At 36.4% G+C, this 72089-nt stretch overlaps 1 protein-coding gene across 2 annotated transcripts; it reads left to right on the top strand.

The window, feature by feature from the left end:
• The first annotated feature begins 593 nt into the window (after positions 1-593).
• On the top strand, positions 594-41384 carry LOC102224326 (cadherin-10-like). Of its 2 annotated transcripts, XM_005803631.2 has the most exons (12): positions 595-779; positions 7853-8177; positions 19588-19882; positions 24714-24833; positions 25677-25844; positions 25924-26105; positions 27282-27535; positions 30188-30324; positions 30403-30524; positions 30832-30940; positions 32059-32310; positions 37987-41383. In XM_005803631.2, exons 2-12 carry the CDS (start codon positions 7968-7970, stop codon positions 38475-38477), a joined length of 2340 nt encoding a protein of 779 aa, XP_005803688.1. In that variant the 5' UTR covers positions 595-779; positions 7853-7967; the 3' UTR covers positions 38478-41383. The 2 variants fall into 2 exon arrangements, with proteins under 2 accessions (XP_023182599.1, XP_005803688.1); XM_023326831.1 differs by having other exon boundaries at positions 594-779; positions 30188-30524; positions 37987-41384.
• Positions 41385-72089: the final 30705 nt, after the last annotated feature.

Here is a 72089-nt window from a genome sequence, read left to right on the forward strand (position 1 = left end):
ATTCTCGCAATTTCATGACCGTATTTTGGTAATTTTATCATTTTATTTATTCTCCACGTTTCTGTGGTTCGATTGTGCATTCACACAGATGTTATATGACTCTCAGTGGGCCGCGCTGTATGCAGACGGATTGATATGCATCCAGCATGTAATGAGGAGAGATGACAGAGTGCCTGGACTCTGTGTGTGTGCACCTGCCTCACGCTGGCGGCCAAGTCTACGAGTCGAAGATGATGAAGATGAAGCTAAACTGGTCAAAATGAAACCCACCTTCTTCCCTCTCTTACTCTGATTTACAAGTTATGGCCTCTTTCTCCTTCATTCCTCCGTCATTGAGGGAAGATTAGACGTCAGTCGGCGCTCTGGTTCTTCTCATCCCCCTTTATCTGTAACTTGTGAATGGCAGCCAATCAGGGGGCAGAGTCGCCTCCGCCTCGGTGACATCCACCGACGGGATTGATGCACTGCTGGAGGAGGAAAGAGAAGAGGAGGGGACTGTGAGAGATGATGGAAAGAAAGAAGGAAAGTGTGGACGAAGGGGAGGAGGAGGAGTAAGTGAGTGAGCGAGCGAGGAGGACCCTCTCTCTCTACCTCTTTCTCTCTCCTCCACACACACACATACACACACAGTCCCATACACATTCGCAGCAGCTGTGCCGCTGTCAGTTCTGGAATGTAAGCGCTGCCGTCAGGAGTCCGATTCTCCAACCGCTAAGCGCCGAGACGGAGCAGCGCTCACTCAGACACACAGATGGATGCTAAGCAGAGCAAAACCAAAGGTAAAGCAGTTCGTTTTCTCCTCCTTTCTCCTCATCCATCCATCATATCTCATCTACATGCTACTTCAACCCATAATCACGTCAAGATTTAAAAAAATAAGACTGAAAACTCCTCATGAATCCATCTTTTTTTTGTTTCTGCAGCTGTTAATTCAGATTAAGCATGACACCTGTCACTCATCCCTGCTGGTTTTTTCTTTTCTTTTCGTTTTTTTTTTTTGTGTGTGTGTCTACGCACATACAGCAGGTGTTTGCACCTGTTTGACTTTCTGAGTCTCCACAAGAAAGAAAGTCGCACTTGTGCTGCAATTTGATGGAGAGGTGGTGTAGCGTTCATATCTCTAAAAAAAATAAAAAAAAAAATAGCTCCAGGTGTTTATTTTGGACATGTGCTCCAAAGCACAAACTTAATCCAACCCTGACTGGCTTCATTTTTTATTTTTTCCTCACTCTTAAGTGACTTTTTTTTTTAGGGGTTGACAATGCAATGCTATTACAGTTGGTGCAAATTAGAATAGAAACTGCTGCATGTTTCACTTTTTAAACATGAATATTGAGTCTTTTTTTTTTCTAATGAACCCCAAAGAAAGTCAAGCGAGAATGTCTTCTTCTTCTAAATAATACACAGGTTGGGTTTCACGCCACACTTTAACTGTCAGACTCTTTTCAAGAAACGTCCAGCCCAGACGAGCCGGCTGTGTTGGAAGTGTGCACTGTATCACAAAATTGCTTTGAGGATTTCAAAACATGAGTAAAGCTCGCAGAGGTCTGCCAAAGACTGCAGCCACACGGCGTTGAGAAGGGCTAGGGCGCCACCAAGTGGAGGCATGTGTAACTGCAACTGCAACCCCCCCCCCTCCCACCACCAACCCTGTCCATTTCCCCCCTCCCCCACCCCCAGGTAGATTTACACTCTGTCCCTGCAAGCAATCACTGGAGTCACTAAACCTGCCAATCAGATTGCAATAGTTTGGAAATCAAACCTCGCATAGTGTTTTTTTTGGTTGTTTGTTTGCTTATGTCAGTCTGAGTTATGTTTTTTTTTTTTTTTTAAATGTGTAACCCAAATGCATGACCTTGTCATCTTCTTCTCTGTTTTCTTGTAATCCGAGACCTTCACTGCTGAATATTGCTCCACATAATACTTGAATCGAAATAGCCGGCTGTTTCAAATTGTGCGTGGGAGTTTTTGGATTGTTGATGCCTAATTATATGGTCCAATCCTTACATAACGCTGCATCTGCTAATAAATACATCTATATACGAGTATATTTATAGCTCCATTTTAAGATTAAACTTCATAACACCAGCAGGCATGTTAAATTTAAAGAAATAGATGTTTTTGAGGTTTATTCATTTGGGAAATATTCCTTCTATCATTGCCTCACGTAAAAACAAAAGCCGTATTTTGATTTAGGTTAAATATAAGGAGATCTCAATATTAAATAATGAATAGTAACATTAAAGGAAATACATATAGTGGAGAAATTAACTAAGTTTTTATTGTGAAAAAGTTGATTCTAACCAGGAAATCTCTATATTCAAGCTCAAACTCAAAAGTAAAACCAACAGACATATTAAATTGAAATAAATTTCTTTTTGTTAAAAAAAAGAAGAAAAAGTTTGGGTTTATTCATATGGAAAATATTTCTTATATCATTAACTCAAGTAATGTCAATTAATAGGACCTCTTACTACATATAGTGGAGAAATTAACTTTCTCCTTTAATTTTACATTAGAAAAGTTTAATATATATTGGAAGAAATTGGCAAACAGCTTTTAATATGAAGATGTCACAATAACATCCAGTACTTTACTGGGTTTAATTTATGACTTTGTTTTAATTTGCATTACATTTTTGTGCAAACATTGAAAAAAAGTGAAAAAATATATTTAAACCCTTTAAACGAATAGAAAATAACACCACTAGCTTATTTGAAAACTTTTAGCATGAAAAAGTTGATTATGATCAAAAAAATATCTTCACTGGTATAAGTTTAAACTAGAAAGTAATACCAGAAGGCGTATTAAATTAAAAAATATAGATGTTTTTGAAAAAAATACGTTTTTTCTAGGCTTATCCATCTGGGAAATATTCCTTCTATCATTGCCTCAAGTAAAAATGCTGGATTTTGATTAAAGTTAATTATAAGAACCACTTGATATTAAATAATGAATAGAAACATGAAAGAAAGTACATATAGTTGCGAAATTAACCTTTTCTTTAATCTTAGACTGGATAAGTATAATCCAGATTGGCGGAAAGTGGCAAACTGCATTAAACATGAAGACACAATAACATCCTGGACTTTAGTGGATAAACTTGGATGTTTGATTAATGAGTTTAATCAAGATTTGTTTTAATGTAAGTTAAATTTTAGTGCAAACATGGAAAGAAAGTGAGTAAATATACATTTAACGCTTTAATCGAAAGGTTTAGCATGACAATTTTGATCATAACCAAATAAATATGTAAAATATGTTTAACAGCACATTTATTTGGTACAGCAAGTTCTTGAGAAAACTTTAAGCTTTGTTCAAGACGTAAAAGTCGTTAAACGTTTAAACTCATTCTTTGAATGCCAGGAAGATTTAGATTTAAAATAATCTTTTAATTGGATCAGCTTGTTTCATTTAACTGAAAATAATAATGTTTTAAGCCTAATCTGAAAGTTTTTGGACGAGTTGAAGTTCTACTGTAATGCCAAAGTTTCTCCCTGAAAACTGAATATTGATTTCTTTACATTATTTTATCGTCTTTTCAGAGAATCCTTTGTCATTTCCTATCAGAAATCAACTTCTTTGTTGCATAAAAACTATTAACTCTGGATCTGCCAGGGGTATGAACAAATTTGAACTTTACTGCATATATTTTACGCTTCTAAAACCTTCAATGAAGGCTTACCTCAAGAGCATACTGCAGCTATAATTATTGTACTTCTCGAGTTAGAGAATCCACAAAAGTGCTTAGTTGCAGAGCTCAGTTACGGTTTTTCTCCCCAAGCTTGCATGTTCATTTTTTAGGACGGCATGTGCATGAAAATTCATATTCAATGTTGCAAAGGCTGCGCTTTTTCTTTTTTTTTTTTTCTTCCCAGGAAGCAGATCCTAATGAACAGCTCGTTTGTATCTGATCAAAGATGTTCTTATTCAGCAAAACAAGAATGTATAATTTGCAGATTAAAGCAATGGAGCGCGGTGAAGTTGTTGCCAGCCAGCCGGAATGCGTAGTTGCCAAGATTAAGAGAAAACATTCAAAGACAACCACCCATAAAAGCATATTTAACAATTTGGTCCTCTCCACATCTGTGTGTGTTGTAGTGCCAAGCCGAATAAGCTCCCTACAAGTTAATCTAGTCATAAACAATTTCTTTTAATGCGCCCCGCTTTTTTAATGGGCTGAATAAGTCGAGATAATTCAGCTCGACCCTATAGGATCTGGCGTGGTTTCAAGCGCGCTCATTCATCCTTTAATGGAGTGTTTGGAAGAATTTTTGAAAAAGAAACACTGGCCTAATGCTTAATAGGCACGCCACATCAAAGATTAATATCCAGAATGCCATTAAAATCTCAAGGACGGGCTGGAATGATAATTAGAAAATGCAATCACAAGCATCAGACTGGATTAATTGCAAGGCGGGCGCTTCCCCTGATTTCAGCAGCATTCGTGTCACACTTATGTCACATTTCATACCTACTGAGAAATGTAGCACCAATCAACATGATTATGGCTTTAAGTCCTGGAAAACTACAACACTTTGGACTCTACTGGACATATAACGCATACTCAGGGCCGGACCAAGGCTTTTTGGCCCTAAGCTGATTTTTATTTGGGTGGCCCCAAATACTAACCAGATGCTTTATTGTTCCTAAGCTGCCTACTATCATTAGCATCATTGTATCATACCAATAACATGCTTTGTTGTTGTTATACCTTTACTAATAATGTCACCGAGATGCGTACTTTTGATGACTTACATATACCACAACATATCATACTTACAAAAATATCTTTAAATTCCCCGATTTAAATTATGCTAATTATTAGGAAAGATATTCAAATAGTTTGTATTTTTAATTCTTAGAACTAGAAGTTTTGGTTTTATTTGTATGTTTCATTTAAGACATTAATCACTTCTTATTTAAAAGTACTGAACTGTCTTGGGCTAAGTTTACACAGCAGGAAAATCCAACTTTTTAAAGGCAGTCTAAATGGCCCTATTCATATGTTTTTATTTATAGTTTTTGGGTTTTGCGTTTTATTTTGGATATTTAAAATGTTTTTCCACTTCCAGTGTTAACTGGTTTGTGCAAAATTAAAGTAAGCAGACTTGCATTAATATGGCATTATCAATATATTTATTGAAAACCACCTCAAAACAACAATATTGCTTATCGCAGTAATTACTGGGACAATTTATCATCCAGCAAAATTTGTTACCGTGACGTTGCACTTTCAAATTCAGATATATCCAACTGTTTTCAAAGCGTCTTCAGTCTGACATGAGACATGCGTCATAATTCTGGACTAGAAAAAGTTGGACGCGGTAAATCAGGATGTAAACAATGGCCGAAAATTCTAATTATGAAATTATGAAAGAAGTCTGTCACTTCAACGCTTTATAATCCCACAACTCTTAGCTCCGACTACGTCTCCTAAACAGACTTCTCCACAGAAACTGCGGTCAATTCTTCACAAAAGCACATTAGACTATGTTCAAACTGCAGGCCTTAATGCTCAGTTCCAGCTTTTTTGTGAAATCGGATTTTTATTTGCGTGGTTGTTTATACTTCCAAATATATGCAACTTGTATAGGATCTTCTGTGTGAGCTGCAAATGACCTGACAGTGTCCTGCATGCGCAATGACCTCAGTGTTTTGCCAACCACCATAAAAAGGTAGCATTTCCATTGGTATTTCCGTAAACAGAGCGTTGCTGTGTGACGTTTACATTCTTCTACGCATGCGGACTGCAATTAAAGTCGTAAACGGTTCACCCACAAGTCTCATTGCGGTCATGTTTAATTAGTAGTATGCACAATCACACACAAATAAATAAATAAAAATGAAAATTCTAAATTGAGCATCAAGACCTGCAGTGTGAACTTAGCCTCAACAGTCCCAGAGTTACACAGAGAATGCTTTTCAGGATAAATCTCTAGCTTCAGCCTTCACAAATGGCTTTAAAGAGAGCAGAAAGATTTATTAGGATTAACTCCCAAAAGATGGTAAATTATGCATGCACACCCAAATTACCTGTCAGGGGCCATTCCTGCTGGGGATACAGCCTTATAGTGAGGTCTTGGAAGAAGACTGCCAATAACAGAAAACAGCTTATTTGCAGATAAAAGCTTGGGCAGCAACTGGGGATGATTTTTGGCCGTTCCTTATATGCTCATGTGGATTCACAAAGTTTTTGATGTGGGAACAAAAATCAATTACTTTACCCTTCAGTTAAAGGAAGTAAAATAAACTAGAGCTAAAATTACGAGGAGTTGTGAAAAGAGGGTAGAGATTAAAAATGAGACTTCCTGTGAGCAACGCGATCCATTTTCACATGTTAGAGAAGCTGCTCACTGCAACGGGGTGTGAAACGAGGCGTATAAATAAAACGTGAGTTTGAGAAAAAAAAATGTAGGGTTGTGTCTGGGATTTTTCCCCCCTCACATCTGACGCACTCGACTCTCAAAAATGCCTCTTTAAGGCTATTTAAGTGACTCAAGTAAGGGTAGACGAAACGAACTTAAAGTTTTATTGCGATATTTGGGGTTACATTGTGACAATAAATCAATAACAATATATATCACGATAGACACATTGATACACATCAGTATCAATAGATAACACGTCTCAAAGATTATTCAATCATTTCAGAAACACACAGGATTATGGGAGACGTGGCATCAACTAACTTCCTCACTCTCTGGTTACCTAGCAACAATCTGCTTGTAACAAGCTGTTACAAGCAGTTTGTATACAACTTTGTATTACCTAGCAACGACCTGTTGAGTAACTTGCAGTAGCAGTTTAAGGTTTCTCATAACTGCTTAAAGATAAAATACAACAGTGTGGAGTGAAAACTGGGGATAAAACAGTAAAGTTTCAGGTATTTAAAAAGAAACAACTAATGAATAATTCTTGAAATCTACTGATCCAAAATGGTTATATCAAAGGACTATTTTATTACTCCTATTTTAGTCCCACAAACACAAATACTCTTCTTAAAAACTGTAATATGCTCAAAGAAGTGACTGAAATCACTAAAATGCATGTAACTCCATTTAATCATATTTTCAAAATTATTGATATTTATTGATGTTCTCATGGAACAAACAGTGGAAAAAAACAGTAAAAATAGAAATCCTGACAAAACGTGGACAGTTTTTTAAAACATAATTTGGAATTTATGACAAGAAGTCAAAACTATTATTATTCTCTTGACCCACTACCACTGAAACATTGATGTGTATTGATGATTTTGATTATGGCATTTGATCAATTACAATGTTTGCTACTGATTTCTCAAGTTTTGACTTTATTATTATGATTTTATGATGCGAAGCACTTTGAACTGCCTTGTTGTTAAATGTGTTATAAAAATAAACTTGATTATCAATGAATGAAAAAAAATTAGGCCTTCAAGTTAGATATATATTGAAAAATTGTTCTTGTTTTTTATGAGGTTTCCATCAGTTTTAAAATCCATTACCAAAGACAAAGCATTGACATTTTTATGTCATGAAAAATATGCTTGTTCATAGGCTTGTAAATCATATTTGAATATGTTTTTCATTTATTTTTGTATAACTCTGAGTACATTTGAATTTAGACGAGATTCCAGCATCAGATTAGAAACTTTAAGGCTTAACACCCTCATAAATAAATCATGTGAAAGACATATTTTTCCTTGGTGTTGTCATATGTTCTCCAGCTACTGATTTTATGAAGCACAAACTGATGTTACGATTGAATAAATTTAGCCTGAAGCTTGTGGATACAAGAGCATTCTTGTGCTGTAATCTGCACAAAGTGTCACGAAGTCCACGCTAACTGCAGTTCTCTCTCTTCACAGAAACCTAAAGGACACGAGTGAAAGGAAATACAATGCCTGTTCTGCCAAGGCTACCTTCCAGCTTATTTCCATAATTCACAAATCATTTTGGACATTTCCCTGCTGATTGGATACCATGATAGGCAATCAAGCTCTGCTCCTGTTGATGCTCTATTTCCTGTGGCCCAGTACTGCCCTGCCTTTCATTACTGGGAATATTGGGAATCTGTTTGGGATGCCAGAGAGTGATGGGAAGGTTCTTCAGCGTTCCAAACGGGGATGGATGTGGAATCAATTCTTTCTGCTCGAAGAGTACACGGGAAATGACCATCAATACGTTGGCAAGGTAAAGTGTCCAAGTGCATTGTCTGCAGAGTAATTATAGCTGGTTTAGCTTGTTGGGCTAGTGTTTGATGTAATTGGGAGGAGATGGATGGGCTGCCAGTAGTCTTGATTGTTACGGGCAGAGCTAACTGGAGCATTCAGATCCACATGAGTGCATACCAATGGCCTTTCCAGCGCACTCCTAATCCAGTTAAAAATTACAGTTATACCTAAAATCAAGCTTCCACTGATGGAACACTGAAGAATATCATCTGGTATCTACTATCCATTTCTCTCTGGATATTAAAGTATAAGTTGGAGAAAACTTACGTTACTGTTGTTTGCAGTTGAAGCTAGATGCTTAATGAATAAAGACATTTTCTCAAGTTAAATTAAACTGAACTTTTCTTGTTTTAGGTCAGTTAGAATCACTAAAATTATTTTTATATGCTAAATGCCTGAAAACCTAGGGATTTTCAGGTTTTATTTTATAATTTTTTTACCTATACAGTTGTATTTAATTTGAGCAAGATTGTTATTTATCTTAACAGGGTTTGTTCAGATGGTTTCAGTGTCTACAACAGAGACAAAAACAATGTAATATGTTGTGAAAACTATTTAAAAAATCATAGTACAAAAAGTTTATAGGAAATTCACTAGTCTTTCAGTTGTTTCGTAGTTAGCTTAAACATGCCCAAACTCCGCTAACATTAGCACGAGTTAACATACAGGAATATGTCCCGATTTATACAGAAATACTGATCAGAAACCAAATGATACGACTCAGTAGTTAAATAATATCCTTAAATCTTAAAAGTCAACAACATATATCCATTAGAAGACACATTTACTGACCTGTGACAGAAAAGATGAGGCATACATGTTGAGCTTCTGTTAGCATTTAACAGGAAGGTTTATTCTTCTGCCTGTGCCCATAAGCCTTTTCTATGTAACCAATGCAACAGTCGCCCTTAGTGGCTGGATGTGGAGTAGCATTGAATAACTGAGATAAAACTAACATTATCACAAAGAGAAATTGAGGATACAGACACAGACCAATCACCTGGATCTCTGACTTCCTCACAAACAGACCACAGTTTGTGAAACTGAAGGACTGTGTCTCTAACCAGGTGGTGAGCAACACAGGAGCACCACAGGGAGCTGTACTCTCACCACTCTTTTTCACTCTCTACACTTCAGACTTACAGCACAAGTCAGACCTTTGTCACCTACAGAAATACTCAGATGACTCTGCGGTTGTCGGGTGTATCAGAGATGGACAAGAAGCTTAGTACAGAGATCTAGTGGACCGCTTTGTAGCACGGTGTGGGAACAATCATCTTATCTTGAAATGAGATGACTGTAGGTTTCAGGAGAAACAGCAGGGTTAGATATAGCCCTATTTCCATCATGGGAGAAGAAGTGGAGGTGAATGGGGAATGTAAATACCTCAACCAGGTTTTTGCCTGGACAACAGATTGGACGGGACACTTCTTGAGGAAGCTAAGATCATTCAGGGTTTGAAGAAAGATACTGCAGATCTTCTAGTCTGTTGTTGAGAGCGTCATTTCTTCTGCCGTCATCTTTTGGGGCAGCAGCATTAGAGCGAGTGATTTAAAAAGGCTCAACATGGCTGGTTCGTTAATGGGGACGACTGCAGAGCCTCTGGACGTGACGACGCAAAGAAGGATTCTTTATAAAACTAATGAAATTATGGACAACCTTGACCATGCTCTTCATAAGACTGACTTAGAAAAACAGTGTGCCTTCAGTAAGAGGCTTCTGCAGATTCGCTGTAATATAGACCGCCACAGGAGATATTTCTTGCTAACATCCTTCACTATCTACAATAACTCTTTGAAGAATCTGAATTAATAAGTTACAACAACATTTAATTTCCCTTTGGGATCAATAAAGTATTTTTGAATTTGAATTCTGATTGGTCAGAAATCAACAACAAAACACTTGTCTTTTGCAGCAGCCATTTTCCACGGCAGTGAAACCAATTGACCAAATGTGCTGAAGCTCAGCTTGGGTTGCTAGGTAATGGACTGGGCTTTGCAGGGGTTGCTAGGTAACGGGCCAGGGTCACTAGGTGAGAGGGCAGTGCCTGCTGAGTTTTCTGAAATGGCTTATTTTCCAGACACCAAAAAACAAAATATTGTTGCCAAAATCCAGCTGGACTGTTTAGAAGCAGTAGAGACTCAAATGGAAAAGTACAAAAACGTACAAATTTGCATAATACATCCCTTTAAAACTGTTTTGCAGGGGGCATTCTCTTGACCAGTCATCAAAATTAGAAAAACAAGAGACTTTGTCTTTGTAGTAAGGTCTTCATAGGTCAGAAACTTGTTCCACAGAAAAAGCTGCTTACTAAAAGTATGATAAGGAGGCTGGACACATTATCAGCATGAGATTCAGGTTTGAGATCAAATTTAAGGACTACAACCGATCCGAGGGAGTTTTGGGACAACTCTTCTCATCTGCAGTCCCGGAGATCAGAGTGGTTCCTGTCAGCTCACCGTAAAGACAGGCAGCATGGTGGAACGCCGCCGTTATCAACTCGGAGAGGGAAATGAGGCGACTGTCAACACCCAATTTTCTCAGAAGAAGGCTTGCTTTCATCAGGCACCTCAGTCTCCGGAGAAAACAAGTGTCTCGTGAAAGGGTTGAGTGGAGAGGGGTGGGGGGATGACAACTTCCTCTGCAGAAACTATCATCCTGATGTGGGTGAGGAGAAAGGTGCAGTGTATAATAAACAGAAAAGAGAGACAAAATGGAAAGGAAGAAAACATATCAATCAAAAAATATATATGAATTCACTCTCTGATATGTGATGATGCAGCAAAGAAGCTGCCGTGAAGTATAAAAGGAGCCATCCGGTGAATCATCAACGACTTTTCCTTTTTTCCCCAAACTCTTTGATGCCTCTTGGCATCCAACTTTCGTGGCAATCACATTCGCCGTCTCCGCGCTCTCCTTGTGTCTAAAGTCATTAAACTGTCAGAACTTCATGACGGTTAAATAATTTACAGGTGGCGGTGGTGGTGAAGGCTCTGTGTTTCTTGTTTTACAGGCGGAGGCGTGGCGATACGCATCGGTAAATCTAACAACAGCCACAATCTTCTGCCGGTGACAGAGAAACAGAACGACTTCATAGAGGAAGCACGAATACAGGAAAAAGCATATTATTTCACTGACAAGTTTGATAATAGCAAACTTTGAATTTAATTATAAGTCTATTCAATCTCTTAAAACATTATGACTCATCTTGAACAGAGGAGTATTCTAATTTTGACTCCATTCTCTGATTTCTCCCCAGTGGCTATCACCTTTCAAGGCAGCCAGATTGTGAGATTCTCGAGATCAGGATCACAGAGAATCCATTTTACCTCTCCAAGCTGTATAGAGCATTTATAGTGATGCCTTTGTTACAACTTATTCAGATTTCTGTTATTATCTATATGGGGTTTTGAATAGGCATCATCAATAATGCACATGTAATCTACATAAATCACAGCAGATAGACTTCTAGTCCACATCAGAATACATTTTATTTTACTACTTATTTTCAGGTCTTTGTAGTGTAAAATAAAAAATGAGAACAGCCTGTTGAATATTCAATGTTACATTTATTTACTGAACATAGAAAAAACCCTTGGTTTCATGTATTAAAAGAAATCAACAAAAGGTCAATTTTGAGTCAGGAAAATGGACTTGCATTCACTTTAAAGAATCATTCAAATGATACATTTTTAGAAACAAAAAAGCCATTTTATTTGTAATATAGTTTTATTTGAATTGTTTTTATGGGTGAAGTTCACAAAAAAATTTAATTATGTAAATAACCTCAGTGTGATCTTACACAGAAAATTATGCGTGTAGTTTTATAAAATATAAAAATTCAAACTATGTTAAATACCCATGTAGTTTTTACAGTTGTGTGTAGCAACATTTTAGTGTTTGTAATACAGAAACAAAATAAATGGAAAATGTAACAAACAGAGGAAAACGTGTTCAGGTTGAATGTTTTTCGTATTTCCCATTTACCACTTGAATTTCAGGATGACCGCCATTTTTAAAGATGGCCGCCATTCTTTAGCATTTTTTGACCAATTATGGCCATAAAATTTTACCCATTTTCATAACTTGGATTAACTTTTTGTTACATCATGTGTGTAATATTGGTCATCCTATTCATACAACTTTAAAGTGATGATATGTAGCAGAATCAGAAACGGAGGACTTTGCTGTTTGCGAGTCTCACGCCAGTCATCAAATGGAAGAAGAAGATGTGTGGCTCAGACTGAGAGACAGTTGTCTTAATGGTTAGCATTAGCTTCCGGTAATTTTTCATGTGTTAAACCATTTTGGGTTATCTTTCGGTAATTTTTTGTGTTTAATGTTAGCTTCTGCTATTTTTATGTGTATTTAGCAGTTTAGCACTAGCCTATCTAAGATTCTTCTTTAGACATTTAGTGGTTAATGAACTTATCTTTTTGGCTAGCTGTGCCCATCACTGGCAGTAACCAGTGCCGATTTTAATGCAAACATATATTCTCCCTTACAACCACGGCGGCCATTTTGAAAAATGCGCAAAAAGATCAAGAAAATACATTTGATTTCCATGATTTAAAATATGTAGGCTATGATTTAACACTAAACATATTTATCTAATTATAGATTTTACTGCAATTAGATAAATATTAATTTTCCATGACAGACACGGTGGTCATTTTGAAAAAAATATATAAAATGATCAGGGAATGCAATTTCTATAGGTCCAATTATGTATATATAATATGAAATACATAAAAAGTACTTGTTCCTCAGGCTGATATTTCAATTATAAGACGTAAGTGAAATAATTTGCCAGTGAAACTAGTACATTTTCTATCAATATTAAGAAATATTTTACATAAAACAAGCTCTTATAACGGGCTGAAACGTAACATGTCAGTTAGTTTAGTCTTATTTGAATTGTACTAAGATATTTCCACTAGAGACTAGACAAAAAAACTTGGCAATATTTTGTGTTTTGCAGTGTCAAAAGACTTGGGTTGGGGACTTTGGAGTGGAGGTGAAAGACTAAAGATTCATCTGGAAAGTCAATTATCTAAAATTGACTTTTGGCTCATCTTTGCGATGATTTTATAGAAACTTTGTACATCTAGTGTCAAGACTTGAACTTGACCTCAAAGACTGTAAACTTGATTAAGAGAAGAATATGAATTTGATTCATTACAGTGTTATTTTTAAGGAACATCGCGTCTTTCCTTCCCCCATAATTGCCCATTACATAATTGACATAAATTATGCATTACATACGTTGTGCAATTATGTAATCACAAAGTTGACTGCAAGAAAAAAAGAAGCGAGACAGAAAAAAAGAAAGTAATGAAACTGCGAAAAGAACTCATGTTTTGTACAAAGCGATCAAAGCCTTGATGGTCTTCCACATAAAGATCACTTAATAGCCTTTTGCAGTGCACTGTGGGAAACCTTGTTTATTTCACATTCAATCAAACCTCTCCAATCAGCCTTTGCACGCTCGCTAACTGTCACTTGAGGTTGATTTCTTGATTATGGCAGTGAAACTAGATGTAAAGAACTGTCAGTCTTTTATAGCCCTCTGCTCAGCTGAAAGGAAAAGCGGTGCACTGCTGCTCCACAATAATGCTTATCGCAGCGTTCAAAAGACACGCAGTTTTCAGGCTTTTGCGTGCCGAATGCTGCTGACAGATACCAGAAAATGACATAGACAAACAATTACTCATTCTGTTTGTAGGATTTGCAACCTTTTACCCTCTGCTTTGTCACAGCTGTCGTCGTGATTAAAAAAAAGCACGGCGTATCTTTTGGTCCACTCATATCCTATGCAATCAAGTGCAAAACCACCGTCCCATCAGAAGAAAAAGGAAGAAAAAAAATCTCATTTTAACATACTTTGAGAAGGCCATTAGTGAGTATGAGCTCTGTGCTGTCTGCAGCTGCGGTGGCCTACTTCTTAAGCGAGGCTGTGAAGTGTGAACACTTGCAATGCTGAGCAATACAGCCGCAAACTTTGGATTCCGGAGCACTGGAGTGGTGTGTTTGAAGTGAGCTAAATCCTATTAAATTCTTGGTACACTGCATTGTGCTGTGCCTTGTAAACAAAATGTGCTGGCCTAAATTAAAATATTCAAGGTAGCTTGCTTTGTTGTGCTAATATTTGGACAATAAGCATCCAGGGGAATTCGGAAAGGAAGGCCTCGTTTGATAAATTTTTGCGTAAGTAATGGAAAATCGTAAAGCGCATTAAGAGATACGGCGTGCTGCAACTTTAACCTGCAGATGTGACATTATAGCACAGTAAAGAATCACAACCCAGGTCTTAAAAGGCGCAGGGAGAGAGAGGAGAAAGAGTAATTATTCTGCATCCATTCTGTGCTCTATTTTGCTATCTCCTCTTTGCAGCAGCGAGCAATGCTTACCAGAGACCTGACAAGAATTGCCAATGATTTTTTGCTGCTTTACTGACAATTCCTCAGTGTTTGTGCAAAGCGATTTAACTCATCAAGGCTCTCCTCTGTGCTTCTGTTGTAAGGCCTTGAAGAGGCTGTGTTTGTGCAACGGGGCCTTGGAAGACGAGCTGCTAAGTCTCTGCAAATATAGTGCGGATGTGCTAACATTTGATTTTCTAAGGGGAGGCTGTGCAAAAACACTTTGTGCCACACTTATTCAAAATTACCAAGGCGTTTTTTTCCAAGCTGTGCAAACTGATATAGATTTAAGTCATGAATATAGATTCACGTGTCAGAGAAAAGCCGCACACTTTGGTTTGTAGTCTTTAAAGCGAGGGAGTTTTGAGTTTTTGTGGTATTATTGGATAAATCTGTGTTCCTGGCACATTTTGAAATATTTCATACTATCACTGTTTGCACAAATGTTCCTTGTTTGCAGAAGCTCTTAGTGAGAATTTTAGCAAGCAAGAGGACAAAAACAGGTTATTACCTAAATGTTTGGTGTTCACTAATCAGGCTACTGACACGTGACATGAACAACAGAAAATCTCTTCATCATGGCAGCCGTTAGCCGTTAGCAGGTCGGCTAAGTCAGGCAGCAAAATAAGGCTCTCAGGGTTCCGACCCAAGCCAGAAAAATCTGAAACTTAATGATGTTCCACAAAGAAAATTTAAAACTTTTTAAGACCCCATTGAATGGAATTTAAGACCTGCGTCCCTGTAATAGATGTAAAAAAGCTAGCTAGCTAGCTACCAAGGGTATGTTAGCGGTAGCCTCAACCGCCTGGAGTCACAGCAGCTTGGCTGTGAAATAACATGAGGATATGCTGGATTTATTAGGTTGTCCTGCTGCTCAAAATTGGCTTTGTTGGTGAATATTTGTCTTCTATTTTTTAAAATTTCCCAAATATTAGACCAGTTGTGGTTTCTGTCACATCTATGCACCTTGTTTGGCTTATTGTGTCGGGCGCATTTTGCACTTGTAAAAAGCGGGTGAGTATTTACTTACTAGTACGTATCTGAACTATGTTTGATCACATTTGTCAGAATATTTGCACCACATGCCTAAAAAGTTACTGCTTTACAAAGATGCTGCACCCATCTGTAGCCAAAGCAAACATTTATTGTTTTGGGCCTAGCTTGACGCATCGATCTTTGATTTAACCACTAAGCATAAGGTGCAATGATGACAAAAACATGTAGCTATACAGCTGTTCATAAGGTCAGCCACAGGAATTTATCAATCTTTCACATTTGTTCAGACTTTGTTTGAGTTTTGCAAAAGGAATAAACTCTATCCTGATCTTTAGTGACAACGTTGAACCAATTTTTTCCTATTATTTTCCACCAAATCTTTTTGTCCGCAGCACATTCTTAATGATAGACCCGACACTTTATCGCATGTTTAGTTTCTTAAGTTAATGGGCATTTTATTTGGGACAAATTGCATCTACTGATTAATTAGTTGCTGAGAAACCCACTGGTTTGTTTGGCGGGTGGCATCTTTAAATATTTTATTAAATACAAGCAGCATTATAGCTGCAGTCAATAACTGCGTTCGTTCACATTACAAATGTTTGCAGAGTTAAGCTATAAAATAATTTCCCAAACTTTTGACATCTCATAGAATCCATCATCTGAACATGGAAAGTCAGCATTAAACTTTCTTTGTTGTGTTAAAAAGTTCACTTGGGTGTGAAAACTTTCACCAACACTATTTAAAAATACAAGTTTATCTAAAGACTGATGGATGTTTTTATGGAAGCATGTTTGCTCTGTTGGTAAAGTACAGGAGTCTTTGATGGCTGCTTGTTTGTTATTCTCATATTCATTTTTATTTTACAGGATTAGCAACACAGACAGGGAAATATGGTAATGATCACATAAAAAAAACAGTGCAAAATATAATCAAAAGCTTTAGAGGGAGAAAAAAAGGCAACTCCTGTGGTCTGAAATTCTTCTGGCCTAATTAAGAAGAAGTCTGAAGAGTCCCAGTTCTGAATAACGTTGATGAAATATGTTCCTCTCATGTTGCTGAGGAGATCAGCGTCCTCCTACGCGCAATATCCAAGATAAACATTTGGTTTCAAAGTATAGGATGAAGGATTACTGTTGAATTATGAGTTTTTAAGAGGGAGAAGGTGCTTCTGTGTTTGTTTCTCATTTATTTTGATGTGTTTTGCATTAACAAATACTGCGCACTGTTGCATTTCTAGCGCCGGCTAATTTGCAATTCCTGTCCTCCCCGTTTGGCTTTTTATCTGGAATGAGAAGCCTGTTTTGGGGGCAAGAAATTCATACAAATACTCTCCTACCTGCTTAAATTATAGTCAATAGCAGCAGGAGCTTTTAGATCCATAGCATCCCATTTTAAATCCTTGGTTCACTGGCCTAAAGCTCAGGAGGGAATTCAAATTCACAACAATGAATAAGTAAACATACAAGCGGACTGATATTCTTCTTTAATAGACTTGGAATAATAGGGTTCATCTGCATGAAATTTTCTTCAAATACAGAGCCAAATGCCGCGCATATTGCTCGTTTGAACTTTACGGCGTCTTGTTTTCGAACATCGTCCTCGTTCCCTAATGCGGCGGACCAGCTTGGCGTTGCGTTTTTTCTGATTTCCATCCAAAAGTTGTGCTGTTGGCATCGCTCCTTCCGTACGCGGGAGAAAAAAAAATAATTACTTCCCCGCGCAGCATGCAGGCATTAATATTAATAAGCTGCCGAGGTACACTCCGCGTCCCTAACTCCTTGTCATTTAAAATGTGAGCCCATGAGATAGTGCTCTAAATATATCTGCTGACAGATCCAGCGCAGTAATGAGCTTGAATCAAGTGTCTGTCACAATATGGCGCCATTACTCCTGGCCGACACCGTCAGGCTCTTCAAGGTGATCAATGGGTCAGAGGTGACTAATTTTAGCAATTGTTGCTCTGGGTCAGATTTTTCTCATTTTTTTAAAAAGGCCCAATCTGGGAGAGAAATCGGAGCATAATTTGACCTTGAGTAATGAGCGATGGCGCCCTCGCCGCAGTGGGAGGCGAAGATTTAGAGACCAAGACTGATTCCTTGGTGGGTTTACATCATTATTTCATCGCTCACAAGGGGTTTCTATGGAGCTTTAATGCACCACCGTGAAACAGCTGAAGAATATTCGAAACGATTTGAAAGGACGTTAAAACATTTGAATTAGGCATGAGTCGCATGAATTTCTGATGATAACGAAGCATATCAGAATACCATAAGTGTAGTAAGTAAAATAAGTAAAACTTTAATTAAATAGCACTTTTTTAGGTCCCAAACCAAGAGAAAATTAGTTTTAGTGCAATATGTGTTCTGTGTCAAGCCCAGAACAAAAGGAAAAGACACAAATCTTTGGTGAAATTGTGACATTTTATTGTACTAAAATGGAACATTTGCAGTTTTCTGGAAGTTTCAGATTTGTGATGCATAAAAACTGAATTCTGCTTCTCCATGTTTGGAGGCCTGAAGGTTGATACAACAAGAATAGATCTTTAATGTAAACCACTGAATAATTTATAAACTAATAGAGGAATTTAAAGTTATTCGCTGAGCAACAGTGAGCCAGTGTAATAACTTTAAAACTGGAGTAATGTGCTCTGTTTTTGCTTGTAACTGATATTTTTAGGCAGATCTGTGAAGACACTCATACAGTAATTATTCTGACTAAAAATAAATACATGAACAAGTTTCTCAAAATCTTCTTGGGACTTTAGTGCTAGAAATTCTCTTCAGGTGATAAAAGGCTGACTTTGTAATTGTCTTTATATGCCCTGAAGGTTAAAGTCCAAGTCCATCATTACACATTAGAAAAATAAAAGAGCCAGTCTGTTGGACCTCTTAGATTGGGGTTATAAACACAATCTGGCTATTTATTTTTAAAGGCATCAGAAATTAAAAACTATGATTTAAATAGCAATGTTAATGTTTCAAAGATTTTATTTATAGACCAGATGTAGGTTTGTAAAGCAGCCAAGGAAATATTCCAGTACTACAATGTCAAATTGAATTTACAATTAAGCATTTATAGTTTTAAAACCTGTGGAACATAAAGGTAATAGAACTAATTTATACTCAAAATTGGGACTGAAACGATTAATCGGATTAATTGTGATTCATCTGTTAATGAAATAATCATCAACTAAAGTAGTAATCAACTACTTGTTAATTGTTAATTGTTGGTTGCAGCCCTACTCCAAATTGCTGCAAAAATAAAAACATAGCAATGCATTTCCAACAAACAGAATATTTATGAAAATATGTATTAACCTACAGACGGATAATAAACCAATAACAATATATATTGTGATAGACATGTGATGAATATCAATACCTATTTCAAACAGAATATTCAGTAATTTTACTGATCTCAGATCCAGAACTGCACTGCATTCTGGGAGATGCAGGCAGAAAGTGTTTATTTAGCTCGACCTCTCACAGGTTAGAAAGGTTGGTGGAATCAACTACCTCACTCTCTCTTTGGGTTCAGGCCTTATAACTGCTTAAAAATAACAGCGTGGAGTGAAAACAGGATAAAGCAGGAAAGGTCACGCCACTAGTTTGTATGGAAGAGGACTAAAGAAAAAAGAATTCTGACTTTTTTCTCAGAATTATACATTTTTCTCAGAATCCTGAGATTAAAGTCAGAAATCTTTGTTTTTTTTCAGTGGCCCTAATCTTCTTCCAAATGTTTGGCAGTATTTCAAATTTTTAGACCAAGAAACGAAGAAATAATTATCACTATTGACTGATGTAATATGCTTATATAGTTTTTCAGCCATATTGTCCAGCTCTATATTAATCTTATCATTTCCATAACTAAAACTGTTGCCTTTCGGTCCGACAGAATTACTTTCTAAAATTTGTTCTCTGTATTGAACAAACTTGTCTTCTGATTTCCAGCTGCACTCTAATGCGGACAAAGGCGACGGCACCGTGAAGTACGTCCTGACCGGAGACGGGGCTGGCAGCCTGTTTCTGATCGACGAGAAATCCGGAGACATCCACGCCACCAAGCGGCTGGACCGGGAAGAGAAAGCCATGTACACGCTCCACGCCAAGGTCGTGGACAGAACCACGAACACAGAACTCGAACCCGACACCGAGTTTAACATAAAAATCCACGACATCAACGACAACGCGCCCAGATTTGAAAAGGAGGTGTACTATGCCAGCGTTCCTGAAATGTCTGAAGTTGGTGAGTTTTGGGTTTTTTTCTGACAGAAAGTATTTTTACAACAAAATACAAAACATGCAGGTTCATTGGATTGTCAGAAAACACGGTCCCAATCTGACAAACATTATGCAAAGTCACCACAAAGCATGAATCCCTGAATATGGCGGAATATGAGAAATTCTGATTTTCATAATGTCCTCTAATTGTTAGAATATACTGAAAGTTTGTGGTTATGATTCTGATTGGCTTTGGATTGACAAATGTTGTTTTTGCATAAGTCGAATGTTATTTTTTCTGTATTATGAAGTTTTTATTGTGCTGCTGGTTCCATTATCTTTTTTAAAAAACTATTCTCATAAACAAGATCATGAAGAAAACAGCAGTTTGTGAAAACACACTGGACATGACCAAATATTGTCTAAAGTAAAAATTATGTTGACTGATATTCATGACAGCATATTAGGGTCGTTGTTGGCAGAAAAAGAAGCAAATTTCCACCAAAAAACTCAGAGATTGAGATTAATCTCAAATTTTCTAGAAAAAATAGTTAATGTCTGAGCTTCAGAAGTTGAAAATTTGCAAGAAAAAGATTAATATCAAGCATTTTTAACGTTTTAAATGCAGAAATTTCCAAGTGTCTTTGAGAAAATATCAAACTTTTGAAAAAATTTTAACATTTTTCTAGAAAATGTTTAATTTTTTTCACATAAATGTAAAAATTTGTGTAACCCAGAAAGTTTAGAAAATCTGATATTAATTTCAAAGTTAAAGTGAATAGCAAAATAACATACATTGTTTTGTTTTTTTGTTTATCATCAATAACTGAAGTTTATTGTGAAAACAATTAAAATTAAATTAAAGTCATAAGAATTTTTTCTTGATAAATGAGAGCTATAAAAAACTATACAAAAAATATATGCATTTGCATTTAAGATAAAAATACTTTTGTCTGTAAATGAAAGTAAATCTCTTTTGGAAGATTGCCAGGCTGGGACTGGTAGTTTTAGCTTCACTACAGGAATATGCTGTTGCTTTCGAGGTACTAAGAAGTCTTAAGTGATGAAATGAAAAGTCTGTGGAATGTGCCAATTTTATAATTGATTAATCGTCAGAATAATCGATTAATCGTTAGTTGCAGCCCTAAAATAGACAGAAATCTGCACAGACGGTACCTCAAAAGTGTTGCAGACAAACAGAAAACCATTCCATTTTACAGGGAAAGTATTTTGTCACTCATATTGTGATTAATATTAATAGAAAATACATCAAAGCTGCCTAAAGGTAAGTCAGACTTTTCCCCATATTATTAACTTTATGCTGTTAGAGCATGGGTCCCTGTAAGTTTCTTGTACCAGAAAGTTTGCGTTAGATCCTTTGGGCCCTGTGGATTTGCAGGATGGTTTCGCATTGCTTCCCGCAGATGCCATTAGATTGCGTCAGATTTGGATTTATTGAGGTCGAGGGCTTGGATGAGCACCTCCGTTCTCTCTTTCTGTGTTCTTTGATCCCTGCCTACACCGTTTTGATGATGGCCTCCTTTGCTATTTGGATGAACTGCAAGTCCTAGGCAAACATAACATAAACTTTGCTCATTTTACAGCCCAGCAGTCATAATGTTATGGGTGGTCAGTGCAGAATGAATAGAATATAGTAAGAAGGAGTGTTGCAATAAGCAATAAATCAATTATTTGCATGATAAATTAAGATGATGTAGAGTTTTTCTCTTTTTTCTCTCTTTCTACCAAAAATTGGATGACAAAATTCTTCAGTTTGATGCTTTGGTCTCAACTAGCCCTTTTTTTGAAGGACAACTTTGTTTACAGAGACTTCATAATTCATTTAATTTGTTCTGTTGTTTTGTTTATTCATTTAAATTGTCTCCCAGTTCCAGTGTTAACCCTTATTGGCCGAAATAAGTCGCCAACTCTGCACCCTAACTCCGCCATACTTTGAGTCATCTGAAGCCGTTTTCAGAAACGGTTTTGTCAGAAGCGTTTCTGAAAAGGTGAGATGTTGCGCTTTCCAGCCAATATCGGGTTATTACGGTAATTTCACTCCTGCCGTTGCAGGGAGTATGTTTTTCTTTGGCTTACTCTGATGAAACGCTCTTTTAATAGGCAGTAAATTGCGAAAATAACTGCTAGAGATTGAAAGTTCCAGCTGTTATGGAGAAATGGGAACAAATATTTACTCAGGACATTTAAAGAACTTCATACAATTAAAATAAGCAAAAATATATAGACGGAGTCTTGAAACTTAGGCTAAGGTTTAAATGTTCATTAGAAATTCAACCTTATTGATCGTTGAGGATTTTTTTCCATTATTAATCCATTAAAAATGGTTTCAGAACAACAGTATTATTATTTATTGCAGTAACTTATTGTCCAGCTTTTATCGTGACTTAATGGTAAGGCAGCTTTTAAATGCAGAGGAGACAAGTTACTGTGATAATGTGCAGCTTTTCTGCAGTTTTCTGACTGCTATGTTTGGTCAGCCTCATTAGGCATTCATAATGAGTAATGCCATTTGCCATTTTTAATAGGCAGCTGAAATATTGAAAGTTTAGATTGTCACAGTCTTTCCAATTAAGTGTTTGCTTCATTGCACTCCATTCGAATTCAAGTAATGGGAATAAATCGGTTGGCTTGAATATAAACAAAGCTTACGAAAATAATGCATGCAAGCTGAAATCAATCCTCAATTACGAAGCTGCAAATTAATACACAGGAGCAATCAGGGGTAAATCAAAAAACCAATTGCCTTTATGACAAATAACAATACTCAATTTGGAATTCATAAATGGGTGTCCTCAGTCTTCCCAGCTGCACAGGCTGCAGGGGAGAGGTGAGTGTCAGGGTCACCGCTACTCATCTGTGGACTAATAAGCTGCCTCACATGTTGAAACTGAACACGTTACTTTATCAAGGCAGCCAGCCATGGAGAATCAGCAACCCCCTCTTCCCTTTACGCTATCGGTGGAGGAACTAAGTGAGACAGATGTTCAGGGGATCATTAGTATGCACAGAGACAGTCAGACCCAAACAGGACATGGCAGAGGTCTCCTGAATGCCAAGGACAGTATATGCAGTGTGGGTTGCTGAAACGCTCGGCTGGATAAAGCGGAGTTTATTACTGAGGCGATTTCAGTGTTTGGATGTCTAAGAGGAGCTGAGCTCATTGTAAGCTTCACTTATTTGGGTTGTTTTTACACCATGAGATTCTGATTGTGTGGTAACCTTGAGCAAAAATGGTGGGATGTCCTATTTATTATGGTTGTCAAATAAAAAAAATATTCTAAACAAAATAATCCTTTTATTAGCTTTCGTGTTTGAAATTGTACAGCATTAATTTTGAAAATACACGAGCCACTGAAACAAAAGATCAACTTCAAATGTTCTCCAAAGTAGAAATCTTGATAAACCCTGAGCCCGACAAAACCAAATTGGAACCGATTAATTGATTAATCATCAGCATAATCGATTAATTGGATTAAAACAATGCCACATTCTGTAGGTTTCTCCATTATACCACATTTTTATACATTAGAAATACATTAAAAGATGCAAATAAACAGTTCAGTTTCTTTTCTGAATAAGAAAATAACCATTTATATTACCAATACCATATTTATTATGATTGTAAAGCAAAAAATAAAAACAAAATGATTCTTTTATTTGCTTTCATGTTTGAAATTGCAAAGCACTACTTATGAAAATATGAGCTACTGAAACAAAAGGTCAGTTCTCAAAAATTTGCAAAAATCTTGATGATCCCAGAAGCAGATGTGACAAAAATGGAACCGATTAATCGATTGTTCTGTCAATTAACAGATTAATCGGATAAGGAATTTGCCGCATTCTTTAGATTTTTCATTTCACCACTTCAACATTTTTATAGAATATTAGAAATACATTAAAAGATTCAAATAAAACAATTCGGATCTTTTTTTAAAAATGAATATTTTATTGCCTAAAATCTAATTTATGTTGCAACCACTAACACAAACTTGCATCTCATCTATTTTAGGTACAATAGTATGACTTATTATTAACGCCACAATAAGAAAATACATTTAAAAAGTTGTAGTATTACGAGAATAAATTGTACAAGAATAAAGTTGTGATACTACAAAAATAACTGTAATATTACATAATATGACATTGTCGAAATATGACTATTCTTATTACAACTTTACTCTTTTACTTTTTATTCTCATATGACATTCTCATAATATTACTTTACTCTCCTAGCATGTCTATTGTTGTAGTATTTCGACTTTATTCTTGTATTGTCTTATTCTGATAATATTACCACATTAACGTCGTAATATCACGACTTTAATTTTGCATGTTTGTTCTCATAATATTGTGACTTTATTCTCATAATTTAAAAAAATTCTTAGTGTGGCCATAACACATCATAATATATTTAACTTGAATTAGTTTGTCAAAATCTATATTCAACTCTTGTCCTTTTTAACTAAATGCATTAGTTTCGACAGCTGGCTGCTTGTTTCAGTCTCACCAAAGCTCAAAGGAACTGCACAAATGAAATGGAAAAAAAAAACAGGGTTTAATCACTGAGGTGCCAGGACAAACTAAACTCCAGCCCTGTTTTTAGGCCATCTAGTCACTAAAGATTAGTCACTGGCTACTGGTTGAAACAGTAACATGAGGGCACGGTTGGTATTAAAAGCTGGAAAAAAAATTGCATGGCTGAAAAGCGCTCTGAGGCCTGCAGCCAGCCCATGCAAATTGAAAGCAAACAAGAAAATAAGTTGACTCAGTCTCTTGATCACAGCATTACAAGCAGCTGAACCCGACTGTGTGTGTATTTTCTTTGCATTTCACAGGTACGTCTGTGGTCACAGTGACAGCCACTGATGCCGATGATCAAACATACGGAAACAGCGCCAAGCTGGTATATAGCATCCTGCAGGGGCAGCCATATTTCTCTGTGGACTCAGAAAACGGTAAGACAAACCTGGCAAGGTCTCTGATGCCTTTCTAATGCCATGAGAAATTATACATTTATCATATTTTCATGATTTGTATCACAAAACTGAATAAAAAAACAACATTAAGGAGATCAGACAATAATTTAAGCAATGTAAAATAAGATTTTAACCTTTTAAGCAATCTTAGGGTGTTTTTACACCTGATAGTGCGGTATACTCGGTTCGAATAGGGACCAAATTTGCAACATTTGATACATTTTCAGCTGCTGCGTTTCGCGTTCGCGTTGCAACTTAACTTTTTGAATAAACCTGTTCCCCTCCTCTCCTGTGGGGGAGCTGCACCAAGAACTACTGAAGGAAATGACACAAAAACCTCAGAAGAAGACACTGTGTGCAACATCCTTCTTGATGAAAAGTAAACAAAATTACAGTGGCGTCAAATTTTAGTGATTGTAGGAGTTCTCTTGTCATTGGTAAAGACCATGAGTCATTTCTCTTGCTAGTTCTTCACTGTTTTGATTTAATTTACCCAGAATGCTGTTTGGTACAATCCACTTCCTGCTTTTGCTGTTCACATATGCATTTGAACTGCACCAGAGTTCACTTCGCCAGAATTTCTGTTAGCATGCTGTTTTTTTTTAAAGTAATTTGGGGTAAAACTGCTGAAAATTTTAAAGTTTAAAATATACCAGCATATTCTGCATTGAAATACCTCTGGATCATATAATATTTAGATTGATGTAGACGGTATTGAAAACAACCAAAACATGGATTCTAACCTTATCAGCAATCTGATTTCCTTTGAGATCTCATCCAATCATCATATAAATATAATAAAATGTATATATTTTTTACTAGGAACCATAAAGACAGCTCTGCCTGGCATGGACAGAGAAGTGAAGGAGCACTACCAGGTTGTAATTCAGGCCAAAGACATGGCCGGACAGATGGGTGGGCTTTCAGGGACCACGACAGTCAGCATCACCCTCTCCGATGTAAACGACAGTCCGCCACGCTTCGCTAACCGTAAGGATCTCCTAATATATCTCCACTGACTCAACAGAGGCTTAAAACGCTGAAAAACGGACATTTAAATTTCATTTAGATTCCTTCCGAGTGACTACAGTGGAGTCTACGGAGATAGGTGGAGCCATCGGACGCATCAAGGCCGACGATCCCGATGTGGGACACAACGCCGAGATGGAGTACAGCATCGTTGGCGGTCACGACACATTCAACATCATCACCGACCAAGCGACGCAGGAAGGAGTCATCATTATTAAAGAGGTATCATCCCGTCCTATACAAGTTTCTGCACATTTTGTCATGTTACACTCAGAACGTACTTGGATTTTAAGTAGTGGATTATTATGAAATGAAGAAATATTACATGATATTTGCATTATTTTTTAAATCTGATCAAATCCATTGCAATCGGTTGTGTGTAATTCAATTAGGGCTGAAACGATTAATCATCTTAATTGTGTTTAATCGCTCATTGAAATAATTGTCAACTAATTTAGTATTCGATTAATCGTATTCAAACAACATATTCAGAGTACTAATTAAGCCAAAACTGTAACTGTTTTGTAAGTGAAAAATTATAATCAACAGTAATAAAAGTTTCAAACATCCATCTTAGTGCATTTAGTCTTTATAATGTGTTTCAATTTGAGATAAGATTCCTGAATTAACCATACTTTTTAATAATGTTCTAATTTATTGAGTGTCTGTTTTCAGCCTGGGGTTAGCAATGGTTTTTGGCTTGTTGATACATAAAATGCATTATTTTCCACCTAAATCCTAATTATGTTCGACTGTGTGTTTTTTTTTTTATTTATTTTTGTACAGGAAATAACCAAAAGACACATTTTTCTCATTTTGTCTTTAAGAAGACAAAATGAGAAAAATAATACAGGGAATATTTTTTCTGTCAACTATTATCCCTAAAAGTTTTTTTTAACAGTTTAAGGGTTGTTAGTATGTTTCTAAATATCTTGGGATTGAAATGAACCCGAAACTTATTGCATATTTCCATTCCAGTCAAACCTTAGCCACCTTTTGAGCCAGCCTGGATTTACAAAACATCTCCCTCCCAACATTACAGAACATTTAACCCCAGCATGATTTTCTTCTGAAGAAAAAATGGCCCCCTGAAAACATTTATTCATGCAAAAAAAGATATGACAGGATTTATTTTTGAAGCGCAGTGTAAAATCAGATATCATACGCCTGTAAAATGAATAATATAAAGGAGCCTTTTGCAAGAAACTCTCTTTAGTTTTCCCCTAAGATCTTCTAGTATTCCTGACTTGGATTTGTTACTCTGAATTTAGAGAGGCAGTAAGATAAAGGCAGACAAATGAAACGCAATGAATCACATATTAAAATCCCGGAGGCAGGCTTTCTCTTTTAAATGGAAAAGTCTACAGCTTTCCTTCTCTGGTGCTCTTTCATCTCCAGGCGCTGGATTATGAAAGTAAGAGGGACTACGAGTTCAGAGTGGAGGTGAAAAACACCTACTTAGACGCCAGGTTCATCCACGGCGTGCAGTTCAAAGACTACGCCACGGTCAAGGTGACGGTGGATGATGTGGACGAGCCGCCCGTTTTCACCCGTAACCCTTACATCATCGAAGTTCACGAGGACACGGCTGCCGGCAGCTTCGTCGGCGTTGTGCTGGCCAGAGATCCCGACGCAGACAACAAGCCAGTGAAGTACGTTTCTCAGAATAAGGATCCCACATAAGTTATCTTCAGGGATTTACAGGCTTTGGATTTGACTGAAACGATTAATCGTGATTAATTGTGATTATTCAGTTATTGTCAGTTAATCATTAACTGGAGTGCACAGACTCAAAGAAGTGTTTTATCTGTTCCAAAAACTACCTGTAAACATGTTTTACCCAAAAGTTTTCAAGTAGCATTTTTAGCTTCACCTGGTTGAAATCCTTTTAAAAACTGAACTTTTCACCTTTCGAAGTAGGACTGAAATGATTAATCGTATTAATCGATTATTGAGATAATCAACAACTAATTTCCCTTCTTTCCTTCTTCCTTCTGTACCTTCTACCCTTGACTCCACTTTGTGTCCTTCATTCCTTTTTTAATACATTCTGTCAAAAATTTATAGTAAACTTTAGTATTTTATATTTAAAAAGTTAAATCAAAGGGAAGTTTCCTTATAAAGAGACACAGGTCACTTTTTAAAGATGGATAGAGCTAAATAGCTGCACACCAACCCCATGGTGGGACAATAAAGAATATTCCATTCTATTATGTCGATTTACAAGATGAAAACCTCATGAAATGCGTCGATTCTTTCAGTGTGAATACCTTTGTGAGTTACTGCAACTGCATGAAATGAAATCAGCTTCATTCTATAAACTTAAGGCTAGATCAATAGACCGCTAAGCAAACATTTCCTCGACAACCATGTGGGCTTTCTGCTTCATTCTCCTAATTTGATCTCTTCGAAACTCATTCCCCCTTCTTCAATTATACCAGCAAAAAAGAAAAAAAGTCAATAGAGAAAGAAGTGCGATATGGTGGATTTACAGTCTCCTTGTCAGTTTTATGCAGTGAAGATGAAAATGTGCCCACCAGGTTTATCTAATCCATCAACCCGCCCACGTGTCAGTGCTCCGACAGGGGAGAGAAGGAGTGTTATTCATGAGGTCCCTACTGGAGATTTCCCAACGGAAGACGACGAAGTGAATACAGACGATGTTTATTTCCCAGAATCATGTAAGCTCCCTGCACGGCGCCGCGCAAAGTCAAACATTCCTAATTTGCCGTATTGATTCGCGTGGGTCATAGAAACCGTTCGGCGCACATATGGCAGCCGCCCGTCCCCCATCGCAGGAGATGTGGCACACCACGCAGCGCTTCGTGTTGCATATTCAAATCTCAGCTGAGCATGAGAGGTGACAATGACAAATGAGCCGACTCCAGGAAGAAAAAAAGGAGAGGCGTCATCTTTTGACAAAAGAGAATACGTTTTCTTCTTTCTTTTCTGACTTCTAAAAAACAAATCTATGCAAATTAAACAAACAAAACCCAACATTTAGCCTAAAGCCAGAATTTTCAATTACAACTCAGCATCGTCCAGGGTATATTCAAAAGGATTCTTCTCTTCCAGTTAAAATGAAAATGAAAATTTGGATGTAATGTTTCAAAAGCATTCAGATCTCTTGAACTCTTTCACATTTTTATCACATTACAGCCCCAATTCGCAATATACTTTATCTAGGGCTGAAACGATTAATCATGATTAATCGATTAGTGGAATAATCAACTAATTTAATAATCAATTAATCATTAACTGGGGTATAAGGACTCAAAAAAGGACATATGCTGGTAGAACAACACACTCGGGGAGGTAATTTAGACAAAACTGTACCAAAAAAAAAATAGATTAGCAACTAAAATAAAAATACCTTTGTAAATATTTTCTACCCAAAACTCTTAAAGTGACTAAGTTGTAGCTTCACCTGACTCAAATTCTGCAAAAACAAAAATGTCCTATTAGGCATCTTCTGCTATCCAATTATTATTCAGTCAATGCAAAAAAAAGAAAAATCATTCAATATAAAAAAAATAAACATTCAGTAAAGAAATGCTGTTATTTCCAATAAAATTTATATTTTCTAATTCAAAAAAGGAAAAGAAATATCTGTTTATGTTCATCTTCTAATGCATGTCTAGTATTGTATAAAGTAAGATAACAGTTACTGTATTTCCATTTCAAATACGCACTAATTTTTGTCTATATTTTGCTAACGTGGAAACGACGTCCTGTCTTCTTCTGCGTTTCTGACAGTAGTAACATCCTGTACCAACCCAGTGCTTTTGTGATTGACTCGTGATGCAAAAAAAATTATTTCCATTGCAGTTTTCTGAAAAATATTCACTTATTATGGCCAAAAAACACCTTATCCCAGCGCAAAACCTTAACAAAAACTGTGTTTTTTCGAAAATGGTGTGTTTCCATTAAGCTTATTTATTTTTGGAATTTCAGTTTGCGCAATTCGGTGGTTAATCTGGCAACACTGTTCTCATCTCCACTCCAGCCATTCAGCTATTAGGAAAATGAATGGCGCTCTGGGATTGGCTTCTTTACAAACACCAGCCAATAACATGTCCAGTTGCATTTAACATTTCATCTGTGTTTTCCAGCTTTACATGCTGCATTTTAAAACCCTTCATGAAAAATATATTCCCAGAGTAGGGAAGTTTTCCAAGAATACTTCAGAAAAAAACAGAAAATTTAGCCAAACCGGATAGGCCATTTAAAGATTAGAAGATAGCAGCGCTAACTCCGCCTTTTTAAATCTATTGGTGCTAACAACGTCTGTGTCCCTCTTGCAGATATTCCATTGACCGACACACGGATCTTGAAAGGCTGTTCAACATAGATTCTGTGAACGGCACCATCACAACACTGAAATCCCTCGACAGAGAAATGTCCAAATGGCACAACATCTCTGTGGTGGCCACCGAAATAAGTAACTTCCTCCCTCAGTTCCCTAAACATCTCTCTTCAGTCCTGAAATATGTGACAACATTTAATTTTTGTGTTTCAGACAACCCTCGGCAGACGACTCGAGTGCCCGTGTTCATCAAGGTGTTGGACGTCAACGACAACGCTCCAGAGTTCGCCATGTCCTACGACACCTTCGTCTGTGAAAATGTCAAGGCAGGACAGGTGAATAAAATCCGTTAAAATATGAACTCGATTAGTCTTCAACACACAGCTAGACACTGTGTTTACGTTTGTGTAAACGTTACGTCTAAAACACATTAAATTTCCTTTTTTTACCATTTTTCACAGTAAAAGTCTACTTTGTGACTTGAAACCCTTTTGCAGGAGGTTGTAGTATGATCACTGCATTACAAGATTCGTGCATGAATGTTTTATTTGCGCATCACATGCCCAATAAACCCCCGTATTAAGAAGAATTATGCATGTTTTCTCGTGCCTAATACTCACTGTTTGCTGTTTCCCTTTGCAGCTGATTCAGACAATAAGCGCTGTTGACACAGATGAACCGCTTGTCGGGCACAAATTTGTCTTCAGCATAAGCGCCACCAACCCAAACTTCACCATCGTTGACAAGGACGGTAGGATTAAGTTCAGCTCCCAGCACACATTTAGTGACATTTGTACCAGAAACACAGAAACAGAAACTCTGAGTCGCTGGAGCTTCCTGCAACTTCAACTGCTCTTCTTCCTGGATGGAATATTTAATATAAAACTGCTATGATTAAAAAAAACTAAACTGTTTGGTTATTTATTTAGATTTTGACTAAATACTACAGAGGTGTATTAGGGTCATAATAAATAGAGCAAAAAGGAGAAAATTTTTGCCCAAAAATGTTAATCATTTAGATTAATTTCCAAATTTTTGTAAAATACACAAAAATTTCTTAAAGTCAAAAATTTGTGAGGTAAAAACTCAGACGTTTTTAGATTAATCTAAAATCTGAATCTGAAAATTTGATAGAAAAAAATGTGAAATTTGAAAGTCAAAAATGTTGCACTTTTAAACATTTCTCCGATAAATCTCAAAATTCTGTATTTCTAGCCAATTCGAAACTTTTCAAACTCAGAAATATCCACTGTTTTTCTAAAAAATGTCTGAGATTTTCAAAATTTCAGTTTTTACTTGTAAACTTTTGACTTTGGTAGCTCATAAATTGTCTTGTTTTTTAGATTTGTGATTAATCTCAACATTTCAGAGTTTTTTTCTAGCAAATTTTAGATTAGTCTCAAAATTTCTATTTCTTTCTGGCAAATTTTAGACTTTTGGACTGATAATTTTTCTTGTTTTCTCTAGATAATGTCAGATTTATCTCAAAATTTCTTTCAAGCTAAAATTAGAGTTTTCAAACTCAGAAATTTCCACTTTTTCCTACTTTTATTAGATTAAACTCTTGAAAATCTTAAATCTTTTAGATTTCAGACTCAGATATTGGATTGTATAATCTTGACATTTTCTGAGATTTATCTAAAAATTTGAGTTTTTTGGTGGAAGACGCCATTGTAAAAATCTCATTACCCAAGAATGATTTTGTGCAAAAGATGTGATGAATATGTGTTGTTTCGCTCATGGATCTATCCCAACCTGTTCAATGAAGCATAACAAGTCACAACTTATAAATTCTCAGTTTTTATCTCAAACATTTGTGACGAGAGAAAATCCGTTGATTTGACCCGCACCATCTCCGTCTTCCTGCAGACAACACTGCCAACATCCTAACGAGGAGGGGCGGGTTCAGCCGGCGTGAGATGAGCATGTACTTCCTCCCCGTCGTGATCTCAGACAACGACTACCCCATCCAGAGCAGCACCAGCACGCTGGTGGTCCGCGTGTGCGCCTGCGACAGCCGCGGCAACATGCAGTCCTGCAGCCCGGAGGTGCTGCCCTTCTCAGATGGCCTCACCACCGGAGCGCTGGTGGCCATCCTGCTCTGCGTGATCATCCTGCTCAGTAAGTATCTGCCTGGAAGATCCACGTGTCTGTGACAGTTTGTGGCAGGAGAGGAAATTAATCCATCGTCAGTCTCAGATAGACACATTTTCAGGGTTTGACAAAAATCACCAGTTTTAAAATGTGATTTCAAGGTTTATTCTGTTTGATCAAAAGACTGAATTTCCAGTTGAAACTAAATATTTTCATACACCTAATAAGAGTGTTTTTTTTGTCACCTTCTAAAGTTAAATCAAACTAAAATCTCTTGTTTTGTGTCAGAATTGCCGAAAATAATTATGAGACTTAAAATGTTATATTTTAATTTAATTAGTCTCTGCTGTAAAATGTCAAACACTATGTCAAGACATCATTAATAACAGCATTAAATTATATAATAGTAAATTTAAACTGTCTTCTTTAGTTCATTTGTATTGTTTTTTTTTCTCCAACATGGTGCTGGAAAAGTTTGAAAGCCTCCCTTGAAAGTGCTTGAATTTAAATTGTTTTCAAGGTTTGGAAAGTGCTTGACATTCAAACTTCACAGTTTTGTAATAAAGTGTAATCTAACGTTTGATTAAAAGACTAAATTTACAGATGAAACCAGATATTTTCATAAACCTAATAAAAAAACCGTAGTTAAATCAGAATAAAATCTCTTTTTTTAAGTGAGATAAAATCACCAAATTATTTTCTGTGAGACTTAAAATTTCAATTACGATAATAGTGGAATGTTGCAATGTTACATTGCAGTTACAATTTAAAACACGATGGAGTTACAATGCGACGTAACAGTGTGACCTGAACGTTAGGAGCTACACTGTAATGTCACATGTTACACTATGGTGTCGGCACAAAGTAATAACAGCAGTTACAAAGTAACAACAGTTACAAAATAAAAGTTACAAAGTAACAACAGTTACAAAATAAAAGTTACAAAGTAACAAAAGTTACAAAGTAACAGTTACAAAATAAAAGTTACAAAATAAAAGTTACAAAGTAACAAAAGTTACAAAGTAACAGTTACAAAATAAAAGTTACAAAATAAAAGTTACAAAGTAACAACAGTTACAAAGTAACAGTTACAAAATAAAAGTTACAAAATAAAAGTTACAAAGTAACAAAAGTTACAAAGTAACAAGTTACAAAGTAACAGTTACAAAATAAAAGTTACAAAGTAACAAAAGTTACAAAGTAAAAGTTACAAAATAAAAGTTACAAAGTAACAAAAGTTACAAAGTAACAGTTACAAAGCAACAGTTACAAAATAAAAGTTACAAAGTAACAAAAGTTACGAAGTAACAGTTACAAAGTAACAGTTACAAAATAAAAGTTACAAAGTAACAGTTACAAAATAAAAGTTACAAAGTAACAGTTACAAAATAAAAGTTACAAAGTAACAAAAGTTACAAAGTAACAGTTACAAAGCAACAGTTACAAAATAAAAGTTACAAAGTAACAAAAGTTACAAAGTAACAGTTACAAAGTAACAGTTACAAAATAAAAGTTACAAAGTAACAGTTACAAAATAAAAGTTACAAAGTAACAAAAGTTACAAAGTAACAACAATTCAAAAGTAAATTTTTGCAGTGGTAAAACAGTCAGAAGTCTTTACTTTCACATGGTTTATGTTTTTCCACTGTTTTTTTCTTTCATCTGAACTGCATTTGATCAAAATCCACATTACTGATCAAATAAGTTGAGATAAGGAACTTCTGTTTGTAACAATACAAAAGAGGAGAAATGCTAATTTTACACAAGTTAGAGCTCTACTGCGCGATACATTGTAATACCTATGTTTATAACAAGAAATAGAGGTAGATTAAATATCCATCTATGAATAGAAATGACAGCATTTCATTACATTTATAGATTATTGCTGAGATTTTAAAAGAAAGTGACTGAATAGATTACAGTGTTTTCTCTAAACTGCTGCAGCTTGTCGCATACATGTCAAGGTCATCAGAGGTCATCACAGGTCATTTTCTTATGTTTCACACAAAACAAACAGAACCCTGCAGAATTACAAAACCCTGTGCATCCTTTAGCTGATGCTCTTTAAAGCTACATAACGTAACAAAGCATCCAGTCCTTCGCTTCCACATTGTTCCAACCTTTTGGCAAGTCATTGTAACTGTGTAAAATTTCATGTAAAATGCATATCAATGACAAGCGAATGCGCACCTGAAAATACAGAGCTATTCATATGCATTGCCAGACCATTTCACTCTTGGGCAGCTGCCCTGTGTTTCACTTAAAATTCATGCCTATCTTATTTTTCCACATAAGCCGCACATCGTAGATGAAAAACGTAGGAAGGCAGAGATGAAAAGGGCTTAGAAAATCCAATCAAGTTTCTAAAGAAAACAGGAGTTCAAACTGCAGATTTTACATTTCACACCGACGCCGATGCACAAATTATACAGACACAATCAGGAGGGACGACGGTTTCTCCTGGCGGTGGGAAAAAGGGCCTGTGCTCCAGTAAACTGACGCACTTTAATCCCCAAATCATACAGCGCATGTAAAGGTATTTAGTCCCTTTGAATTTTTGACATTTTGTCGCATTACAACCAGTTTTTATTGAGATTGCATGTGGAAAAGCAACACAAAGTTGCACAAAGCAATAGGGAACATTGTGCTCCAAAAATTACATAAATACAAAATGAAAAGTGTTGCATTCAGATTGCTTATTCAGCAATCTCTGGTACCACATTTGGCAAAATCTCCAACTCAAAACAGTCATTCTTTTGTCATTATAGTGAGGTCTGGAAACAGAAAGTACAGCAAGATAGAAAGATGTCCTGTGAAAACAAAAGAGAGCGCTTAACATCTGGGTGTTTTGGTTAAATCTTTACACATTTTAAAGACAAATTAAAGGTTTCTCTAAAAGATTTTTAAGTTTCTTCCTGCAAATTTAAATTTTCAATATTTTCTTAAACATTTTGAGACTAATTTCAAGAGTTTTTTCCAGTAAACTTTCGACTTTTGAGGCTCAGAAATTTCAACGTTTTTTCCTAGGAAATTTCTGAGATTCATCTTAATTAGATTTTTTTTCTCCAAAATTTCTGAGTTATTTTTCTAGCAAAACTTCAACTTTTTAGATGCAAACGTTTTTCAGTTTTTTTCCCACAAAAATGCCTCTGAATCTCAAAATTTGAGTTTTTCCTTGCAATTCGTTAGACTCTTGGAGCGCAGAAAATGTAATTTTTTTACAGAAAATCTTTGAGATCAACCTAAACATTTCTGAGTTTTTCTAAAAAATTGTCAACTTTTCAAACTCAGAAATTTCCAGGTTTTTTTCTACAAAATTTCTGAGATTAATCTCAAAATTTCAGGTTTTTTTTTTAAATCTTAGTTTTTTATTTTTTATTTTTTTACATAAATTAAATCCTTTTTTTCTATCTACTTTGGCCCCAATAAACCGTCTGACCTAGGAATAATTTGGGGTCCTTATTCTTATTTATTTATATAAGGACTGTACTCCCCTATCCGCTCATACAACAATAACACATGGACTATCCTCACACACACACACACACACATCACGGACTGTTTTCTTCACACACATACAACCTGTAAATTTTATCTGCCATTATTTATCTATAATCCATTCCCTAACATTCTTGTATATTCTGTATAATCTGTATAATCTGTGTATATACAGTAGCTCCCATATTTATATTTATACACAATATCTATATCTCTTGCTATAACCCCTTATAGTCCATACATACATAGTCTTGTGCATCTGTAAATAAATATTTATATTTATATCTCGTAGAGCACTTCTGGATAGATGCAAACTACATCTCGTTGCTTGTACTTGTGACAGTGCAATGACAATAAAGTTGAATTCTATTCTATTCTATTCTATAACTAGTAAAGAGAAAATGAAATCCTAATTTCCCTGCGTTTCCTGGACAAAAAAAGAAACAATAATTCCTTGTGCTGCAAAAAGCTGTGCAAAAGTTTTAAGAATAATCACAATAACTTCAGAAAAAAATCCTCATAAATTAGCATGCATGTGTGGGCGTACTCACTGCTGTTTATGAGAAACTCTGACTCTCTCCATGTGTTGAACTGACCTCATCTTTATCCTCGTTTTTCCTCTGACCAGACTAATGACACAAGCAGTTCAGAAAAGACCAGCTCTTCTTCCATCTGTCTGCATTTTAAATTCCAAATATATAAACGAATATCCGGTAGGCAGATCTCAACAAGCCTCTCAAGTGAACTGAAGGTTGAATTTTTATGCCTCTCATGTCAAACAAAATATCATGACATCTGCTCATTATCTGAAGCTTTTTGCCTTTGAAACCCCCCTGACAGACTGTCTCATTCACCTCCATTTGACTCAGAGATGAGGGAAGCTGGAGCTGCACTTATGTTTTGTCTGAAATCGCGCACTGCCCAGTCACAAATGTCCTAATGTCTGAAACGGCCTCAGCCCATGCTGAAAGCTTTGCAATTAACGCGTAGGTGGGAGGCAAGCGGAGCGCTGCGGAGCCCACTGGGAGGAAAACGAGAAAAACCAGAGGAAGAGGCAGAGGGAGAATTTCATTTCATCAAATTCATGCCCTTTAAATATTTACATGTTTTCTTACAGTTTCTACACAAACGTCTTTGCATTTAATTTGAAAAATCATAGTTTCTATTTGATCAAGTTCATCATCACTGGTAAAAATTCTGTTTTTTTTAACCCGAGTAAAATACAAATTTAAGATCGAGTATAAGAGCCGTACCGAAAAAAAGTAATTCAATAATGAGACTAAAGTCATAATATTACGAGAATAAAGTGGAAATTATACAAGAATAAAGTTGCAGTATTTCAGAAATAAAGTGGTGTTATTCTGAGAAAAAGTACAAATTTTAAAGAATAAACTCACACCAGAGTAGAGTGGAAATAATACGAGAATAAAGTGATAATATTTTGAGAATAAAGTCGTAATATTTTGAGAATAAAGTTGAAATATTTTGAGAATAAAGTTGAAATATTTTGAGAATAAAGTCGTAATATTTTGAAAATGAAGTCAAATTTTTATAAACCCACAACATTACGAGAATAAAGCTGTAATATTTTCAGAACACACTTATTATATTTTGTCTACAGGAATAAATTGAGTTGCTTTGTTTCTTATTTATATTTTTAAGTTTAAATTGGATTTGTATTTTTTTTAAATGACTCAAGGTTACATTTTCTGTAAAATACACAGAATTTTAAGTTTTGTAGAGTTTTTTTTACTGTTAACATTTAGTTAAAAACAGGGGGAGTAATGCATGGGTTATGTATGTATATGTTTTTTTTTTGTTGCTGTTAAGATATCTTGTAAAAAAAAAAACAGCAAATTGTTCAAACTAAATTTGAAATAGTTGCGTAGCTCAACTACAACAGCATCCATGGCAGCGTTTTCACCCCCGAGATGAAATATGAAGATGTTCGCTGACGAGTGTAAAATGGGATCCTCGAACCGCGGTGCATTTTATAAAGTCAAAGTGCCATTCAGGAGAAAAAGGGGAAGAAAAAGCTTTTCCACTGAATCTTTAATAATAGGAGGTGAATGCCCGAGGCAGAGTTAGGGATTTGTCACTGGTAGCAAATGTGTCTCCCTTCTGCTTTTTGCTCCCTAATGCATGACACATGTTCAGAGGCACGCATCTTATGCTCTGCGTTCCCTCTCTGCTGTTTTTGTGCAGTGATCGTGGTGCTGTTTGCTGCCCTGAGGAGACAGAGGAAGAAGGAGCCTCTGATCATCTCCAAAGAGGATGTCAGAGACAACGTTGTCAGCTACAACGACGAGGGCGGAGGAGAGGAGGACACTCAGGCCTTTGATATCGGCACGCTGCGCAACCCGGAGGTGATGGATGCTAACAAGCTTCGCAGGGACATCATACCCGAAATGCTGTTTCCCTTTCGGAGGACATCACCGATAAAGGATAACACGGATGTGAGAGACTTCATAAACGGGCGGCTGCAGGAGAACGACGCCGACCCCACGGCGCCCCCTTACGACTCCCTGGCGACCTACGCTTACGAGGGAACCGGGTCCCTGGCGGAGTCCCTGAGCTCGCTGGAGTCCGCCGCCACCGAGGGCGACCACGACTACGATTACCTCAGCAACTGGGGACCACAGTTCAAAAAGCTGGCGGAGATGTACATAGGGAGGAGCCCCGACAGAGAGACCTAAACGAAGCCATCCGTCTCTCTATAATCCAAACTCCTTTTCAATGTCCTTTCGGCTTATTAGCTAGCCAGACACCTGTTTGTCTAGTTAGTTAACTAGCCTGTCTGTCTTAATATCTATCAAGCTACCTGTTTGTCTAGTTTGCTAGCTAGCTTGATAGTCAACTGGTTGTCTGTTTGCTCCACCTTCAAATGTGCGTGAAAATGCACAAACTCATGCGCACTATATTAAACCGTCATGTGGAAGATTACCTGGAAACGGGAAAGCTGTGTTCGAAATGTTCACTCACAAAACTTTACTAGACGATAAATTGTCCTAGTAATTATCGCGATAAACGATAATATTGTTGTTTGATGCCATTTTAAAGTAATATATATCATCAACTTCCTAAAAGTAAATTTTGCCAATTGTGATGTGAAAACGGGAAAGCTATGTTTGAAATGTTTACAAAATTTGAATAAGAAATTACCACAGTAATTATCGCAATAAACGATAATATTGCTGTTTTAGACCATTTTCAAATAATATATATAGTCAGCTTTCTACAATTCACTTTTGGCCAAAAGTAATGTGGAAAGCTATGTTCAAAATGTTCACTCATTTTACAAGACAGTACATTGTCATTTTGAAACCATTTTCAAATAATATATATATCGTTGGCTTCCTAAAAGTAATTTCTGGCCAAAAATAATATGGAAACGGGAAGCTATGTTTGAAATGTTCACTCATAAAATTTTTCTAGACGATATATTGTCTCAACAATAATATTGTTGTTTTATGACCATTTCGAAGTAACATATACTTCCTAAAAGTCCTTTTTTGTCAAAAGTGATTCTTTTTTTCTTTGCCTAAGACATCTTTTCAAAAAAAGAAGTTAGTTTTTTATATTCATTATAGCATAATTATTTAAGATCAGTAACAATAACAAAATAGGTGGAAATTGTTTCCATATCAGTTTCTTTCAATAAAAGTCTTATGAAACTTTAGCTAAAACTGCAGGTGCGTCTCTGTGTCTGGTAATTGTTTTGTTTTTCACTCAGTAGGAAGACAATCCAAAAATTTAACTCAAGTAAGAGTAGAAATACTTTTAATAAAATTACTCAAATAATAGTAAAACTTACATTTTTTTCAACAAAGTTACAGAAGTAAATGTAACTAGTTTCCTTTTACTGGTTTCAAACCAAAACAAAATGCCAATATTTGTAAACGATTGGACAATTCGAACACAGAGCGAGACTTGAAGTGAGTTTTCTATAAGCAGATCCAATATAAATCTCAGTCTTTTGCTTTTTTTTGTCATAATCAGTAAAGATGCCTTTAAATTTTAGGACTTTTGTGAACAATGGTGTGAATAATGTGTTTTGTAATCAACATGAACGATAGTAGTATTGTATACTATCAATGTTAAATGGTGCCGGTTAAATGGTTAAATTGGGTGGGAAACGGGGGAAGGAGTCCGACAGCTTTTCCAGACAACTCCATTAAATACTGTAAATGTACAAAGTGTTTTTATTGATGGACATCGTATAAACTATTTGCTATATCTGTTTGACGAACAATGTTCATGTGAATGGTTGGTGGAGTTTCTTTTTGTCAAACTGTGAATTCATTTCATCATGTAGGTGTAATATGTAATGGAAAGTGTATGTTGTAGGAAACTGTCACACACTGCTTTCATGCTATTTGAATGCTGAGTCATATTGTTTTATATTTATATTTTTATACTTATTTTCTTAATAAAATGATCTAAAAAGGGTTAAGCCATGCTTCTTTTCAGTTTTCCAAGATTTTGTTCTGTAATAGAAATGTAACAACTACTACTTGAAAATACTCAAATATGCTAAATTTGTGAAGAAATGAACAGTTTGCTTACGTAAAATCACTTTGTCCAATTTAAAGATATATGTGGTTTAATAGCATATTATAAATATATAATGTAGAACAGTGCAAAATTACCTGAAAATGAAACTAATAACAGAGAAAAGAGTCTATTATATGTTTCTGCTCAAAATGTTTGGTAATAAAGTATTTAAGCTTTTTGTCAAATGGATCAAAATCAAATCAAAATTGCATGCTGGTGTCAAAAATACATTTTTGAAATTAAAATTTAACACACAAATTCAGTTTGTTGTTAGAAAAATCAACAATTTGGGATCAATAACAAATATCTTCTAATTAAAGACCAATAAAGTCCAGGTTTTATTCATGAGTTTAGCAAAAACAACAATGCAGCAAAACATAATTTCTGTTACACTACTTAAACACCCCCCCTCTTTCATTTGGCTCAAACACAAACAAAATTAAGCTGATAAAAGCAATTATTATGAATAAAGATGTAGGAGAAAAATTTGGAGAAACGTTTTCTGCATTTAATGTGATCTGCAGACATTAGTAGCTGCTTAAAAATATTTTAAGAAATCCTCATGTTGCCCCTGCATTAAAAACAAACAAGTATGGTTTGTATAAACCCCCATTTTTAATTAGCCTCATTTCCTTTTGTATCTAGATCTAGAAAATACCAATATCCAGTTCAAAATGATCCAGAAACCCTCAATTTCAGAATAAAAGACTAAAAAAACTCTTCCTGTACTCAATAAACTTACAGAGAGTTTTAAAACTCCATTAATCTGCAAAAGACACACCCCAATGATACTGCAACCACAAATTGTCCAACTTTTGTTATTACTCTGAGCCAGAAAGCTGTCATTAAAAATAAAGTGCTCTTGCTTTGGAAAGTTGAATAAGAACTCCATAAATCGCACTTTATGGAGTTAAGTGGTGATTAGGTACACGTGTACAAGACAGTGCCTCCAATCCAGCAGCCAAGCAATTAATCTAATCCCTGTGATGTTTTTATGTCCAGTCATTGCAGAAAGTATTAAACTGTTTGTGCAGACGTCTTTGGGAAAATGACCCTACTTCTCGTTTGATTTGTGACCTCAATAAACATTTTCTAAAACTGTTTATGGTCTCGGCTAGTTTTACAGCTTCTTTCACAGAGCGTGATGTCCGTTCCGTGAACTGTGATCCAATTTTAGTATCAAACAGATAAAATAGGAGAACATGGCACGTCTAAATTTAGGTTTTATAAGCATGAAGAGAGCGTTAAGGGATGTTTCTTGCTGTGTTTCCTGTTAGAATCTACACTTTCATCTGTAAAAATGTTCACACTGTCTTGCAAGACAACCTCAAACTTACTTATTGTACTTATTCAGGTTTTGTGATAGACCAACATAAAGTAGAGTATCACTGTGACGTCAGAGGCAAATGATAAATGGTCTTCAAAAAATTCTGCCAATAAAATAAAATCCAGAGCATTCAGTTGCCTTCAAATACCGTGGTTCAGTGAAGGGAAGGCCACTTTGGTTTGCTACAACACATCAAACTGGTCAGGGAGAATGTTTTGAACTGTGTTAAAGGTGATCTGTTAAGCTTTCTTGAAAAGGTTAAGATAGGTGTATGAGTCACTTGTCACTGTAAATCCAAATAGGCTCAACTCAATGTTTACGCTCGCACGTGAAAATGGCTGCAAATAGATGCGCAATTATACAACCGTACATCTTTGAAAAGCACAAGTAGAGCCTCCTGCACAACCAACAAGGACGCAGCAAGTGGCTTCTGGATGGTAAGTCAACAACAAAACACTTGTCTTTTCCAGATGCCATTGTACAGCATGTAAAAAAAGCTGTCCAAAGGTGCCGGAACTCTGCTCGGGTTGCTAGGTAGCGGGCAGAACTCTAGGGTTGCTAGGTAACGGCGCATGTGACTTAACACTGAAGAGGTTTTAGAAACGGCTAATTTTCCAGACACCAAAATACATTAACTTGTTGCCAAAAAAGCGTGTTTGTTTCTCTTACAATTTTGAAGTTGTGGTCCAAACTGGAGCCTGGAGCCAACATATTAACAACTTAAGCCTCATTATTGTCCGCTATGGTTGTTATTTTTCTTCCCGCTTGCCTAAAAGGATGCAGAATAGTGACGCTTGAGGACCTGGCTGTGCAGATTCAGGGCACGTTGGAAAAGATCGGCTACGTATCAGATATTCAAGTGGCTCTTTGAAAAAATACGACCTTTGTTTTTTCAGACCAACATAAAAAAATCAGGTCGCATGGCAAAAAAATTGGAATTGAATCACTTTGGGCTGCAGTGTGAATGCAGCCAAAGTTATTAATATTCATCCTCAAAAAATATTTATAATCAGACTAGAAATTATTGAGCATGTTTTAATCTATCATGCAATCAGTTGATTAATTGGTTATTGTGACAGGCTCATAACTAATACTACATCATATAACTCACAGAAGGAATGGTTGAAATTGAAGTCTATTTTTAAACATGTTTTCTTCTAATTCCCAAGAAAATATTTACAATTTTCAAGGTTTAAAATGTGAAAAATGTTGAAGTAGTACGTTTATTTACCCTGAAAGGCGTTGCATAAGGTTCTGGACTGGGGCCAGCGCGGGGCGTCAGCAGCTATTGCTTCTTTCTGCATTAGTGATTACTCTGAAAGCGGGAGAGGCTGAACCTAATTCTGAAAGAAACCTTTTGAGTCTCTGGAGTTCACGCGGCGTCTGCTCCGTGGTGAAACTGACTGCGTCTGTGTGTCAGGTGACTGTGACTTCCTCCCCACTCTCCGTCACGACTCACACACAAAGCCGATCTGCTGAGACCTTTTTCCTTCCCCTTAATCACCATCCTTGATCTCCACATATTGATAAAACTGACTCAACGCATTTCAATAACCACATTATGGTTATTGTAGCTTTTTATGTGGCCCTCTGAAAGGACACAAAATAGATTCTTCAAGATAACATCTGATTAAATATGTTTTATAAGTCAAATCTATGCAGATTTGATCTGTATTCTGCTAAATTCCAGTTTTTTTTAAAGGAAATTCACGCAAAAATCAACAGATTCTCACATTTCTTTTCACTAATGCATCATTTTTTGTCTATTACAAATATTTTACAAAAATGTAAATACAAAATCAAAAATACACTATTAATCCCAAAGGAAAATTAAATTAAAACCTATCAAAAATATTGGATTTAAGTGATGCTAACTCCAACCTGCAGGTGGCAGTATTTCTTACTTCTACTACACAGCTACCTTGTGCTTAGAGATGCACCAATTTGAATTTAATATCGACATCGGTCCCAATACTGAAAATATGAAGTATTGGTGATAATGTGCCAGATCCATAATGGCAGATCTATTCAATCTAATTCTTTATTTTACGTTATATTTAGAATTTAACGTAACTTCTTCTTTCTGAACCTTCTGAAAGAAGGTTTGTTACATGTCTCATTACAAGTAAAATAATCTGTATTTTTTCATCAATATTAAAAAGAATTATTGACTTAGAAACCAGACAAAATTACTTGGTAATAATTAGATTTTTGCAGTAATTTCTTTCAAAATGGAAATGTGTTTATAGCGGTTGTCAGTCACACAAATGAGTCTCTTTCTTCTGAACATTAATATGACCATTAAACACATGATTTCTGCAAATCAAATGTGACTTTTCATATGTGCAATATAGGGAAGTTGTGATGTATAATTAACACGAAGTGTGCAAGTCAGTGAATGTTAACCCTCCTTAATTTAGCCCAGAAAGAAGAGCTCAACTATACATCCAGTGGGACGCATTAGAGGAAATGTTCTTCATCTGATTCGCCTTGGCAGAAACGTTTGGCTTTGCGTCGTTATTTCAGCAGAATTGCAGCTCGTTTCGTGAGTCGACACCCTGACCTGAGCTGAAACCTGAACATATGAAGAGGGCATCTGCTCCCCTCGGGGTGTCTGCTGGCGTCTGTGGTAGATAATCTGTACCCTCTCTATGAGCCTGGATGCTTCCAGGGAACATTAGCAGGGAGATTTTGCAAATAATACATTAACATCAGCGCTGGATTCTAAACCTTATAGATTTCCAGGTCTTCCAGAAATAAATAAAAAAATGTTTTCATTTTGCTGTGAGAGGCAGTGCTCAGTTCTGGTTGCCTCCAGGGTTAAACTCACATGCTGACAACCCATCGGGGGTTCTGGGATTACCCAGCAACATGACACAACAGATGGTTTGTTACACAGGAGCACCTGGGAAGTCCAAAGTAAAGGCAGCTTTAAACACTTTCGCAAACAAAACTGATCAGTGGGTGACTGTTTGTAGTTGTGGCAAAATGGTTAAAGGAGACATAATACGCAAAATTCACATTTCTGCGCTTCCATTTGGGTCACAACTTCTTCTAAAAACACCCCAAGTGCTTAAAATAACACCCTGCTGTTCTTTGGCAATAACTTATTGTTTTTTCAAAAATTTCAGGAATGTAACCTGTTACCTAGCAACCCCAGCCAAGCCCTGCCCGTTACCTAGCAACCCAAAGTTCCAGGACATTTGGTCAGCTGGTTTACAGTTTATTGGTACAGACTAATGAAATGCAGGTGTGCTTCCAATTCTCTACAAAAGCTGTTAGATTTTGGCTAACTGGTGGTTAAAATGTCAGCAAATAAAATCCACCAAGAAGATAATGTAACTTTGTTCTTATTACACTGCAAAACCATAAAATCTTAGCAAATATTTTGGGTCTCGTTTATTGTGTAAATATCTTAGTTCACTTGAAATAAGACAAAACTAACTTACTTCTCTAATAAAATATTTAATAACTTTTCAGCAAGTTATAGAAGCTTGTTTTAAGTGAATAATTCCTGAAAATTAATACAAAGTATTAGTGCCACTGTCAGATTTTGTTTTTCCACTTCTAACACAGAAAAAGTGAAAGAATCTGATAGTGGAACTATTATTTTTAACTTGTTGGCTTTAAAGCTAGCGTGTAAAATTGTCTTGTAATAAGTGAAATAATCTGCCAGTAGAACTAGCATTTAATTAATATTAGCGATTATTTACTTGAAAAAGGTCACAGTGCTTGCTGAAAAGTTACTTGTATTTTAGTTTTGTCTTATCTCAAGTGTACTTTAAATATTTGCACTAGAAACTAGACCAAAAATACTTGGTAAGATTTTGTGTTTTTGCAGATAAATCCATGGACTTGAACTCTACTGAAAATCTCTGGTGGAATTTGAAACCAGATCATAATAGTGCTGAAAATGCTGGTCATTTAGGGGTTAAACATTTCAGAGGCTGCAGTACTCATTAAGTGTGGCATTTTCTATTTAATTAGGAGAAACCACTTGGAATATTAGTTGCATTAAGCATTTAAAATCCTTCTTGTCCGATTTGTTTATTTCATATTTTGCAGATGCAGGTTTAAAAATGTTGCAGTGTTGAGTCGAAGTGTTTTAGGTGCAACTTTATTTGGAGGAACACTTGGCTATCATACTGTCAATCTCTCCTCCTGGGTCATCCATAACAGGCTATCAGAATACAAGAATGAAATCTTGGCGAGAATACAAAGAGAGGCTCGGTATCTTGTGCAAATTAGAGGAGATTTTCACCTGACAGAACGCCGTCAGCTCTTATTAAAAATCTCAGCATAGCCAGCATGGCTTAGCTGTGTTGCCTAGACGCAAGTAAAATATTCAGTGGCAGTGTGAGTTCTTTATTGAGCCATTATTGCTTAAAATACTAGTATCATCAACATCCTGAAGGCGGTTCTGCTTTTGCAAAAAAAAAAAAAAAAAACTCACCTGGTTCCAATTCCTAAACACAACATCTCATTTTAAGATGGTCTGTTTTAGACGGCAGAAACAAGGCCGATGTCACAACTCCAGGCTTCAATTCTCCAGGATGTTTTTGGCCCCCCACCTTCTCTGATTCCCTGCAATGTTAGTACAAAACAGGCCTTGTGTCATGTTTCATAATGCATGATGTTTCTTATGGGTCTATTGTGGCTGGAAGAAAAAAAAAGACTAAAAGACGCAAAGTAGTGCAATCAATAATGCAGGTGAAATATTGGTATGCAGACGAGATGTGACAGCAGCAGAGAACTGCCTGAGGGGTTTTTCTTCCCTTGTCCCCCCTCGCCTGCATTTTTATAATAGTAATTTCTTGCACAAACAAGTTCCAAGCTGATACCCAATTTCTCATATTCCCTGCATATCAGCTTAATGTGGCTAAACTGTAACCAAAAAGTCATTATTTTTAACATGCTCTGATTACATAACTGCAGCCTCGGCCACCCCACTTGAGGGCAGAATAGATTTTTCCATTAACTGACCTTTAGCGTTCGAAAAACTCAACGTGCCGATACAGGTGCACTTCAGAAACGCGTTGTGGAAAATGTGTTATTAGAAAATATGTGCTCGTAATTACAGCTGCTCTCGGAAAACCTGCAGCACATGCAGATAAACATGAGCAAATAGTTTCTGGTTCTTCACTTTTTGTTTTCTCATCACCTGTCCAAACCTCCAGAGGGAGCTTTATGGCTCAGCAAGTCATGAAGGAGTATTTTGGTAATTTACAGATTTGTGCTTTTTGGTCACACGTAAACATTACAGATCATCAAGCTATTTTTAAAATACTAAAATTTATTTTTAAATTTATTTCTATGCTACTAATGCTAATAACCATTTGCTAAAATGCTGGCGACAACAACTGCTACCCAGTGTTTGTTGTAATTGGCACTAGTTGAGTTTCCATTGACCTTTTAAAATCGGAGTTACAAAAACAATTTTGCTGAAGAGAAACACGCTAATTTAGGGGAAAAATAAAAGACTTTCACCTTCTTCAATAAAAAGTTTCTGTGTTTTTTTTGGTTATATCAAAATTGGAATACTTCCCAAACTGCATTGGAAACACTTTTCTCACATCACACAAGTCATGTGATCAACACCTGGATGTTACTACAGGTGGAAATGATGAAAAAGACGACAGGAAGTGGTAGAGGGATCACGGTGCGGCACTTTAACGACGTATCGTTCTTACAAACTTATTCATCTGTGATTTTAATTGAATTCCTTATTTAACGGAAGAGTCATTTCAAAAACATTCCAAATGAAACGTCACAAGTCAGCAGCTGCTATGTCGTTACCTAGCAACCCCAGCCAAGCCCAGAATTGTTACCTAGCAACCCCAGCAGGTTTCCCAGTAACCCAAGTTTGGCACCAGAACATTTGGTGAGCTGGTTTTATTGGTGTTTTTTTGTTGACTTACCATCCAGAAACCACTTGCTGCATTCTTGTTGATTGTGCAGGAGGCTCCACTTCTACTGTTCAATATTTGCAGCCATTTTCACATGTGAGTGTAAACGTTGATTTGGGGGGTCCAGCAGCAGCCTGTTTGGATTTAAAGTAACAAGAGGCCCTAAAGCAACTCATTCCCACTAAAATCTCATTGTATGAAAATGATTTTATGGAAAAATGTAATGAACATGTTTTGTATAGACCGTAGATTTATCCTAACATGTTCAAGGAAGCCTAATAGGTCTCATTTAAAAGCCCATAAGTAGTGCAGAATTAAATGAAATGGTTAAAGTCAGCAGGTCAAACCACTGATTGGTGTATTTGTATTCAGAGCCTCATTGTTTCATGAACAAAGGTTAGTTCAATCCACAGCTCTTGTGAGAAAAACCGCCTTGTTTCATGCAACTGCAATGACTCATCTGCTCCTCACACCTGAGCAAAACCAGAAAGCTTTGGTCAAATCACGGCAGAGATAAACTTATGAGTAGAAACCCAGCTCCAAGCAGCTTTGTTGTTCAGGCAATCTTCAATCCACTTCCATGTGTTTGAAATAATTTCAGCACTCTTGTAGCTGCGAGTTCCAGACGTGGGCTGAACATTAAAGAACACACAGCAGCGTCTTTCCCCCTTAGGAAAAGAAAATTACTTGTGAGCACCAGGAAATGCATCAGTGACATGGCACACTGCCTAGTTTGTTATAATTATGAGGCAAAAGCAGTTCTGAATAGGCATCTTAATGACCAAACAAATTGTTGCAGATTTCAAACCCATCTGGAGGATTTTCTTCGGGAGGGTGGAGATGTGATTGCTGTTCAGAAACAGTAAATGCTGCAACTGCTCATACAAGCTTTTCTCCTCTTTTCTGTGTATATAAGACGGGAAAACCAGGTGCCTATCTTAGTTTGGGAGCAGGATGTTCATGGACGGCTCATGTTGGGTCGATTGCTTGTTTTTCAAGAGGAAACCCATCACAGGCTAGTTCTTAGTAGAGGCTAATACACATTTTGCACACAGAAACACTGAGAATGGAGACCTCTTCAGCTGGTATTTGGCTCCATCTAATGGACATGTAGACGCCTACACTGCAAAAACAAAATCCTACCAAATATTTGTTAGTTTCTAGTGCAAATACACTTTTTAGCAATAAATAGTTTCTTGTTTAGAGTCAATAATTCCTTAATATTGATAAAAAGTACTGACAGATTATTTTACTTATAACAACAAAAAATGTCTTGTAATAAGTGAAACAATCTGCCAATTTAACAAATATTTTTTTCTCAATATTTAGGAATTATTGACTTAAAACAAGCTCCTATAGCTTCCTGAAAAGCTGCTTATTAATTTTGTCAGTAGAAACTAGTGCAAAGTTGAGTTTACGCTTAAAACCACTTCCCAAAATAGAGCTGAATTAAATACCATCACCATTTTAAAGCTGTAGAGTCATCAAAAATTGTGCAGCGTGGCCACTTTCTGTAAGGCAATAACAATTTTATTATGTAGCAGTTATTTATTCGTAGCTTCTGTGTGTTTTGACTGAGCAATAACAGTTTAAAGGACAATTCAACAAGCTTAGGCTAAATCCCGTTTGCACTAAATAGACTGTTAGAATGGTTGCAACTTGCAAAATGGACATTTTGTTTTCCTTTGTTTCTTTTCTGATGACAAAAGCATTAAAGTATGTGAATGAGAGAAGCTGTTTTTTGATTCAGCTATTGTAAAAACACATTTATGTTAAACTGAATTTGTGAATGATGTCATTACTTAAATGTTCTTTTAGGAAAAAAATATGATAAATGAAGGACAACTATTTCAAGATGGAGATGTAAACTTAGTTTGTCACCATTAGTTTATTTTAAGTACATTTTGAACAAGTTCAGCTATTTAGATAATCACTTTTTCTTCACTTATATGTTTCACAAAATCCAAATGTTTTGTTGTGAATTAAATAGATTTATGCACATCTATACAAACTGATTCTATTTTTTTCGGGATCTATTGAAAAAAATCTCATCCCTGTAATAAACTAACAACAAATGTATCCTTTGGAGTGACGTCTAATTAGTTGATGGTATAAAATCAAGGTAATATTTGGTATTATGTTTGGAAAAAGAAATATTTTGAACCATAAAACAGATGGGAATATTTAGAAAATCCTAGTGAAACTTAATTTTATTTAAAAATCTTATAAAGACACATTTGAGATGCAGGAAGCAGTCACTAGAGGGCAGCAGAGACCTATTAAATTAAAGAGACTGCTGCTGGTTTGACCCATAAATGTGATTTTTAAAAATTTTGTTTACTTCCACAATGTATTACAAAACTAAAACTTCCAATAAAAAATGAAATGACAGCTATTTGGACAAATAATGGGCAAAAACTTGTAATCCAGGCTCAGCCTAAACTGAAGAAAAATGCCACATATCACATCCAAAGCCTGCTTAATTCCAGTCACACAGCAGGAGAGATGAGAAAAATAAGAATCATTAATTATTCATATCGATCAAAAATTCATGAGGGAAAACCTCCTCTTAACTGATTTACATTTGACTGAATTTACCAAATGTTTGAACTGATTTAAATCAGCACTACATGCAATCATATCTGGAGAGCAAACAGGCCGGCGTCATCAGATTATATCAGTAAAAATTCAGCATCTTTCAGATCTATTTTACTTTGATAATGTTTTATTATAAAGGTATTTAATAAGAATGTTTTATAAATGAGCTGCTTTATATCTGAGCGATGCAAAAACATTTTGGGAGTGTTTTGTTTCACATGCTGACCAGAGATTATTTTCTCCAGGAACTACTTTGTCAGCGATGAAGGAGTATTAGGGCAACACTAAAATACAATAAAATAAAATTATGAGAATAAAGTAACTTCAGAATAAAGTCATAATATTTTGAGGAGTTGTAATATGACTTCTCAAGACATTATGACTTTTATTTTCACCTTATTATGACTTTATTCATAACAATGAATAAAGTCAGAGAGGTGGATAATAAGACTTTTCTAAGAAAAAAAAAGTGTTTTAATTTATTATGCGATTTATTGACTTATTGCTTATTGAGACAGTCTTAGTTGTAACTTTTCTTTGTTTTTTGTTCAGATTTTCCAGAAATTAAATATTCAAAAACCAAAAATTTGGTTAATTGATCAAATCAATTTAGCACTCAGCTCTAATTTCCTAAGACCTAAGCACTTTCAACCATTTTATGTTGAAAAGGTTCATTAATACAGATTATTTGGTGATTTAACCTCTGATTAGAAACAAATTCAAGATGTTTCTGAACTATCAGATCAAGCCGTCTATATTTCAGATAAAATGCCATCAGTGACGTTTCAAATGTGTTAAAACCATAAAAAAATGGAGACAAGAGTTGAGCTGGACACCAGCATTTATCACATTTGAAATAAAAAAAGCATTGAGTCCAGCTCTTTAGATAATCTCTGTGACGGGCGCCGCTTGCTTTCTGTGCACCGAGTGTGATCCAGAGGTCAGCGCCGATCTCATCTTCCATTTTCTGCGTTCGTTAAGCTCCATTCCGCTAAGCGTGTCCAAATTGGGTAATTCTGTGTTCAATTAAGCAGGGCAGACACAGGACATTCAACACAATGTCAATGAGATGCCACTAAGAGTGAGCCATCAGTTTGATCGACAGTCGGAGAGGTGGATAATAAGCTGTTGTACGTCCCTCTGATTCTGCACCACCCAAGGCCATCCCTGCAATTGAATTACACCGGCGTCTCGGTAAGTCACCGCTGATGGTTGGCTCATGCATTGCAAAAAGCCGCGTGGCTGTGACTTACCGACGATGCCGTATAATTGTGCGGTTGTCTATAGCTATCATGGCGATGTCTCCCTACCAGCCACAGCCGTGAAAACGCCGTAAAAAGACCCGTAGGCCACACAAAGCTCTGCAGTTGTCTTTAGGCAAGTGGCCAATCAGAGAGAGCAAGAGAGAGGGAGAAGGGTAAAGATGGGAAATAAAAGGAAGGGAGGGGGAATTCGGTTGCAGAGTGCGCCAGCTATCCCCGGGCTTAACGCCAAGCGGCCAGTCACAAGGACGGCATGCAAAGAGAATGCCATCCAGCCAGGTTGAACGGCCAGATAAAATGCTCCAGAGGTCGGCCTGTGGTTTTAAAATTCAAAATCCTTTTCTCTTCTCACTGCTTTCTCACCACAGCAAGAGAAACATGTTGCAACAAGAGGTTTCTATGATCTGGAGGTAACTCTGGGTATGTCATTTAGATTAGGTTACAATAAAAAGCATTCAGAGTTCAAATTCACAACACAGTCAAAGGCAATGTGATCGTACCAGCAGGGGGCACCCAAGAGCACCAAGCTAAGATGATCAAAAGGAAAAGCAAAAACAGAAAAAAATATATTTAAGAGAATATACATAAATATATTACAGAAAATATACTTAAAATACTTTTTATAGTAAGAGTTTCTATGAACTTGTTGCAAAGTGATGTCATGCTGGGCAAAAAACTGCTTGCTAACGATGACTAGCATCGGTTTTAGCTGTTAGGTTAACATAACACACTAAATCTTAAATGTACGCCTGATATATAAAGGAAAAAGGGATGCGGTGCTTTACTACTAATTGTCAACGCTATGACAACTAGGTGACAAAGTCAGAAAAAAGTTTTAATTAAGAAAGAAATTTGCAACGGAGAGGGAAGTGTGTCAGTTATGCTAGCTTGACTATGACAACCTTAACATGTAGCTGTGATGTGGAATTTGGTTTGTTTAGGTTCAATTACAAAGTGATCTACAAACCAACTCTGACTGATCATCAGAATAGCAGGTGTTTAAATTAGCTAATCAGCCACCATAGTGTTAGCATAGCTAATAGCACCGGTAGGTAATCTACCACAGCCATCACTTATTAATAATCACCAATAACAACAAGCCTAAAACCATAAAACTGTAACGGACCTGATGTTCTGTTCTTTGTGTGGGTAATGTTTGGTGTTAAATCTTGAAACATAAAGTGCCGTTGTGTCGGTTGCTATGGTAACGAGTCTGGTGTAGCACAGCCGAAACAGAGAGCCAAAAGAATGTGTTTTTGAGTTGTTCTTCAATGGTTTTTCTGCGTTATTTTTCCCTCTGCTGTGGCGAATTTCACTAGCTTCATAATACCTACATCTCCAGGTTTCATTTTGTTAACATTTTTGTTCTACTGCGGCAGTGCAGCTATGGATGGCACGTAAAAGGAATCGGCTCTCGAGAGGTGTTGTGAAACAGCAAGGTAAATTAAAAGGGGCAATACGGAAAACTTTTAGGTGATTGGCTCAGATTTGTGGGTTGTGATGACTAGTGAAAATTGTAAGTCGACATTCCAACTTCCTGTAAAGTTCTCCAGTCCTGCTACTGGTGTAATTGTATTTATTAGGTATAAAAAAGTAAAAATATCAACCCAATCTCAAGTCTTTTGCAGCTTGTAACAGGTTTTCTTCTTGGATTGTTCTGTATTTATCTCCATCCATCTTCCCAATGATTGATTCTGATGCCACTAAACTTTGTGTTTTACACGTTGCCCAAAAACGTCCATTTCTACTGGATTTAATGGACTAAATACAAAAGGAAGCCACATGTTTTAGACTAATTTAGTCCATCGCACAACATTTCAATAAAACATTAAAATACATTACATTCTATCCTACTGAGAGCTGCTGCAATTCCTCACAACAAAAGGTTGCTATGATCTTGAGGTAACACGGCCCAGGTATGAAAGTACAAGCTTATCCCAAGGTTGGACTACAAGAAACATTCAAGGCTTTGATTTCTCTTGGACGTGGCGCCCAGAGCCAATGTACTGACATTTCTGTTGTTCTGCTTCAGAAATGAAAATCCCTTGGGCTGTTCGGCATCTGCCTGCTGTATACTCAAAGGATACTGAAGAAAGAAGAGTGAAATAGCTTGGGAAAAATGCCTTTCAGTGGTGCTCAGAGTTCTTGACAAGTGCAGCGTACAATGACCATGAGTCAGCTCAAGATTGAGCAGCATGGAGAATGTTCCAGGTAAAAAAGGTAGCAATTATCCTGCCCGATTAAATACTTTCATTGTTGTTTTTGGCATAATAATCACGCAATCTAATTTCACTACAGGAAATATATCAATAATGTTTTACAAAAAAGTAGTGAGTATTAGTTTCGTCTTATTTCAAGTGCACTATTGGCAGTGAGAACCTGGCAAGAAAAATCTGGTGATATTTTGTGTTTTTGCAGTGTTAATACAATTTGGAATAAAAGTGCAGCAACAAAATGTGAAAGAAGTGAACTGCAGAAAATACTTCCCAGATGCTTCGAATGCAAGAGGAAGAAGGAAATTAGGAAAATAAACATTAGGCTCACATGAACAACTTACAAGTTAGCAAAAATGCTGTTAGCTCATTGATGTCAATGTCAATGTCAAATTTATTTATATAGCACTTTAAAAGCAGGCATAAAACTGCACCAAAGTGCTGTACAAGAATGACAATAAGTGAAGGAAAAAAATGTGAATTTTCTGCTTCCATTTTGGTTTCTACAGCTTCTGAAAGCGACCCTAGCACAAAAAGAAATCCTAGGCGTTTTTTGGTGTCTGGAAAATGAGCCATTTTAAAAACCTCACAAATGTAACGTTGGCATAAATGTACAAAAGAAATCAAAAATGTTTTTAAATACAAGTAGGATGAAACTTTTTAGCGCACAGTAAATGTAGCATCGGACGGGTTGGCAACAGATGTGGACCAGTGGTGAAGACGAATATCATCCAAACGACCCAAACATCATCCATCCATCCATCCATCCATCCATCCATCCATCCATCCATCCATCCATCTTCTTCCGCTTATCCGGGGTTGGGTCGCGGGGGTAGCAGCTTCAGAAAGGAGTCCCAGACTTCCCTCTCCCCGGCCACTTCTTCCAGCTCTTCCGGGGAAGAAACATTCATAAAAAATTTGATCCAGGCTGTGGGCAGATCTAATTTGGAAAGGAAGGTTGTTCCATAGAAGAGGACCAACTACAGAAAAAGCCCGATCTCCTTTCCTCTTAAGTCGGGTCCGACAGTAAAGTCAGTAAAAGCTGATTATTTGAACGTAGGGTTCTGGACACAGACTGAAATTTGAAAAGGTCCCAAAGATAAGGGGGAGCTAATCCATTTAAAACTTTATAAGTTAATAAAAGAATCTTAAAATCTATTCGATAAAAAACAGGCAGCCAGTGTAAAGAGGCCAGTATGGGCCTTATATGGTCACGCTTCCTGGCTCCTGTAAGAAGTTGTGTTGCTGCGTTCTGGATGATTTGAAGTCGCTGCATCTGTGATTTATCCATGCCTCTATATAATAAATTGCAATAATCCAAACGAGATGTAATGAAGGCATGGATAAGTCCTTTAAAGTCCTTAAAACCAAAATAAGATTTAACTTTTGCTAAAATCCGCAGGTGATAAAAACTTGATTTAACGACAGAGCTAACTTGTTTATCTAGCTTTAAACAGCTATCAAAAGTAAAACCAAGGTTCCTAGCAGAGGTCTGACAAAACCGAGCTAAAGAACCAAGAATCACATCTGGATTTGTAGTGTGAAGACTCTGACCAAATAATATAACTTGCGTTTTACTTTGATTGAGGTGAAGAAAGTTTTGCTCCATCCAAGATTTGACTTCTGCTAAACAATCGATCAATAGCTGAAGAGATTTATTTTTACCATTTTGTAGTTTAAGGGGCATATAAATCTGGACATCATCTGCAAAACAATGAAATGAAACGTTAAACTTATGGAAAATCTGACCAAGAGGTAATAAATACAAAATAAACAAAATGGGACCTAAAATTGAGCCTTGAGGGACGCCGCACTTTAAAGGTTTGGCCCCAGAACAACATTGGTCTAGATGAACTGAGAAAGCTCTGTTTTCTAAATAAGACATAAACCATTCAAATACTGGGCCTCTCAGGCCAACACAATGTTTTAATCTATGTAACAGAATCTGATGATCTACAGTGTCAAATGCTGCGCTCAGATCTAAAAGTAATAAAACTGCTACATTGCCTGAATCAACTGTTAAAACAAGATCATTATACACTCGAAGCAAAGCTGTTTCAGCGCTATGAGCAGCTTTAAACCCAGACTGAAATTTCTCAGTTATATTATTGTCTTTTAAAAACATTTCAAGCTGAATAAAAACTAATTTTTCAAGGACCTTAGATAAAAAAGGGAGTTTAGAAATGGGCCTAAAATTTGCTAGTACACTTGAGTCTAGATTAGGTTTTTAAAGAAGGGGTTTAACCACAGCATGTTTAAGTATTGATGGGACACAACCTGACTCAAGTGAGGCATTTATCACCATTAAGATAAATAGGCCAGAAGTAAGAAAAATGTATTTTATCAGACAAGTAGGAAGACAATCCAAAGGCTAATTTGATGGCCGCAGATGCTTAATTACTGAGGTCAGTTCATCTAAAGAAACTGGCTGAAAATGGTCCAGAACAGCTGTACATTGTGGCATTTCTGGGGAATCTAAATCTAATAGGGTATTTGAGCCTCTAAGAGCTACAATTTTTTCAGTGAAAAAATTAGAGAAAGCCTCACAAAGTTCAGCAGAGGCTAAAGGGCCAGATGTCATCGAGGGATTAACAATCCTATCCAGGACATCAAAAAGGACTTGAGGCCTGTGCCTATTTGAAGCTACAAGATTGATGAAATATTTCGTTTTAGCTAATTTGACATTATTCTGATAATTAAATAAACTGTTTTTTCAATATTTCAAATGAAACCTGCAATTTATCTTTTTTCCACCTTCTCTCAGCTCGCCTACATTCCCATCTGAGTGCACCAGTGGTTTCATTAAGCCACGGCTCTAAAAGTTTCTTTTTTGTAGTTTTTATAGTTTTCAAGGGAGCTACTGTGTTTAGAGCATTTGAACATGCATTGTTAAAATTTAGAACAAGGGTTTCAATATCAAGATTGCTATCAGTAGGGAATGTAGTATTAGCAAGGACTGCATTTAGCTGAAGAGCAGTATCAGAGTTTATAGTACGAGAAAGTATGGGTTTAGTATTGTTTGTATCCACAGAAGATGAAATATTGATAGAAAATAAAACAGGCAAATGATCAGAAATACATGTCTGAAGGATTTCAATGATATCCAAACAAAGCCCATGTGATGGCACCAAATCCAGAGTATGTCCCTTTAAATGCGTTGGTCCAACCACAGATTGTGTAAAATGGAATGAATCAATCAAGTCCAAAAAGTCCTTCACCACAGGTTTATCTGGGCAGCATACATGTATATTAAAATCACCTGTAATTAAAATATGATCGTACTCTAATGTAATCCATGCCATAAGTCCTGAGAATTCATGAAGAAAATCCTTGTTGAACTTTGGAGGACGGTAGACCACCACACACAGAACTGGTTCAGTCAATTTCACTTCAAAGACTTGGAGCTCAAAACTGGAAAATGAGTTTATTGATGATTGTTGACAGTGGAAACTGAATATAAAAATTGTAGCCAGAACTCCACCTTTGCCAGTCAACCGGGGAGAATTTATAAAAGCACAGTTCAGAGGTAGAAGTTCAGAAAACGGGAACAAATGACCTTCTTGTAGCCAAGTTTCTGTGATGAATAAAAAATCCAAATCCCGAGTAGTAAACAGGTCGTGTAGCACGAAGGTCTTATTAGCTAAAGACCTAGCTAATAAGACCTAGCATTAAGCAAAGCCAGGCGGATGGTTGATAGTGCAGAAACACAAGTTGAAGACGTAACATAGTTCAACCGCCTGAGGTTTCCATAATCCACATTCCTCTTTTGATCCCGAAACCGTCGATGATAGAAAAACTCCACCGCGTCCTTCCGAGAGCAGCACAGTCCCGGAACAACGGGGCGAATCCAGCGGCGTCCTACGTTCAGGAAACGAGGACACCATCGCAGTTGAGGAGAGCCGTCTGGACGGCGAAGAAATCCCAAATAGGCTTTAATCCTCACCGCCAGTTCTCCACGTTTACCACGTCTTCAACGGAAACGCCTTTCCGGAATCAAATGTGGAAAACTCAGCAGCTCATTAGGGATGTCAGTGAGGAACTGGAAACCTCGGTTTCTCGGACCCGGACCATATCCAAATTGCAGATCTACCGAAGTTTTAATGTCCAGAAGTGCTTGACGGTCGGAAACAATTAAGCCACCAGAACCATAACAGCATAAATGTGCAAAAAGAGTAAAAATAACAAAGTAGAGAGAGCGAGTCGGACGGCGTGCCGAATACACTGGCGCCATCTTGGCACACAGAAACAGAATGAGAGGACACCAAGTGCGGCAAGAAACGACAAGGATTGTTAGCTATAATATTACATTTTAAACTTATTGTTCCTGTTGGCTAAGATCATCTTAAAATGAGAAAATTACAATTATGAAGCACTAAATTCCAGTTTATTTACATAGAAAGAATTATATGTTTTTCTATATTTTTCATTATATGCAATGATGTTTGTTTATTCACCGATACACATCGCACCGTTAAGCCCCAAATTTCTGTTGTCTGTCAGATTTCGATTCAAAATTATGTTTATTCAACCAAAAGGTTTGTTTGCAAAAGGAAGTGTGAGCTGGGTATCTTTAAATAAAAAAATAAATCTTTTCTGGGTTGATTATAAACATTACAGTCAGGCAGTTTCAATCCATAACTTGCAACTTATTATTTGAGGAATTTGAACACAATTCTGTTGTTACGGCCCCTGGCCTCTTGAGGCTGTGCAGGTTTCTTTGGACCAGTATTGCAAGCCAATCAGACGTTGATGAGCCTCATCAAGGTCATGAGGTTTTGTTAAGCTGTCCTCTACCTTTGGTGTTTACAACAGTTTTGAACTATTTTGTTTCTGCCTGTTCAGTTAAGCAGTTTGTGTCTGCTCTACATTGTTTTGATTTGGGAGGCTTGGTGCTCTTTTTTTCCCTTTCGGGTTATTTAAGTTTACCTTGGACTTTGTTTGGACATTTTAATTTGCACTCAACCTTCGTCAGTTTGTTAGACCGCTGTTCTGTGTTAATTGAGTTGTGTTTTGTGAAACCATCTTTTTTGTAATAAATCATTTTACATTCCACTTATTTTCTCTGGACACATTTTTATGTTACCGCCCCTGAACCTCTAGACCTTGGGGGTGTATATCTGTTTATATAAAATCAGTTTGTTGAATTTATTTATTTATTGATTTCATGTTTTTTTTTTTTTTGAGAGAGAGAAACTTAGTCATTCAATCCAAATGAGTCAGAAACTCTGCTTTGAAGGGTTTCTTATTGCTGCTTCCACACATGACGAAGTCCTTGGCCAAGGTCAACGTTTGAAAAATACATTTTCAAGGCAACAAAAACATTATGCCTCTGTTTTCAGAGAAAATATAATCCTGTTTTGGGGGATTACCAGCTGCTGAGTTCAACCCCCATCTCACTAAAACACACCAAATGTGTTGAGAACACAAATCAGATCTGCTGCTGATCTACAGATTACAAAGTCATACTGTGTGGAAGAGAGAAAAATTCAGATTATGGATGAAGAGCGAGTCGCTTTGTGTGTCGGCTGAACATAAGGGAGAGAACATTGGAAGGATCCCACTTGTTATCCCAACTACAGCTCATCCAATTCTTATGATGGATGAGAGTAAATTCTTTTTTTCATAAACTCAAGCTTTGCTTTGAACTTTTCATCTTGAAATAACGCAGCGTTGCTCTCCCTCTGGGTTTGCATTGTATATTAAAACATTTATTTAAACACCAACAGAGAGGATTCACATAACCTTTATTATTTATGACGCAGAAAAAAAGAGGCAAAAAGCTAAATCTGTAGGAGACAAATTATCCCAGACCTTACATAGTCTTACTTGTGTCTTATTGTTTTCATTTCCACAACACGACTAAAAACCCCGGGACAATTTATCCCGCCAAATCCAGTTTATATCTTCAAAGAAATGTCTTTAAAATATGAAAACTGTTTACAGAAACAGATTTTCAGCAAAAAGAACAAATACACTTTTCCTTTGGACAATTGTTGTGATGCGTAACCGTGGCAACAGCGGAAGTTTAAAAAAGGATGCAGAGACAAAAGGAGGAAGTTGAATACATAATGTTTCCGTCTTTCTAACTCCTTAAAAAGGAGAGGCAAAAGCAAATGAGGTGAGCAAAGAAGGATATAAAATAATAATCATAACAAAACAGCTGCAAACCATATTGATGGTTGAGGAACAGCCATGTTGAAAATCACTTGGATTCTCAATCCAGGCGACAATTATTGGCTGAAGGAACTGAATTAAGTCAGAATTACAATATATATATATATATATATATATATATATATATATATATATATATATATATATATATATAAAGTTAATTAGGGGAAAATATGGTGCTTTTTTAAGTCTAAATTTAAAACAAAACCTCAGACATATTTTATAAAAGTTATCGCCACGGGTGTTTTCTTGTGGATTTATGTTGTTATGATAGAAAAAACAGAATCACCTTTCAAATTTGAGTTGAAACCAGGGGAGACTGATGACAGCGGACTCGTTTGCTGTTTCATAAGAAAGTCTCCAGCTGATGACAGGAGCCAGCCTGACTAGGCCGCATCAATATAACTCATATCTTTCATATTTATAACGTCCTCTCCTTTTTACCCTAAGAGCCTGTAATGCATTATTTATGCTGCCAAGAAGATATATTGAATTTTGCCCTGACACTTCAATAAAATATTGTCTGCCAGGTTTAAGAAAAATAATAATAAATAAATAATATTTTTGTTTGAGGTTTTTATATTGGATGCTTTCAAGTTTTCGAGTAAACGCTTGTTTTTTTTAACATTGTTTAGTTTGGTTCCCAACACTTTTTGAGGCTCACTGTTCTGTAACATGTTTAACATTAAGTCCATGAATTTTTAATCCTAAACACGCTTCTGTATTGGAGAAGGGTATATTTGGAGCTCAGCCCGGCAAGGGGAGGCGGTTGGGGAGGAGGTAATATGACCTTAATGTGTCAGACACAGAGACCTTGCCTGTCGATATTACATCAGGATCAGCAGTTTTGATGCAGTACACATCCTCCACTGCTGAATCTCTGGAGCGTACATGCTGGTAAGCTGCTGGACGTTTACGGTTTACAAGTATCACTCTTGATTTGTTTGACCTCACTGCTAAATGGATACATGTGGTCCCCCCCTCTCTAACAGAAAAGTATATTTGAAACTAAAGCCACTGCATAAAAATAAAAAAGACACTAAAAATGGCGTTAAAGGGAACCCATTATGCAAATTTTACTTTTTGCATCTTATACTTCAGTTTTGGTCCAAACTGATTCTAAAAAGCCATCCAGGAAGAGGAGGAGTTTCAAAAAAGCTGTTACCTAGCAACCCAAGTGGAGCCTCCCGCATGTTTGGTTTTACCGCTGTACAATGGCTGCTGGAAAAGACAAATGTTTTGTTGTTTCTGGTTTCAAAGATGCACAGTTGTATAATCGTGCAAACACTGAGTGGCCAGCAGAAGCTAATTAGGATTTAAAGTCACAAGAGGCCCTAAAATAAAATAGGCAGAACTAGTCAGTCTTAATTCTCATTGACCAAGAATGATTTTGTGCAAAAAATGTTTTTTCTATTATCCCATAGACTTATCTTAATCTGTTCCAGGAAGCAAACACCATCTACACATTAAATATGGTGCTTCCTTCATGTGTTTGTATTGAAAAGTACTACAATTAGCATTTAAGCTAATACTCGTTCTCTAAAATCTCTGATTTCATTCCAAGTGTTATAAAACTGGTGATTTTATACATTAACAGTAAAACTCATGTTTTAATGGCATGTGCTTTTAAAGCGGTGACACTTAGATTTATTGGAAGCAGGATATAAAATCTTGTGAAACAAATGAGTGAAACAAAAGGACTTGGCTCAGTCTATCCATCATATCCCTGGTTATCTCCAACTAGATTGAATTGCTTCTTGGATATTAAACTACAGTCTAGTTTTAGATGCAGCTGTATGCTAAACATGGAACATTTGACCTTCAGTTTCAGGTATTTGCCTTTAATGCAGACTTTATCTTTTTAGGTAATCTGAACATGAACAGTCTATTTTCATCCATGATTAGAAAGAAAGATTTTATGAATGCCAACCCTCCACTGAAGGCCAAAAAATGGCTTTAATCAGGGATTTCCTTTGAAAATTTAGAGCACGTCTCTAAATTTAGAGCCATGTCAAATTTAGTTCTTAGATTTTCATTTTTGAACTTTCTGTACGTTCAGGGCTTATTTGAGGTACTTTTACTCATAATTTTCTTTGTTAGGTATAATTTTTGACACTGTTTCAGTAGAAGAATATACAGCCAACAAGTCCCACTATACTTTTTTCCAATCCTTCTTATAAAATAAAATAAAATAATAAAATAATTTATTGAAATATTATTTACCATGCTCATCTTATCAGATTTATCATGCTTACATATATTTAGCACCAAGGAAAAAATGAGTGGCAATAGCAATAAAAACTTAAAAATAAAATGAAAATGATAATAATCTTTAAAACTATAATGAAATAATCAAAATACCCAAAGATTGTGTAAATTTCTTATTGTACAGCATTTATCAACCAATAATGTGGAATAAACATTGTGAAACCTCAAAGTATTAAGATTGGTGTTTATGTATCTATTGTTTTTTTATTGAGTCTATTGTCTGATTTATGACTTTTGTGCTTTGAATTTGCCCCTAAGTGGCAAATAATGTTATTTAAATGTAATTAAATACGAAGATTTTCTCCTGTATCTACAGTGCCGAACTAAAAGACCTTGAAATAACTTTGATAAATTTAGTTTTAAACCATTTTTTTTCTCCAATATGCCAAATTAAACTCTTGACTAAAGATTAGGGTGATGACAGAGAGTCCTTCCAGGAACCGGAGTTGTTTTTGAAAGTACATAAAATTCAACATTTCCATTTTATAAATGTCTACACAACTCCCCCCGGCAGATTAAACCTCATGAGAACTCATAAGTAGTAGATTTATATTTTTTACACAAACACGTCTGACAGCTTAAAAGGATGTTTAGACATTTTTCTCGGTCCCTTTATTCGTCACAAATCCAGATTAAATGTGTCAAACTGTCAGTCTGTCACACTTTGTTTGCATCTGTCTCAAAGATTATCGGTGTATAAAACTGCATTCCTCCGCATGCTTTGGAATAATCTAATCAAAGATGATAATTCTTTAATTACCACTGTCTAACTTCATAGCTCTAACTTCATAATTTATTTATTTTTGGACAAAATATTTGAAAATCTTTTGCTGACCAGAGATGGACTAATATAAAAATCTGTCAGAGTGAAAGGGAAGCTGTAATGGACCAGTTTTAGAAGAGGAGGCTGTATTTTCTGCATTTCAGCGCTGAAACACACTTGTTTACCAAAAGGTTTTATTATTAGAACCATAAAAAGCGAGAAGAGATAAAACCCGGTGTTTGAGGGAAAGAAAATGCCCTGCAGCAGCAGCAGCAGCAGCAGCAGCAGCAGCAGCATCTCCCTGGTTTGTAGTAAAACAAATAACATCTGCTTCTGTTAACGCCACCTTGGCTGCAGCTGTGTTTATTTCCCATAATCCCCGGGGAATATAGACCAACAGTAGTGATGCCACCATGATTGTCAAAACTGCTTCATTAACAAGTAAAACTAATCCAGAGGATTTGCTTCTTCTTTTATTATTAGACAGAGACTTTAATGTCTGCAGCAGACTTATTATAGTTTTGAATTAGTTTGATTTAATTGTGACTTTTGGTTTGTCTAATTCAGTTTTAATACGTTTTTAGAGCGGGTTTGCTAGATTTTATTAGTTATTAGTGAAATGTTGTTTAGTTTTTATTATAGTCCTAGTAACTGAAATAGACAGTCTAAAAACAAACTAAAAGTAACTGAATTAGAGTGGATTTGCTAGTTTTTATTAGTTAGGGAAATTTTGTTTAGTTTCATTTTAGTTGCATTACTTCTAGTACAATAACTGAATTAGATGTCTTAGTTTTTAGAGCGTTTGCTAGATTTGATTAGTCATTAGTGAAAATGTTTATTTTAGTCTTTATTAGCTATCGTAGTAACTGAATTAGTCTGTCTAATTCAGTTAGTTTTAGTTAGTTATTAGGGTGGGTTTGCTAGTTTTGATTAATTAGTGAAAATATTGTTTAGTTTTAGTTTAGTTTTTATTAGTTCTAGTAGTAACTGAATTAGACTGTCTTATTCTGTTAGTTTTAGTTAGTTTCTAGAGTGGGTAAGAGTTAATTAAAATATTGTTTAGTTTAGTTTTTATTAGTTCTAGTATTAGTTATAGTACTCCCTGGACTACTTGGAATTAGACGGTCTTATTCAGTTAGTTTTAATCAATTTTTAGAGTGGATTTGCTAGTTTAACAGTTGTTAGTGAAAATATTGTTTAGTTGAGTTGTACTAATTATAGTACTAGTAGCAGAACTACGTTGACTAGTTGGACTTAGACCAACTGTCTAACTGAATTAGACTTATTCAGTCAATTTTAGGAAGTTTTTACAGTGGGTCTGCTAGTTTTATTATCAGTGAAATATTGTTTAGTTTCGGTCGAACCCGGTTCTGTTAGCCCACTGTGTTACGGGACATAAATGATGTACAACTGATGTCAAGCAAGCACATTGGCAGTGTCAGTGAAAATTATTAAAGCGCTCATTTTTGTCACGTCAGGAACAATAAAGTATTGAATATGTCACAGAGCTCTGAGAGCAGACAGCCATCCTTGATGAAAGAGAACTCCGCCGCCAAAAATAGCAGTCGGATTTTCACAGGTGCTGACCCAGATAACAGCAACCAGCAGAAATTTATAGGCTGATTCTTCATGTATTGTTCATAGATTTCTTTGAAGATGACATAGATGCAGTTCTGTTTATTTTATGATAAAGCGCACTTAACATGACATCAGCTCAATTGAAGATGGTTGGTTTTAGTTTGCTAAACTGGGTCAACAATGCTTTTGACGGATTTTAATGAATTAAAATCTTGTATTATGTATGAAATTATTTCTGGATGGACAATAAATTAATAAAAATATATATTGCAATAGATAAGTGATCAATATCGTCTTATAAAATGTTCAGTATTTTCACTGAACTCTAGTCCTAAACGCACAGCACTCTGGGAGATGTAGACAGAGAAAAGGCCAGCTCAGTCCTTGATTACCTAGCGAATCACTTGCTCTGTGGTTACCTAGCAACAACTTAAGCAACTTGCGCAGCAGTGATTTAAGGTTTCGTCACTTTGCCTCGTTCTGCTTAAAAATAATAAAGTGGAATGAAAACTGTGGATAAAACAGAAAATGTTATGCCAGCAGTTTGACAGTATTTCAAATATAAAAAACCCTAATCAATAATTATTGATAGACTTAAATGAAACGATTACATTGTGATGCATTTTTCAGCCATATCATCCACCCATAGATCTCCCTATTCCACCACTCTAACTGGAAAACAACTAAAATTGTGCAAATTGAAATCACGAAAATAAATTTGCTTAATGGAAAAATGCCAATGTGCAAAAAATATATATTTTCATAAGATTTTTGCACTAGATTGAGGTGGTTTTTCTGTCATGTTGAAGCACTTTTTTTGCATCGCACGAGTGATGTGATGTACTGGTGACGACAACAAAGAAGACAGGAAGTAGTAGTTGGATGATGGTTTGTTTTTGTTTATATTTTTTAACAATATGTAGTTTTACCAGCGCTCTCACAGCATCGCACAGTCCTTGAAAAGTTGTAAATTTTTTATAAAGAATATTTTTTACACCTTTGTTGAAGCTGTCAAAATGTCGTGACACTATAATATGGGACAGATAATCTCCCATTAGCACATCGAACAGAGAGTACATGAGAATGATTGACAGCGCTAAGACCCACCTCCTGATTGGTTATTTTTTGTCTGGAAGTGGTCCATATCTTCAGATGGCAATAGTAGCTATGGGAGGAGGTGAAGGAGATCAATCTTTTCACAAATTATCTGTCTCATATTATACTATCAGGACATGGTGAAAGTTTTAATAAACATGTAAGAAACTCACATACCAAGTAGGCGGGGCTTGCCACTCAAACGCTTGAATAAGATGCTGAAGTCTCTGATGGCTGAATTATGAATATCTCATGTAGCTGATTACATGATTTTTAATGACTCATTGTGTGAACAGGCTTATTCATGTGACCTTAATTGCTTCTTAATTAATGGAAACACCACAATTGTGTTATTTTGACATTAGCAGAATATAGACAAAAATTTGCGCACATTTGTAGCTGTACCCTAGCTCATACATAGTATCCTATGCTGGCTTCTGCTGCTGACCCTAAAATAAACCACGGCCATGGCTATATTCATCGGCCTGTGATTGCACCGACTCCTATTTGTGATGCACTTCTGTATTTCAACGAGGAGCGAGATCCCAGAGCTCTCTGTAAATTGGACAATCAGTAATGGTATTTGATGGCATTAAGAGTGGAGATGAAAGAAAGGACACTTCAGTTATCAACAGGATAATGGGGCTGCTGCCTCGCTCTCCAGGTCCAGTGAAATGGGACCCAGTTAATTATCCCGGCCATTAATTAGGCCATCCTATCAAGGGGAAAGGGGCTGCTTTCCATTGAAGTCATACCTTCTTATACTGACTTTCTGGCATCCAGGAATGGCGGTTTTCCTGCTGTGAAGTGAATGTGACCTGTCAGGTTGTCTTCATAAAGAATAACCATGAATCAGCTTTTCTTAAACAAGCCCACATCATTTATATTTTCCTTGATAACACAAGATAGTGAATAATAGTGAAGTAGAAAGAAAATAAGACATGGTTTAAATGGTTTTTGCAAATAAAATCTGAGTAAATACTCAGCAGAACCAGTGTATACTGATGCAGTCTTTTAGGATTTTACTCTACTTATGTTTTCACACAACAGTCCGGTAAACTCGGTTCAATTGGGGGTCAAAACTGCAACATTTTTTATATATTCAGCTGCTGCAGTTCTCTTTCACACTGCACTGAGTCAAACAATCCAAACTAATTGGAAAACCTTTTCCCCTCCTTGCCTGTGGGGGCGCTGCACCAAGAACCAAAAACCTCTGAAGAAGACACTGCACGCAACCTCCTTAAAAAAAAATATTTTAAAAAATGGAGTGGCTTCAGATTTTAGTGGTTGTATGATTTCTCTTTTGTCGTTTGTAAAGGACCATGACTTATTTCTCCTGCTAGCATCAGATTTTTGTTTTTGTTGTGGTTTTATTTAGTCAGAATGCCCTTCGCTGTACTCCACTTCCTGCTTTTCTGGTCCGCTTGGCATTCATATATGCATACGAACCCCACCAGAGTTCACTTCAACTGAGCTGAGACCTAGATTCGATTTTATATTCACACCTCCCCAAACGATTTGCAAGTTCTAGACAAACTACTTTGTAATCTTTCAAAAATAATCGATGGTCTTCAGATTTGTTTTGTCACCATTAAAAAAATATTATAAAAATTCAGTTAATGCAATCTGTGCTCTCCAGAGTTGCCTGGGCATGTTCTTTCATCCTCTTTCCGTGTTCAGAAGATGGATTAAACAGAACTCTAAGATGTTCAAAGCGAGGTTTGTTGTTTTAGAACCCAACCCTGCTGTAAGCATTTTTCCGTGCCAGGACGCTGAGTCCCTTGGTCTTCATGATGCTGTTTATTCACTAATCATCCGTGTTCACACCAGGTCTGTTTAGTCCACTTTAATCAAACTCTAGTCCTTTTGTCTAGAAAGTCCCGTTTGATTGGCGATGTGTGAAAGCATATGTGAACGCCAAAGGGGTTGGAATCCACTTCAAAAGCAGGAAGTGGACTACAGTGCAGTGAATTCTGGGTAAATACAACCAAAACAAACAAGAGTCTAGCATTAGTGGGAGAAATGGCTTGTGGTTTTTTACCAACAAGAGAAATCCCCTAAAATGTGACTCCACTACATTTTGATTTGCATTTCATGAAGGGGAAAGTCTTCTTCAGAGATTTTCATGTTCTTTCCTTCAGTAGTTCTTGGTGTATCGCCACCACAGGTGAGGAGGAGCACAGTTTTTCAAAGGGTTTGGTTTGTTTGACATGGCACACAGTGAAAGCAAACCACATCAGCTGCAAATGTAACAAATTTGGTCCTAAATTTAACCAAGTCTATCAGCTGTGAAAACACCCTAAATAACTTTTCAAGCCTTCTAAGAACAGCTAAACTGTGCTGTAATACAGAAAAAGTTTGCACACGATTGTATTCAGGGGTATCAGATCAAAGCTGAACACTTTGTGAAAAACTTTGAATACTTGTGTAACTTTTCCTTCCACTTCACAATCATGTACTACTAGTTTTGGTCTGTCACATGAAATTCCCAATAAAACAGTTTGAGTCTGTGTCGTAACAGAGCGTCTCCTGGGAGCCTTCCAGAATATTGCCAGAGCTGTAATATGTTACTGTTTGTACAGAACCATTCATACTTTGCCCCAGAGACAGCCGTCTGATGAACCACTTACTGCACTGCGGCCGCTCCACAGGCAATTTAACTGTCCCTAAAATTAGCACTATGCAGCCCTCTCACAATTCATATCTAACAGGACATAACTGCCAGGTGTCATCACCCCCAACAGGCCGATATCTTCGGTTAAAACCGTAAACAGGACAGTGTTTGACAGCGTAATCTCCTCCTTTCTTGATCACAGACAGTATAGATTGCACTCTTGAAAAGCTGTCCTCGTTGAAAATGCATCAATTATTCTAATAAGGAAGCCTGAGTCACTGCTGGCTGGTTGCAAATTGACTTTTTTTTATATATCTACATATGTTTGGTTGTTAGTGTTACCGTCCTGCAGGGGTTTCTTCACGTTCCTTTGGGGAAAGAAACTACTCGCTGAAGATATTTCATTTAAAATATTTTTTTCCTCCATTTCATATCATATCACCCTGACAACAAGGTGCTGTAAAATGTGCTATAAATAAACAGTGCTCCACTCGAGCCTCAATTTCAACTAGTCAAGAGCTCAGTGGATTCCCCAAGGACAAACATCAGGTGTGTTTTAATGGGATTCTGTGTTCATATCAGAAAATACGAGCAGCTGGGATCAGAATCTTGTTGGGAAAAGTCACACAAGCAAGTGGTAAACACTCAAAACAGCTGAACTAATATCTTCATTTTAAACTATTCACTTAAACCCCCATGGATGACCCCACTGGAAAACAACAGATCTGAGGTAATAGAGGAGGTAAATTTAAACATACAATGGAGAAATAGGCCTGTCACAATATCAAATTGTGCGAGTTATTGCAGTAATAATAATGTTGTTTGAGACCGTTTTCAAGTGATGTAATGGTAGTGGAATAAAAAGAATGCAGGAATACATTCTCAAAGATCAATACATTTTAAATTCCAATGAATATTTAACACTGGAACTGGAGGACATTTTAAATATCCAAAATAAACAAAACAGAAATAAGCAAAACTGTCCTTCCAAAAAAAAGGTTAATTTGAAACCAGACTAACGACTTTTGTCATCCAGTTTTTTGGTGAAAAGAGAGAGAGAAAGCTAGCATGTTGTCAGCGTACTCTAACAGTTTATCACAGAGTGAATAAATAAGTTATGCTACTAAATTAAGATTACCAAATGAGATGCGTGTGAGATGATAAATGACAAGAGAAAATGCTCCAAACATTGGATATTACTTACTAGTAATATAAAAGAAATGTATTCACGGTACGATCATTAGCTCTCGATGAGATATGTTGAATTCCTCCTGAGCAATAACATCAGAATAGGGTTTTACTATAATGATATATATATTTATTATGCAAAGGGTAAATAAAATGATTTCTTCCTAGTTTGGTCACAATTAGAAGGAAAATGAAGATGTAGCTGCATCCATCAAGGTGATAAATTAAGCCTTCAGAAATTAAAAATGCAGCGGGTTGAACAGGAGGCAATGTGAGGTACAGAATCGATGTACTAAAAATAAAACCTCTGACATTTGCAGACGCCGCAAAGCTTTGTGTGGGAGTTGCTCCAGGTGAAGAAAGGTGATCTGCGCTGGCGGCGAGTTGTGAATTATTTTATTAGCCTTATTGTAAATAGTTTAGAATAATTTGTTCTTGCCTGTGTTCTGAAGGCGACATGCGCAGCAGAGTGGCCGCTGACGCAATGCGACGTCGACTGATATGTGATGAAGATTTTTTTTTGCACCTTTACTACGTAATGTACATTACTGTTTGTTTACCTAGCTTCCTTTAACAATCCAGAGACGAAAGTCATAAAACAAGCTGATTACGTCATTGAACCACAGTTTGCTTAATGAAGCCTGTTTTTTTTTCACTCTAAAACAGTGGAAGAATGAGTCAAATCTAAACCTAACCAAAGCATTTCTACATAAAGACATATTTTCTGCCGAGTACTGCATTAATTTGGCCAAGTGTGATAAATATGTCATTAAACTTTATCACGCATTATTCAATTTCTGGGCTAATTAGCTCTAATTCCTTGGTATCTGCAGTATACTTGAGTTGTTACAGACATCTGGGGTGAATTTCATGTCAAAAGGGCTGTTAAAAATAAATTGATATGTTCTGATCTTTTTCCCTCTGCTGCATTGTGTCACTTTCTTTCAATAGAAATCCACTTTTTTCCCCTTTTTAAGTGAAGTCAGATACAAGGTAAGATAATAGAGTTCCTCTGGGAGAGCCCATCAGACGGACAGACATGGCAATTTGAATAATAAAAGGCTCTTAGAGGAATCCACTGATGTGCACCGAATGGGCCACCGAAAAATGGCAGAATTATTCATTTTTATTATCAGCAACCGAAAGGGGGTACTAAAGGCTTCAAAGATCTATTTATGTCTTTACTTTATCAGATAACATGGCTGCAAGGCTGGTACACAGCAGGTAGGAGAAAATGCTGCTTAAGTATTAGATAAAATTGAAAATACTTTCACTGCAGAAGCAATAAAGTAAAATTTAGGATTAAAGTTTCTGCATAGCATTGAAACCATGAGGAATATGGAATAGCACAAATAAAACCTGCCTTAAAGAAACATTATGGATCCTTTTTTCTAATCTGTTCTGCAAGGAAGCATTTTACCAACCCGAGGTCACATTATGTTTTCATTTGGCTGCTTGACAGGAATCATTACAGAGCCAAATAAGAGCATTTATGAGGTACAAAGGCAAACAGAGTTTTAATTTTAAATTACAATATGTTGAGTTTATTATGCATGAAAAAGGTGGCTCTGCATATTGTCTGTGTTGTGCATGAGTGCGTTTTTGTAAATATACAATCTGCTTCATCCATTTAGGTTGATGTCTAAACCAAAGTGTCTCACAGTTATCCAAACTGAAGGGGTGTGTGTGACGCAAAATTCACTTTTTTTTTTGCATGATTTTGTACTTCCATTTGGGTTTCTACAGCTTCTAAGAATATTCCAAGCGCTTAAAAAACAAAACATTTAGCTCTTTTTAGGCAACATTCTTTGTTGCCATTTCTAAAAACTCTGGAGTGTAACGTCACAAATCAGCAGTCATTTCCCCGTTCCCTAGCAACACCAGTGGACCCCAGGCTGTTACCTAGCAACCAAGTTCAAGGAACTCCCGCACATTTGGTCAGCTGGTTTTACCGCTGTACAATGGCTGCTGGAAAAGACAAGGGTTTTGTTGTTGAGTTATTGTTCAGAAACCACTTGCTGCTTTCTTGTGGGTTGCGCAGGAGGCTCCACTTCTGCTTCTCAAAGATGCACAGTTGTATAACTGCACATCGGTTAACAGTCATTTTCATGAGCGAATGTAAGCGTTGAGTTGGGGGGCGTGGCCAGCTGCAGATTAGATGGATTTAAAGTGACAGCAGAATTTACCGGACTAAAATCTCACAATCTAAGAATGATTTTGTGCCAATAAATTTTTACTGAATATGTTCTGTATTGACCATGTAGCATAACAGGTCACCTTTACTTGGTGTAAAAGAGAACGTTCAGTACTGAGTTTTAGATGTTGACATTTAGCTTACATTTCAAGGAATTATTAAAAGTTGTCAGAGTTCGAAACTAAACTTTCCAGCTGTGTTTCAGTAGCTTAGCATGTTGCCTTAGTGAACTGCACAGGTGACACAGATCAACTACTGTAGACATCAGCTCAAGTCAGTGGAGGTGGGAAATTGAGATTCCTGCTTAAATTTACTTTTACAAAACCTCCCACAGGAAAAATAAATAAATAAAAATCAGAGAACCTGGAGAGAAATGCCTCATTAGTTTTAAGTCAAACCCTGACCTGGTGACCTGCTCAGGTTAAACTTCCGCCTTCCTGCTGCTGATTGCTGAAGATGGGCACGAGTTCCCTCAGTGACCCTGAGGACAATTAAAGCATTGAATGGATCGTTTATTGTGTTGTATTATTAGAAAGTCTGGAATTTGCCCAGAATCCAAACCAATACTCTAAGG

The sequence above is a fragment of the Xiphophorus maculatus genome, chromosome 21, assembly GCF_002775205.1.
Source record: "Xiphophorus maculatus strain JP 163 A chromosome 21, X_maculatus-5.0-male, whole genome shotgun sequence".
Classification (NCBI taxonomy): Eukaryota; Metazoa; Chordata; class Actinopteri; order Cyprinodontiformes; family Poeciliidae; genus Xiphophorus; species Xiphophorus maculatus.

Bases quoted from the DNA above. Each gene is read 5' to 3' on its own strand.
- LOC102224326 (XM_023326831.1), top strand. From the start codon at position 7,968: ATGATAGGCAATCAAGCTCTGCTCCTGTTGATGCTCTATTTCCTGTGG. The intron at 8,178-19,587 runs GTAAAGTGTCCA...TCTGATTTCCAG, and splicing joins ACCATCAATACGTTGGCAAG to CTGCACTCTAATGCGGACAA. The intron at 30,941-32,058 runs GTAGGATTAAGT...GTCTTCCTGCAG, and splicing joins CACCATCGTTGACAAGGACG to ACAACACTGCCAACATCCTA.